Source organism: Eucalyptus grandis, chromosome 11, assembly GCF_016545825.1.
Source record: "Eucalyptus grandis isolate ANBG69807.140 chromosome 11, ASM1654582v1, whole genome shotgun sequence".
Taxonomy (NCBI): domain Eukaryota; kingdom Viridiplantae; phylum Streptophyta; class Magnoliopsida; order Myrtales; family Myrtaceae; genus Eucalyptus; species Eucalyptus grandis.
In genome coordinates, this window is record NC_052622.1 from 38,923,079 (window position 1) to 38,995,167 (window position 72,089).

At 39.5% G+C, this 72,089-nt stretch overlaps 3 protein-coding genes and 1 pseudogene across 5 annotated transcripts; 3 read left to right on the forward strand and 1 right to left on the reverse strand.

Moving 5' to 3' along the window:
* The first annotated feature begins 10,137 nt into the window (after window positions 1-10,137).
* On the forward strand, window positions 10,138-16,000 carry LOC104448079 (uncharacterized WD repeat-containing protein C2A9.03). 3 transcript variants are annotated; one of them, XM_010061865.3, is made up of 10 exons: window positions 10,138-10,517; window positions 10,858-11,014; window positions 11,133-11,300; window positions 12,066-12,152; window positions 14,307-14,441; window positions 14,528-14,638; window positions 14,726-14,817; window positions 14,907-15,012; window positions 15,101-15,187; window positions 15,269-16,000. In XM_010061865.3, the coding sequence occupies exons 2-10, from the start codon at window positions 10,862-10,864 to the stop codon at window positions 15,680-15,682; spliced, it is 1,353 nt and encodes a 450-aa protein (XP_010060167.2). In that variant the 5' UTR covers window positions 10,138-10,517; window positions 10,858-10,861; the 3' UTR covers window positions 15,683-16,000. The 3 variants fall into 3 exon arrangements, with proteins under 3 accessions (XP_010060167.2, XP_039160048.1, XP_039160049.1); XM_039304114.1 differs by having other exon boundaries at window positions 12,066-13,479; window positions 15,269-15,998; XM_039304115.1 differs by lacking the exons at window positions 10,138-10,517; window positions 10,858-11,014; window positions 11,133-11,300 and adding an exon at window positions 13,428-13,479 and having other exon boundaries at window positions 12,064-12,152; window positions 15,269-15,998.
* An 18,559-nt stretch (window positions 16,001-34,559) lies between these two features.
* Window positions 34,560-36,669, forward strand: LOC104448081 (ethylene-responsive transcription factor RAP2-4). Its single transcript, XM_010061866.3, is given in 2 exon segments — window positions 34,560-36,134; window positions 36,137-36,669. Coding segments are annotated over 2 exon segments (756 nt in total). The 5' UTR covers window positions 34,560-35,611; the 3' UTR covers window positions 36,370-36,669.
* Window positions 36,670-45,443: 8,774 nt separating this feature from the next.
* Window positions 45,444-50,533, reverse strand: LOC120289934 (annotated as a pseudogene).
* Window positions 50,534-52,026: 1,493 nt separating this feature from the next.
* Window positions 52,027-52,719, forward strand: LOC120289935 (patatin-like protein 6). Its single transcript, XM_039305337.1, has one exon. It carries the CDS (start codon window positions 52,027-52,029, stop codon window positions 52,717-52,719), a length of 693 nt encoding a protein of 230 aa, XP_039161271.1.
* The last annotated feature ends 19,370 nt before the right edge of the window (window positions 52,720-72,089 follow it).

Consider the following 72,089-nt stretch of genomic DNA (forward strand, 5'->3'; position numbering starts at 1 on the left):
TTAGATCACTATACGTGACAGTTAATTTTTGAAGTAATTTAATAACTAAGTATTGAGATTTCCCTTTCCTTGATGTAATTTGATTTGTCGCTAAAGCCGAATAAAATTAGGCATAGAAAAAAGAAATGCATATTCACGGGAAAATTTAAAAAAGTCCTAAAAGACTTATTATGCAAATATCAATTCAGTCATAAATATTTCAATTTAACAAATTTAGTCTTAAACCTTTTTAATAATTTGTTGATGTAGTCTTTCTAGTCAAATTTGGCCAAAATTGCTAATATGGACATTGACCGTTCTACATGACATGGTCACGTTAACATGAAATTTTTATAATTTTCAAATAATTTTTGACTTTTTTTATATTTTTTCCTTTCTTTTTCTAATTTCCCTTCACCAGTCTACTGCCTCAATGATGGCTGGCGGATGTCGTCGACCACAAGCAAGGGTCAGGACACCCTTGCCAACCCACACCTAGGCCTATTCTAGCGAAGGCGCTGAAAATATGATCAAACTCATAGATGATTAAGAATTAGTCACAATGCGTAAGAAAAATCATTGAAGCATAGGTTGCAAAACTTTGCAAAGTGTAAAAGAAAGTCACGATGAATTAGATATTGTATTAATAGTAATAAAAAAAGAAATTTACTATTAACTTAGATAAATTACTATTTCTGTGGAATTTCACGAGTCATAGGACCAAGACATAAATTACCATTTATGTGGAATTTCACCAGTCATAGGACCAAGAGAACTCAAAGCCACAAAGTGAAAATACGCCCTCTAATGAAAAGTTACAAGGGATATATACAAGTAAATTACTATTAGTGAGAACAATGCTGTACATCAAAGCAAAGTTACCATCTATTAGGTAATTTATTAAGGATAGCAAAAGAAACTTACTAAGTAGATCACTATTATCTATTTAAAAACAGTGAAGCCATAGAATTAAGGACAACAAAAGGGAAAATAAGTCCTATAAAAGAATTACGAAATGCTATATAACAAAATTACTATCATCGAGGAAAATTACGAAAAGCAAAGAAAAGTTATTATTAATTAGGGTATTCTAGAAGGACATATATATTATAACAAAGTTTTCTCTAGTGTGTTAGGTAGGATCGTTGATTGTTTGAATTGGCATCTCCTCATTGTAGGAAAAGATATTTATACTTTTCCACAAGAATAACAAAACATGTGTGCACTAATTTATTATATCTGATTCTTCTCCTCTCTTTTCATTATTTTCTTATTTAATTGTAACCCATGTATATTTAATAAACATTTTTTTTATTATGTAAGTTAGTTAGTAAATAGAAATTCCTATCGCTATTAGACGCTTAAGAGATTGCATTCAATATCGGATTTGTTAATTTTCAATTTGATACTAATTTTCTATTTTGTACTTTGATAACTAAATTATACATGTACCTTTTCCAAATAATGATACGTTATCTCATGTTGTATTTTATACTAAAGTGTTTCATGCTTCACTTTAATTATACTTTTTATATGATAATCCGCACAGCTAATAAACATATAGCAATAATGAAAAATAGAAATTTTTTAGGTAGTCTAGCAATTCCAGGCGATCTTAACATGCTCATATTTTGCCTAAGCTCGAGTCTTTTGGCAGTGCAATGACAACAATTTTATGGCAATAACGTCTTTTTAATGCACAAAAATTTCCTTAACTGTCGTCCATATTTACTACTTTTCAGATTTACTTCCCAAAAATAAGAGGCAGTTAATTAGCCTGATTTATGACAACATTTCATTGCAATAATATGTTTCCTTATCTACAACATTTTCATCCTCAAGCCAATTTTCCCTTCATTTAAAGGTGCAGAGAACTTCCATTTCATAGTATACTTATCTATCATGTGGAAATTATTTTTTATCCTTCACCCTGAATTCGATCACAACGCCTTAAATATCTCATTGAAGAGCTACTTCTTAAATACATAGAAAAGGTCACTGCATTATGTTTGATTCGTATTAGGTGTTTCGAGATTCGAAAATCTGCTTTTTATTATTCTTATAATCTTAAATTGAATTGTTCTTTCCTAGACATTTTGTCATGTGGGTTTTATGTAGAAGGTCTTACAAATAATTTTATTTCCACTAGTTATCTTTTGAGATAGTCGTGGAAGGCATTCACGTTCAACAAGCACATATATAAATCACCATGCAAAATTTCTTACTAAAGTATAATCTTTCATCTATTATTGAAATATTGTATTGTTTTCATGATCATCCGTCGTAACGCGGGTCGCTATTTGGGTTCTATTTTTCTGTTTTGCCTTTTTGCTTAGTTGGCAGATTGTCTATTTGTACCTTGATATCTAGATATTTATGGGAAGAATAAATATTTTCCCAAATATACTCAGATATCTTTCCCTAAAAAAATCAGGGGCCAGCTGGGGCGCAAATGCATTTACTCGAATTATTGGAGAGGAAAAAGGAGATTTTCCAATTTTAACGATTATTTTATTTTCCTTTCACTTTCACGTACCCCTCTCCATAGGATACCTCCTAGGAAAAAACAATCCATGCACCACTAAATTAAAAAAGAAAATCCTGAAAGTGAAAAACCGTGTTGTTTAGCCATTAAAAAATCATTAAAAAAATGTTGTTTCTTTATTCTTTATTCCTTACCTTTTCCTCTTTTGTTGCTAGAATACATCGACGTGTGGAATAAAGAAGATAAATGTGGAGGCAGTGAAAGAGACCGATGAAGATCGATCCCTCTCATTCTCATAAATCACTAATCGACCACGTTCCATCTTAACAATCATATCTCCATTAGGCCTTTTCGAATATAAAAAGAATTAGGGCCCCTCCATTTTCATATATTGGCACTTTCCCCCCATATTATCTCACCTAATCGTATTTCTTTAAGCGGACCGACTAACCATACAAAATTTTGCTAGATCCATATGGCACGAGAACATCGACTAAATTGTCATTCTGAGCAAGCCTTTAATTATTCTGTACTCATCATCAATGAAGCTATCTTTGAAGGCCACGGAAACTTAGAGAAGAGAATGAATTGAAGAAACGGACTTAAATATTCATGTATTAATCCCTAATTGAATTGTTTCGGATTCACGAGTCAAAGAAATAAGCTTTTCTATTAATGATGGCTGCGACGAGTGAATTTTCTAGAATAGACAATAATAAGCCCCTTGCAACGTTAAGAAGAAATCTCCTAGCCTCTAGCACGTCGGCTTTCGGCATCAAGCCATCGAGTCTTTGTCCTACAATTTTTCTTCTTTTCATTTTCAGCTTGAAAAGACCTTCAGTTTTCTTTTTCTTCATCGCCATCTTGTTTTTATCTTCTTTGGGACTTGGAGGTATTGAAATTGAACATATATGGACGTTGATGTCCTCATCAGCCTACAAGCCAGCCAAAAGACTTTTTGGGGAAAAGGAAATTCAGATTTCATCTAGAAATTTTTATTCTTATTATTATCGATGACCGTCCTTTTCTTTTCATAGAATATCTTTATTTTCCCCTTTTTCCCGCTTGAATTTTGCTGAGTGGAAAAAAAAAATCAAAATTTTCATATGGGATCCCAGTAATTGTGAGATATATTATATTTAGAATACTAATTAGTCGAAGGTGTCGAATTTCTTTTTCACTTGCCATTAAATGCACTTATGCATTTGTCTCCACTTGGGGTTAAGTAGGGTTACGATAGATTTGATCCTTTGAAACTCGAGAGCTTACATAGAATGGCGACTAATTAAGAGTTTATTTTTCTAAAGGGAAAAGGTATTTTTCTTCCCTAATTCATTCATAAATTCTATAAAAAAAATCGCATTATATAAAATTATGAAAAAGCGACGTATGATTCTTCATGTCAATATTAAGGTGATTTGCTTTAAATAAAGATCCAATCATGAAAAGATTTAGCATAATAAATGCCTTCGAGACACTTCTTAAGCATACTAATATAAAGTAGTGTAATTCTCATCGTATTGATCACGCAAAACATGGGAAAAGTTAATATTTTGAAAATTATAAAGTTTTGTCGATTGAGTGCTTTCTAAGCATCCCAAAGGTAGATGCTCGTGCAACGAAATCCTCAAGAACATGACCAGAGCTAAAAAGGGCATCACTCATAGACAGGAATCATTCCAAACACTCGAAAGGCATGCGAATTTCAATGTGAGCCTAAACAGAAAACAGGTTATCTTCGAGCATCTTTGAGGATCCTGTTCATATCCACGTACGCAACAATGGCGAATCCTTATGGAAAAGTCGAATGAAAAAGAAGATGCCCAGGAGGCATCGAAGGGGAGAAGACCCATGGAGGGTCAAACATGGGTCGTGTTGCTGCCTGCCGCCTGCTGCTGCTGCTAGGAATCTGAGATTTCTTGGAGAGAAAGCACGCATGTTCTCGTGTCCCCCCTGCTCGCACGTGCATTCTAAGCATGACGAATTATATTGGGTGGTCTCACACGTTGAGCTTAGGTCGGAACCACAACAATTCTCTTCATAATTATTGGATTTAGACTTATTGGTAACTTGATCTTTAATAGCAGTACTGGGTGATCTTGAATCTCTACTACTCCAAAAGTTAGTTTAAAGGTGAATTTTTTCTCGCATTTATGCATCGATTATCCTTTTCATAGCCGACAACGTGAGATAACCCCACTAAATTCCTTGTCCTCAATAAATCCTAATATCATCTTCCTTGTCCTCTACCTTCACTTTCTCTAGAGAGATCCACGCGTAAACTAATGACTCCATCGAGGCGACGGCCGTGACGATCTTGCGAGAGTGGGGATGGCAGGATAAAACACGCGGTACATGCAGCAACAGGGTGATGGAAATAGAATAATATTCAATCTCGCGAGTTCCATGGATCAATTATGAAGCTGCTTGGGACTGTCCTTCCAAGTCAATGTCAATGGGGCATGTCTTTTTCTCCTTTTTTTGGGCCAAGTCCCTCGTATGGTCATTTTAAATGGAGAGATTTCTTCTTAGAGTAGTCCAAAAGATCGTCCAAAAAATTTAAAGTAATTGCGCGTAGGTGCGGACAACAACCATTGGGCCACGGGCGCATCCAATAAGTGGGGCAATTTGATGTAGCGAACTGGCTCGCGTGACTCTGCCCCACTTACTAATAGAGGGACCGAGCACTCAACAGCATTTGAGGTTGCGCTAAGCAATGTTACACTTTCTTTTGCGGAAAGCACCTATATCTCGATATGACTTATGGGGACATAGCATATTAGCCACTAGATGATGCCAGTCTCGTGGAAACATCTAAAATGATCTATAGAAACCTAGTTTAAGGTGCTGAATAGGATGAGAAATTATGGAAAAATCCATATCAAGAACTAGTTCACGTGAAAATACCCGTGTCGGTTCATATGAGAGCACACATAAAATACCAAAAGGAGTGATTGGTGTTAGAGAAAAAACTGTAACACTTTCGATATATATATATATATATCATAGTTCTCTGATTTCTCCTGTGTGGTATATGTAAAAGCTTCGTAGAACCAATTTGTTGATTGTAACATTCTTTTCAGAAGGTCTCCACTGTTTAAGAATTTTGTTAAAAAATTCAGAACTTGTAACTTATCATTATGAGGAAAAGTACAAGTATATATATTTATTTTGATATTAAACTGATGTTTAAACGATATGCAACATACTTTGAAACCCCTCTTCTATGCAATTTGAAATAAAAATGACCGAACAATTATCTTGCTTCGAAATGTAAATAAGAATGTGGTTGTAGTTAATGTTGCCTTGACGGGAAGAGAAGAACATATGATGAGAGAACAAAAGACTACATGCGAAATAATTTTAATTGGGGGGCATGAAGAGCTCGATCTGGGGGTTATGTTGGTACATTCAAACCAATAGCTTAAATCTTTAGGTGAAAAGGACCATGCAATTTTACGCGACTTGTGAAATAATCTTTCAATATAAAATCTTTCTCCATTGTAGGTAAAATTAGCAAAGTGACATATATTCCAAACACTCGATAATCTCCCTTTCTAAGATAAAAAATTGCTGGAAGCCAAGCGCACTCAGCATCTCAAATGCTCCAACTCTCTGTTAATGCCACAAAGAACCCCAAATTAGTACATTCATGATAAATTTATCTTAAATTAATTTTGATGTTGAAAAATATTAAATTGATATACTCAAGGCAAATTTTAACCTTCATTAGTTTTGTTAAATTTGATAATCAAATTATTGAATTGAATGATACGTGACAGTTAACTAATATACCGGTCAAGGGTTACTCTTCTTTTGCTACATGTGTACTAGTTTTGTGGTTTTTTACGTATTAATTAGATTTAATAATAAGTAACGAATAGTATATTTGTTATAAATGTACCAATTTGAGGTTTTTTTTTTTTAAAAAAAATTAATTTTGAATAAATTTGACTTGATATTTTTGGTAGTGTTAACCCACGGCCTAGTCAAAGCTACGGCTGTTAAGTTCTGATTGGTAAACCAAGGACCACAGATAGGGTTCCAATCAGATTAGAAAAAGTGCAAGGGAGAACTGTGTCTAAGCATGTAACACCTTGTACTCATCCTCACTCTCGGGCGTCCCTTTCGTGTCCATTCAGATTAGAATTGGACCACAATCTTGACTCATTGTGGCTTTACATTATCCTTTCGATACATGATTAATGTGGTTAAAGATAGTAAAATAAGAAAAGCATGACCTCGTAATTATGTCCTAAGTTGATTCGTCATTCACGGGATTTGCAGTGGCGCAACTCGATTGGGTTCGTTGTCTCCACCACTAAAAGACATACTGCTGAGAGATTTCTTGTAGAAGAATGTTGTGATGATGAAACTTTGGCTTAAAGGTGAATTTGCCTCATCAGGGGCAGTTGGCACATTTAAGTTAAAAGGATGTGATTTGGATGGATTCTCATTCGAGAGATTCCATTTCAATATTTTGGATCATAAAAAGATCTAATCTTTTAAGGAAAACACTCCTCGACGGAAGTGGCAATCGATGAGAGCTATTAGAGACCGGTGATTAATGGTGGCGGCGGCTAATAATGGCGGTGATGATCGTGATAAATAATAAAATCTGGATTTTCTATAAAGATGGTGGTGGTAGAATCGTGGAATTAGAATCTTGATACTTGCTATTGCTAGATGATCAGATTCTGCATTTTCATTTCATGTGGGATTCAATTCCATAGTTGGACTTCTCTCCCTTTTCACTTTTTCAACTTTCACATTCTCATCAATCCAAATCCGTAATCAATCAATCAAGTCATGCATCGTGCAAGTTTGAAAGGTAATCTTCAGACTCTCAATCCCAGAGACCAATGTCCCGCTCATAAGGAAAGGTAACGTGTCTACCCCTTACCCATCTCTCCCGCCCCACAAGTCGTAGCGTGCCTCGAGGTTAGCTCGGTTTCATAATCAGATGCCGAGTTCAAATCTTTCCTTACATATCCAATTCAAACTTATTACGTCGTCAGGAGTGTGGAGCTCTCGATGTCGCGAGGGGGTTTTCCTGGATCGCGATCGACATGAGTAAGGACGACGATTAGCGTCGCGGTCATCGGAAAAAAGATCAATTCCGAGACGATAGGTCTCACGCGATTAGCGACGCACGAAACCACCAATAACCAAAAGGGGGACCACACGGGCACTCCCCCCAGCCCTCGCCCGCCACGTGGGTCCTCCCGACGACCGACCTAAACACCTGACCGGGGCCACGCACGTTACTCGAGTCTCGCGAGCATCACCCAAACCTAACCACGGTTAAACCGCTGACCACCCCAGCCACCCCACGACGTCCCCGAAACGCCGTTAAAAGTTTCACGGAGACGGAGCCCCCACCACCGAAAGAAGAGAGACGGGAGAGTTCCCTCCACAAGAGGACACGTCAACTAACGTAGGCCACGTGGTGTCACCAGGCGCAGGCTTACTTTACGACAGGGGCGATGCCGCACTGACACGTGGACGTCGCGGATCGCGGCCTCGTGGAAAAAGATCGCTTGATTCGGCCCGGGATTTCATTTTCTTTTAAAAGATCGTGATTATTATTTTTTATTATTTTCCCAAACTGACCGACTGTGGGGCAGTGCACAGGGGAGGCTGCGACCGACAGCTGTCGGTCGACTTTGCTGCGAGCGGTCCCGGGAGGGTTGAGAAGTCAAACCGTACCAGAAATCCGAGGAGGAGAAATTAGCGGAGATGTCGGTTTCCTTGTCTTTTACTTAATTGCGGACGGTTGCCAGGCGGTTGCCGGTTCCACGGCTGAAATCGCTCGTTGGGTTGAAATATCGTGACCCTGCCCGGTTCGCCCGATCGACCCGAATCCACATATCCAACAGAAATCTGAAAATTATCTCGTGCATTGATTTTACAAATTAATTAGCATGTCTAGATGAACTTTTTTAAACGAAAATATTTCAATAACCTTTTTCACGGTTGATTGTGTAGATGGCCGCATCGTATTTTCAAGTACCGATTTCCTTCTTTTCCCCCTTTTTTCTCTAACGTTTCGACCATAAATTTAGATTTTGGTAAAATCACCCTTAACCTTCTAGACGCATGACTTTTAATAGTCAAAGTCCAATATGATTTCACTCGAAAGGCTTTGGAAGACAAAATTGAGTTGGAATTTTCTCAACCTCATAAATTCTCATAAGAACAACAATGGCTATTGATATAAATTAATTTTAATTATCACAAAATCAGATGTACCCAAAGTGGGTTCCCGTAGGCTGTTACGTTCTGATTTTCTTATCCAATTGTTTTAATGCTTAAAGATTACTCCTCATGGGTGGAACCTAATAATGAAGTCTATAGTAAAGTTTATTTTCTGAAAATTAGGAATAGAGGCGATGAAACGTTAGACCTTGTTCTTATGCGAGGAATGGCCAAAAAAAAGGGAAGCCAATAGAAATGGCAAGTTTGCAAATATGGTAAGAATTATAACTTAAATTTAATAATTCCTTCTAGAAAAACATCTCATATGGTAAAAGATCTCATTCAAGGCATTGCCAAAGTATATAAGTTTGCTCGAGAATGTGAATTATTTGAGGTACCCATATCCTAAATCGAACACTAAATGATATTATCAAAAAAGAAAATTGCTCGAGAATGTGAATTATCTGAGGTACCCAAATCCTAAATCAAACATTAAATGATACTATTAAAAAAAAGATTGCTCGAGAATGTGAATTATTTGAGGTATCCATATCCTAAATCGAACACCAAATGATACTATAAAAAAAAGGTAAATCCAAGCATTTCAAATATAGAATTTGATGGATGATTTTTGATCATATTAAATAAAAATGAATTTCACGATACACGAGATTCTAAAAAAAAAAACCAACTCCCGTCCAAAATAAACATGACCATATGAACCTCAATTGAGGGATTTGTTAAGTGAAACGTCAAAAAATACATTACCGTAAAATCTAGAAAAATCATTTATATTACCACGTTATATGATATTAGAATCTTCCTAAACTAAATAAGGAAAATTGGCCGGGCGCGATACCTAGGAAAAAGCGATCCATAACAAAAACGACGACAGATGATGCCGGTTGCTGCGACAACGCCCCTGTCGCAACCAAATTTAACCTCCCTCCCCGTCTCCCTCTCTCCCCTCTATTTTTATCCCCCGAAAATATGGTTTTTTTACAGCAGTAGGGGAATAAAAGTAAAAAAAAAAAGAAAAAAAGAAGAAAATTCGAGTTCTCGAAAACATCGGGAGGCGTATCTCGTTGGAGTATAAAATGCTTTTTCTTTTTACCGGCCACCGTTTTAGGCGCGACAGATAGAAAGAGAGAAAGAAAGAGGGGATGACGACAGGCCCCACAGCCGGTGACCGGTCGGCAGATGAGCGGGTCCCGCCCCAGCCCACGGATTCCTTCCTTCCTCCCTTCCTTCGTAGCAACGAATATATTATATTGTATAATATATATAACATATTATATACATACAAGTGTACACACGCACTATATAATACGACATAAAAAAGGGAAAAAATCCGCAAGACCTTGGGGGCCGGCGGGGGTCCCACGCCCTACACCTTTCTCACTCCCTCTTCCCCTCTCTCTCTCTCTCTCTCTCTCTCTCTGTTTTTTCTATAAGTAGGACGACGGGGCTTCCCCTTCATCGCCATTTTGGCTAAAATACAAGATTCATTTCCGCCCCAGCTTATTTCCTCCGTTTTCCTACAGAGCAAATTGGTACTGTCGAACAACGCCCTCCTCCTCCGTCTCTGGATTCTTCTTCTCTTCCCTTCCCTTCCCTCCCTTCCCGTGACGACCCTGGTTTTCTCCGGACCCGGCGAGTTCTCCGCCCCCTTCTCGGCCGCCGACCAGCCCGTTTGCCCATTTTCCCAGTTTCCCCTTTCTCTCTCTGTTTTCCCGGGGAAAAGCTTCTCGGTTACCCCGTTGTGTTCCGGTTCCTTGCCGGTCTCCCCTGCGTTTCCTTTCGTGGGTTTCCTCTGAACAGTCGTCTCCTCTGTTTCTTGGTTCGGAATTTGAAGGTACCGTCGCCAAAGGAAGCTCCTTTTTCTTGTTCCCGCGCTCGTTCTCTTTTGGAATCGTTTGATTCTCTTTTTTGTTTGCGATGTTTCTGTTCGGGTCGATTTTGTTGTACCCTCTTGTTGGTTTCCCCTGTATTTTACTTGTTCATGCCCGAGACCTCTGGTTTTCCTCTGTTTCTGTTGCGTACCCACGGTTTTCGCCGTAAAGCGTCGATTTTGCTTGGAAAACCGCCGCAAGGTCCTGTCTTTAGCGCGAATCCGTGGGCCTCGGCACGTTTCGATGTGCGACCGAGTTGGGTTCCGTGCGTGCCTGATCACGTTGGCCTCTGGATGGTTGCAGGGTAATGGAGCAATTCCACAACGACGACCTTGAGTACGTGGTCGACGACTTCTACGACGAGTTCTACGACGACGATAACCCCTTCTCCGATGTCGAATCGCCTCGTAACTCCGATACGGAGTCGGTAGACTCCGACTTCGAGGATGACTTCGAGTCGGTACGTTTTTAAGTGTGCCTTGTATCTCGCGCTTCGGTGATGAATGATCGCTGAGTGATGTGAATGATACCGATATTGTTTATGTAATTCATTGCGTCTCTGGTTTTTGATGCAACAGAGCAAGCCGAAGACTGATACCTCTGCTTTGGAAGCAAGAAATGGGAAAGATATACAGGGGATACCCTGGGAGAGGATGAACTATACCCGGGACAAGTACCGCGATAAGAGGTTGAAGCAGTACAAGAACTACGAGTGCCTGTCGCGTTCCCGCGAGGAGCTCGACAAGGTGAGGTTCTTGTTTCGTCGAAATCGCTCGATTTTGAGTTTGTCTGATCGTTTTTGGAAGTGCAATTATTTAAATATGTTGTTTATTTGTGAAGTTTGCAGATTCACTTGTGTATGATTTGATTCCACTTGCAGATTCATTACTAATTTAAGAAGTCCTCGTTTGTTTATAAGTTCAGTTTTTTACTTTATATGCTCTTCTTGATTTTTCCATTATCGTAGCATATCCAAAGAGTTTTGCAACCCCTTGATTCCGGGCTGTCCGATTAGTTCAACTTTATTAGATCTCGAACTCATCCGATCCCGGTGGAAAATTTGACTCGGTGTGTTCTCATGTTTGGGGTAGTTCTTCTTAATCTAAATTGCAGATCGGCTTTCCCTAGTACCACAACAAGTGATCTGGGATTAAATATAGTTTTCTTGTCATGTCAAGAACCAGAGGCTGCTATGTGGGGACTTTTTTTTTTCTTTTTTTGACTTGTATGCAATGAAATGTATTCCTTTGGTTCCGGTTGCCTTTTTATATGATTTTTCGAAGATTTTCTCCCTTTTTCCTCTTATAGATTTTCTGTTTGGGTATCTTGATCTCTGTTATAAGTAGCCCATGAATTTTAGGGACTCTACCCTTTTTTCTTGATTATTTTGATCTTTCCTAATAATTAGATGATTAGATTGGATCTGTTTGAAGAAACTTCCGTTGTCCAGATTTTACCTCTTCAGATGTTGCTTCTTGTACCGCCTTTCTAAGCATATATTCCATTAACAGGAGTGCTTGCAAGTTGAGAAGGGGGAGAACTTTTATGACTTCCAATTCAACACGAGGCTTGTCAAATCGACAATCGTGCATTTTCAGGTAGAGATTTCATGCTAAGCCAATACTTCTTGAAGTTCATTCAAATAGGGAGCCTTTTTGTTTTCCAGGCACTTTCATGCATCATATATGGTCAATACACATTTACGTCAGTGCCAACTGCACGAGTTAACATCTAGTGATTAGTCAGGTCGATATTTGTGCCTAAAGAGCATTTCTTCAAACTGTCAATGTTAATTCCTCCATTTCATTCAAATTAAAACCACTATTTTAGTTGCATGAAGTTTGTAAATTGTCTTTCAAATTGGACGTGCATTCTTGCTTGTAAAAACAGCAAAGCATCATCCATTTTCACCAGATCACTGCATTAATTGCGTGTTACTGCTCTTCGTTAATTATCACGCATGTTGCATCATAGCATCAATAGGAGTTACTAACTAGTAGACTTTGGGTCTTTGAATTCATCCTTCCAAAGTAGTTAGAATATCTTGTTAAACGTACGGATCTAGCCTTGTAGTCTTGCAGGTTTGTCAATATGATAGTATCCTTTGTGGGTATTGTTATATATGCTAAGTGCTCTAAGCCTCTACTAATTGTTGGAAGGTATGGAGCTTGCAGATCTCTTTTGATAGATGTTTTGCCTTGTGAAAATTTTACCATTAGAAGCAAATGGGTCTGGTCTTGTGTGTACCAAGTAGTTCAGTAAAAGGAGCGTTAACAAATTTCATTGCTGGTTTTCAACAGAAAAATATACTGCTGACCTGACCTCTGGAAAACTTAGTGACATGAAAATCTGGCACTATGGCCTTTCTCTGGCAACATGAAAATCTGGAACTATCACTTTTCTCTGGGCAAGAGTAGAAACTGCTAATAGGAAATCTTGTTGGGACCATAGATATCAAAGAATTTTTTTCCCCACCTACAACTTGATGATTGAATGGGAACAATAGCTGGTTATGCTTTAGGTAAAGTACATCCCAGTGCTTTCATGTGATCAGTTTCCATTGCTTCAGGAAAAGATGCTTCTTTTAAAATAAGAAGGCATACACAGTTAAGACTTCCGGTGAGAAATTCTCAGTTAGATGAGTTAACTTTGCATGGAAGCCACATAAAATGCATGGGATTTTTTCTGGTTTATGGCTCAACATTTTATCTTAGCCTGTGAATGCATTTCTTGTGATATCCTGATTGTTGTTATTTCTTGGATTTTCTTATGATAGAAGGTTGAAATGGTTACTTTGTATCACTCTGTGCGCATCATTTCTACTGCTTGTTAAATATTATTATGTCTCTTAACTCTCTGTGGCATCAAAGCAGGGTGGAAGTAATATCTGAGCAGCTGCTGCAATAAGGATACATTTGTTATATGGTATGATAGGAAAACGTTTGAGATTTAGGTGAATAATGTTGTAAGAATATGTGCCAGCTGTAAGGGGGCTAAATAGCGTTTACAAGCTCTTTGGATTGTTGTTAGAATCTTTCCTGAATCTGGTTCTTGCATGCAGTTTCTTGTTTTCTCTCTCTGTTGCATTTGTAAGTTTCACATAAATGGTTATCAGTAGATACATTTTGGCAAATTATGAACATTGCATCTATGTGTTTGGATCATGCATGATATTTGTGGTATGTAATGACTTAAATGTCTCTCCTTTTGGTTAGTTTTACCAAAAACAACTCACAATTATGTTAGGGCTCTTGATTATGCATATATTGCATTCTTCTTTGCGCAGCTTTGCATGTTGCTTCAGCTCCATGACTGTTCTCACTTGTTTGTCATTTGAGAACTTGGCAATATCCAATTAGAGGACCTTGACTGAACTAAAGTTTTTAACTACTATATATAATTTTGATTCAAGATCAACAAGGATTACTTCTGATTTTCTAACTTCAGCTTTTAGGCAGGTTAACCATTTCACATATCTGACACTATTATCCGAGGGGTCTTGTTTGCCTTAGTAGGCTGAGGGTTCTAGTAGGCAATAAAGTCTTATGAAGCTTTACCCTGAAACTCTAACTTTAGCTTTTAGGATCTTTGATCCGAACTACAGCATTATTGTCTGGTTCGGTTAAGGCAAGAATTCTAAGTGCTCAAGTTCTTAGAGCAGTAGATCTTTGTTCATAGCATGTGCACTTATATCATCTCTTTCCTTGATTATCTGTTGGGGCTCATCTCGTTGGTTCATTGTACTTTTGTAGCTGCGCAATCTTTTGTGGTCAACATCGAAGCACGATGTGTACCTCATGCAGAACTACTCTGTGATGCATTGGTCTGCCCTGCATAGGAGGAGTAAAGAGGTACTCAACGTGGCTAAGCCCATTGTTCCAAGAGTGGTAAGTGTCTCCTAATCATCAGGTCTCTCAGTGAATATTATTTCATTATTCAAGTGTTCATAATCTTTTCTGTATGCCTTCTACAGAAGCGTCCTGGGTTGTTTTCACAATCGCTTTCTAGAGTTCAAATAAGCACTATGGCTATAAAAGACAATTTATTGGTTGCTGGAGGCTTCCAAGGGGAGCTTATATGCAAGGTACGGAACTCTTACTCTTCGGATGACTGAAATATAGTTACAAAGACAGCTTCTACTCGTTTACTAACCTCCTTTGTGTTGACTCAGTTCATGAACCAACCTGGAGTTGCATTCTGCAGCAAAGTAACAGCTGATGATAATGCAATTACCAACAGTGTGGATATCTCGCGCAACCCGACGTAAGCGCTCATCCAGCAGACTTAAAAGATCTATGTTTCTGATTCTCTAGTTTAGAGGCTTGACCTCCTACGTGTCTTTCTTTCATCAGGGGTCCTTTGAGGGTCGTAACTGCAAATAACGATGCTCAGGTCAGGGTCTTTGATACGGAGAATTTTGCCTGCCTCAACCGCTTCAACTTCGACTGGTGTGTCAATGTAAGTGCCCACGTCAAAGTGTCCCTCGAAAAAGTTCGGCATTCAATAGTTTGATACTCTTCTCACTTGCTCTGATGACTATTTACAGAATACCTCTGTAAGCCCCGATGGCAAATTACTAGCAATCCTTGGGGACAGCGAAGAGTGCTTGATAGCTGATGCTCAGTCTGGAAAAGTAAGTCATTGCTTCTGGCAGATGCAGTTTCAAGATGTAGGCTGGAAATTGTGTTCTCACGATGCTTCTTTGTAACTGCAGACAATCAACAACTTGAAAGGGCACTTGGACTATTCCTTCGCTTCTGCTTGGCACCCGAATGGTCAAATTTTGGCCACGGGGAATCAAGACACAACGTGTCGGCTCTGGGACATTAGGAATCCCTCGCAGTCCTTTGCTGTTCTCAAGGGAAATATGGGGGCCATCAGAGCCATCAAGTTCACATCCGATGGCAGGTTCATGGCCATGGCTGAGCCTGCTGACTTCGTGCACATCTTCGACACGCAGTCCGGGTACGTCAAGGGGCAGGAGATTGACATGTTCGGGGAGATTGCTGGCATATCATTCAGCCCCGACACAGAAGCTCTCTTTGTCGGGGTTGCGGACCGCACTTACGGGAGCTTGTTGGAGTTCAACCGGAGGCGGTGCAACAGCTATCTGGACTCCATCCTGTGAATAACAAAGTTCGCTCCAGAAAGTGTAGATAGACGCCCGCGGAGTAAAAAGATAATATGCTTTTTGTATATTTTTGGGGACAAGGTCATGTGCATAAGCAAATATGCCTGGGGGATTAACGTTGGTAAATCTTTTAAACATCTCCGGCTGAAGTTAGATGAGCAATTGAAGTGATTCAAGTTTTGGTTTTTTGGGGTTGCAGAGCTATCTTGTTATTGATAGCCTTTCAATTTTTTTTTTTTTGGCCTCGGTTGTTTGTTGTGTATTTTGAAGACTCTTATTACTACTAATTCATTCTAATCATAGTTCTATTGTATCGTTTCGGTGATGTTAGCTTTACTTGTTATCCATTCCTTAACGTTGGTTCGAAAATCCGACTGATGTCGATGTCCGTTGGAGAGCTTGTCCCGGGGGAAGTTTCCACCGTGTTGGGAGAGGATTCTTTGACTTTTGCTGCCGAGAGATGTCGAGCGTTGCGTGGCGTTTTAGTTCTGGCGGGCATCGCATTACGCACCGAAAATGACCACCGAACGCTTCATCTGCAGTTTCGTGCCGCCCGTTCCATGTTCCAATTGAATATACAGACCTGTTGACGTCGATTTGTCACGATCACACCATGTGGCCGCTACTGTATGGATTGTGGAGGATTTATACTCCTGTTTTCTCTGGATTTACATTGAATGTCTATGGTCTTTAAGAGTAGTTGGTCCCGTAAAGATGACTTCAAAAAGGTTGGTGGGAATGGACAGAAACGGAACTTTCAGGAGGAGGAGCAACCGTGGTCCATGGCTGATGGAGGAGCAAAACAGGAAGCAAAAGGGTAGGTTGGATACCTGCCAACAGAACAATGACAAGTGTCCCTATCATCGTATATCGACTCACCTGGTAGGTCGAATTGAAAAAAATCGGATTCAAATTATTCTACGAGCAATTTCACATAAAGGCTAAAGATGCTTTTATTTTCTTAAATAAAGACTCGAAATATGTATTGTTTCAAATAAGAATTTGAATTGGTTGTATTAATTCCCAAAGATTTGAAGTGGTTATGACTGTTTTAAATAATAACCAAACCTTGTTGGTTGGCAAAATATTTTAGTTGATTAGGGATTTTTTCATTCAAATGTAAGTTAAATTTAAATTAAATTTGATTAAAAAATGCCTGTGGTCGTTGGCCCTTCATTGATGGGGTGGCAATGAAGGCTAGCGGGATTGCCAGTGCCTAGGTGAGAATTGGTGACCCTCACTAGAAGTGGGAGAGGATACAAATTCTCTCCCAAATCTAGGTGAGGGTCGCCGACCCTTGAATAGGCCTGGTGGCCCTCACCTATCTCCTTTAGATCTCGGCCTAGGTTTGTGGGTGTTGGGGAGGGCTAGCGACCCTCGTGGAAGCTTGGGCAAGGGCGGGCGACACTTGCGTAGATCATGACCCTGTCCCACTTTAGGCGAGGGCTTGCTAGCATTCATTGGCCTTTGCATGCCGTTGCCTCCTGCTTGTGCTTTCCACTTCTTCTTTTTCTTTGTTTTTTTATGAAAAGAAAAAAGGAAAAAAATTTAAAAAATTTAAAGAGATAAAATTGCCCTTCATAATCGGTGATTTCAAGCCATTTTTTGATACTAATATAAGTACTTTAATTTCTTATTTGAAATAAGATATACTTTAGGCCTTTATAAGAGAAAATGAATATACTTTGGATCTTTATTTAAAATAATATGAATTTTAAAATCTTATTTGAGAAAATAAGAGCATTTTAGGTCCTTATTTGGAACTATCCCTTATTCCATTTAACTTGTTCTAACCTATTCCATGCAATACAAACTTAAATTCATATTTGAGCCAATTTTGCATTGCTAAAACACTTATATATTTAATTCAATTTAGAAAAACTAGTATCAAACTAAGATGAGAATACGGAGTGAGCAAGTGTGAGATCAAGGGAAGGAAAGAGAGAGTCATAGAAGTAGGTTGACTCTAAATAAGTTGTCAACCCATTTAACGCTCATATTATTTTGGGCTTTTACTATTCTAAATCCATTAATGACATATTTGCCCAAATATATTTGATTTATATAACAATTTATTTTGTCAAATATGGTTAAGAAATGAGTTTATGATCCATTTTGAAGCTAGATTATGGAGTTGAAACATGCATTATGGAAAGCCGTTTTCAGGAGGAAGTTGGGCCTTTTCCGACAATGCAATATCGTACTCTTTGGGTACGATGATCCAATATTTCCATCCACGACAGATGCTTGTGAAAATTCAGGCCAATGAAGGCCCCACTCCTGAGTGGCCTATCTTTGGAAGATTGTTAAGCATGTGTCTCCTGCTCTAAAATCACATTTTTAGATCCTTAACAATGAAGTGAACCCGACCCAGTAACTTTATAAAATTGATTTTTTTTTTTTTTTCTTATTTGTTGATTTCGATAAGGGTTTTGCGCATACAAACATGTGCTTTGCAGCGCGTATTGATATAAACAGTTGAGGCCCAATCATGATGACCGATTCAAAAGCAGGTTATGCCCTGACATCTGAAGCCGGTACGATATGATCTTCACGACGATTATATTATAGAATGGTCTCATTGAGAATGTAAATTGCAATGTCCTATTTATAAAATTTTTTGTTAGGTACTTTCTCCCCTCAATGGTTATAACCTCGAACAATGTATAACGTGTAAATATATGAGAAAATTCATTACCAGCATATGTCTCCCTTAGTTTAAGACGAGAGCTAGAAAGATAGATACATAGGTAGATATACATAGGTAGATATACATATACATATTCATCTATATTTGTAAAATAGACTATGATTCGGATCCTTAAGCATGGGTATCCCGACCGGGTCCAATCGGCAGCAATGTCAGGCTGTCCAATGCGGAAAGGCCTGGCTGTGGACCGATTCGAATTGGGTTCAGGCCTTTAAGAATAAAAGTGAACCCGACCCATCCAACCTTGTCCCAGATGCATGTCTAAAATCAAATTATCCCTTAAAGATGTCGGACCAAATGAAACAGAACCCATGATTAAGGGCTGTCAACAATGCCCGATGCAGCCCGATTTTTGGGTATTTTCGGGCCGGGAACTCTTCATGTTCAGGTAATAGTTTAAAATGCAAGTGTTTCAACGGTTTCAAATCGGTTCACGTGTACAACTCGAACCGAACTTTTCAATGAGTTCAAGCCCTAACATTGAACCAAAAAATACATGCTCGTCTTCTATAGGACGAGAAACCCTAAAACATATGCTCTCCTTCTCTAGAACGTGAAATACTCGTCCACCTTGTCGACTCCGCTGCCATCAACTCTGTCCTCCTCGTCGACGCTGCCGTCATCAACTCCAACTCCGTGCTCCACGTCAACTTTGCCGACGTCTTTGTCGTCACCCTAGGAGTTTGCCACCTCTTCTAGGAGAACAATCTGTTGTCTATGACACCAATCTCACCGTAAAGTAAGATCCAGATGCAAGTTGCTGTATTTTATATATCTCTAAATTCTATTAAATGATACGTGGGTCTCTTTGCTCAAGTAGGTGTTAGTGGTTGCCTTCTTTTTTCTCTTCTAGTGTGATCTCAACCAGTATTTTCAATTCAGATTAGACGTGATTCGGGTCGAGAGAACATGAATTCATTTATAATTTGGGTCTGGTGGGACAACAGGAAACCCAACCTAGACTGTTGAGACCGTTACCCATGAAAATGTTCGGCTTGCCATATCACATTTGATATATTATATGTGACTTTTTCTGTTAGATGCATCCAATTTAATGAAATTACTATTTTCTTTGCCAAATTGAGTTTTTATATTTTTCCAAGAATAAAAAAAGGAAACCCTCTTAAAATTTCAATCTAATTACAAATGTCTAATCAAATTGTGACATTTTATCTGTGTAGTAAAATAGACTATGCATAATATACAACAATATAAGAGTGGTTTATTTAAAATAAATTAATATAATTATAAATATTATATATACCTAATCTTTTAAAGTGATATATGGTAAAATAAGATATCTTATTTGAAATATCATTAGAAATTTTCTCAACACTGTAGAAAAAAAAAAACACAAACATATATCTATACATTAATATAGAGAGGAAAAAATGACTTTGTTGTCTACGGTAGAATTATAGTAGAATAGACTAAATTTATGCAAAACAATATATCGGGAATAGACATAAATTCATCATAGTAAGCTTGACTATAACATACACAATGTATTATGTGCTAGAGAAATTGTTTATAGTCGTTAACATTAGTCAATGCTATGACATAAAGCATAAAATATTTTCCTTCAATACAAATATAAATATGGAGTCCAATGCAATATTGTAGTTGAATGCCAATTGCTTAGAACTTGACAAAATAATCATGTCGAGTTAAAAGGAATAATGGATATTCATTTCATTTCAAGGTAATCAAGATGACAAGTGCCGAAGAGAGTTATTATGTAATCATCACACTTGCTTTTTTTTTTATTATTGAGAAAACGAAATTAGCTATTAGAATTTGATATTTGCAACCGGATGCAATGACAATTTCTCAAATCACTTAAAAATCTAAAATTTGAGGTTGATGAACTAATCATCATAGTCTCACCCATATAGTACGAGTCGAGAAGTTTCTTTACAAAGTAGCAAAATATCTGAAGTATTAATTGTCGAAAAGTGAGCCGGTGACGCTATGCGAATTCATGATATGATGACGGACGGTGTGACCTTTTGACTCGGAGCGACGCTAACATGATTCGGACCCGAGTTGACATTTCAAGAGCCTAGGTTTTGGGTTCGTCATCCACTCATTCTGAGTTCCACCACTCCACCATGAATGGAGAATACTGGGCAAGTCAGTGATTCCCAAGTCCAATCAGCTACTCACCTTTTTCACCTTCTCTCTCGAGTGATTTAACATCGGGGCTAACTTCCACTTGCCATCCAACGAATGAGATTAAAGCATGCTGAGGAGCGTCATCATGACTTGACGCGGGAATCATTGCGGCAATCGACGTTAGTCAATCGATCGTGCAAGGATCCCACGGCGTGTCCTCTAAAGCCTATGATGAATGAATCGATTCAATCGGAGCATTATGGTTGTGGAAATCCATCAGCCTGATCGAGCACAGATGATGCTCATTTATTGTCATTTAAGGACAAATGGTATCACTTTGTCGGTCCTTAACAAGTACTCCGAGAGGTGTCTTTTCATACATCGTTATGTTTGCGGTTTGCATTACGATTTAATTGATCATATTTGCTCTTGCATCACACATACTATAAGACAATACAGAAAGTCATAAAGTCTTGCACATCATGCTAACTTTTGAGGGATCCCTACTTGTGTATTGCTTCATCGTTTCTATCTTACCTCAACCATCTCGGAAGAGACTATTAAGTGCTATATTCATCACGTTAGAGCTTTGCACAAATGAAGATTGCCCGAATTTGATTGAAACTTGAACATCGCCTGTGCTCTTCTATTATATTACTTTCCAGCAATATATTTGATTATGCTTCTACCCTTTGCTACCCTTTCTTCTTTCCCATAATATTAAAGTTATCGAGTTTAATTTTTATGTACCAAAATACATCAATTTTTTCGATATTATTAAAGTGAAAGCCAATTCTTCCATATTAACTAAAAAGAACTCTTGAGATTTGAATTCTTTATGGCATTACCTCGAGGAATTATATGTGTTAAAAAAAAAACTTTGAGCTTGACATATGAAAGTACCAAATCTCAATTATTTCGCTTGCTCAAATAGTACCTGAGGGTTTAAATTCAATTCTAAACTTCTTACGGGTCAATCTCTTGTTTTGAAATAGTTAAATTGGCAAAAATCAAATTGGGCTGATGCTCAAATTGGAAAGATGGGATCCTCTCTATTCATGGGATAAATTGTCATGGTCAATGTGCATTCTCAGATAGATGACATCTCATTATAATGACTTTGAATGGTGTAGATGTATTTTCCTTTTCGTTCCTTTTCTTTCAAATCGAACCCCAAATATGGGTGCGGACGGCACCGCCACCATCTCCTCCGACCTCATCTGCCATTGCCTCCAACACGATGATGTGTTAGAGGTGATCATCAGGTGGCCTGAGAGTCGAGCCGAGTTTGCTCACTAAATGCTCTTATCGGAATCTGTTCGAAATGCCTCTAAATGCTAAAGTTGTAGTGGCGTTGCGGCCGGTTATAGAAAAGAAGATACGTGAGAGAACTTCGATGTGCATCCTATGTAATTTTATACATTATTAGAAGTGATCAATGGGGGTTTGGCCTGTACTCTCGAATCAAGTTCAAAACATCACCCATGCTCACTTATCACGAAAAAATGACTGGTTAGGTTCAACTCAATCCCATCTTGTTAGGCTAGACAATCGCATTAGATCATAAATATTGCTTGGAACTGTCCGTTCACGGAAAGACATATGATAATTGTGTGGTTATGGTAGGCCCACTTTGGGCCCAATTGGGACCGTGCCTCACGACTATAGGCCAGCCTAGAATAGTGCTTTTGGGCCACTGTAGCGAAGGGCCCTTCGGCCACTAGGCTAATTGTCCGATGTAGCTATTACACATATGTCTCCATTTAAGACGCGATGACGGACGTCCTACTCAATATTCACGTGACTAGTGATGATATGCATTGCCGACAATGATGCAAAAATCTAGAAGGAGAAGAAAGATTTGCAAGTTCACCATATTCGGTCCCCCACATAAACTCAAGTCCAACGTTAGGCATGACGATCGTGTGATCCGACTTCCCCAACTTGCAAAAAGCCGAATCCATCGCACCTTGCTCACACTTCTGATTAAACAAACAATGCTCCGTTTGGCTCCAACCAAAAAGTTGCTCACCTGCTTCTTAGCATTAACCCTTTAGGCACCTAATTCTTCACATTTCGTTAATGCACCTGCACGAAGTTGGGGATTTTTTTCCCAATACCCTGATTTGATTTGGCCTACCCTTTTCTAAATTCGATTAGCTCTTCATTAAAGTTCACAGAACAGATTCTTCTGGGGACAGATCAAGGAAGAAAATATCAGATGCTTCAAACCAAGTCGTCACTTTCCTTCTAGACGCAAGATGAAGGGAATAAAACTATATGAACGCAGGACCAGAAAGAGAGAGAACATACAAAAAGAACTATTTTTTCCGCCAAAGTGCCTCCTCCCCTTCAAGTTTCGTGGCGCAAAAGGTCAAAAGACTAGGAGCCCCACTCAATCGAAATGATATCAGAGCAATAATGACTTGAATCTGAAATGACAACGACGGGTTTTCAACTACGTCCATAAATTCTTTGGCGCTTGCTCCAGCGATCGTCATCGACCTGGAGAGCTCCATTACTACTGCACGTTCCAGCTCCAGCACAGCAGCTTCGACGCACGCTCGAGAATTCTCTTAGGGAACGTCAAATCTCATCGCTGCAGAACTCAGACCCGGACGACAATAACTGAAGAATAAGAAGCCTTTTTGATCTCGAATACTTGAGAATTCTTTTAATGAACGTCAAATCTCATCGCTACAGACCTCAGCCCGGACGACAATAATTGAAAAAAATGAAAAAGAAGAAGCCGTTCTCTTTCTGGATCTCGGATACTTGAGAATTCTTCTAAGGAACGTCAAATCTGAACGATTGATAGCTCAGACCGGACGACAATAATTGAAGAGCAAGAAGCCGTTCTGGTTTTGATCTCGATCTGTTCACATGTGCGTCAAATGCGCGGTCAAACTTGCGTGCCGGAATTCGCTCGTTTGGGGCCCTTGACAATGCGGGAAGCCAACGGGAGAGGCTGTTCCTCATTTGATGTACCATCCATGAGCTTATTTTTCTTCTTATTTCCGTCTTAATAATCTTGAAGACTTTTTCTCTTTGCGTTAATAATATTAACCAAAAAAGAGCGATATATCTACAAAAAAACATGTAACAACCTCATCTGACGAGGATGAAAGTGATCATCGGGTCTAGAAGATTTAGGTAAGGAATAGCTCTTCTTGTATAATGATGAATGAATTGAATTGTACATTGAGTAGGGAGAGTTCTCTCTTTATGTGCGAAACTTACAATTGACTTACAATGCTCTTTTTGACTTGACAAGTTTAGCATTGGAAGTTCAATATTAAATATGCCAAGATGAGAGCACTTTTAGGATGAACGACTTCTTAGAAAAGTATATACTTATACGTCATTGGACAGACCATGATGCCTAGCACGATTAGGGATGTCACATAAAGTGTAATTAAATGCTTAGATCCCGTAATTTAAGCTATCATCTAAAAGTTCTGTTTTCAGGATTTGTTTGGCAACTTTTTATTCTCATACAAATCTTTTCTCTCATCTTGAGGCTCTTACAATTTCTTCTAATTTTTTTCTTAACGCAAAACACACAAAACCTTTAAAAAATTAGAATAGCGAAGTACGGATTAACATATAATTTTAACGATTGTATAAATACTAATGTATGTATTCTTTATTTTAGCAATTAATATATCTCGCGTGACATCCAATCTCATACACTTCCGCAAGAAGATACTTATTTTCTTCCAATTGGCAGCCACCCTACTTCGGGTAAGTACGTAGCGTGCGCCCTGACATTAGTATTATTCACTACCGATAAACACATCTGATGAGAGTAATGATTAACCATGGAGGCTGGAGCAAGTTAATCCATGTTTTAATCCCGACCAATTCAAAAGACCTCATTGCATGCCGTGAAAAGATAAGCAAGAGGGCAAATACCACAAAAAACTTCACACTATACCACTATAATATGGATAATATAAACTTTCTTTAATAAAAATCTTAAATTTGCCCACTGTGACACAAATATTCCATTTTTTTTTGTGTAATGTAAAAACACAAACTTATATATGTGTGAGATATGTACTCTTTATTTTAGTTTCATCTAGGGTATATTTGTTACATCGATATAAATTTGGGGTTTTTATAACAAAAAAATTGAGGTTTTTGTGTCACAATGGGAAAATTTAAAGTTTTTAGTGATATAAAAAAGTCCGGGATATTTGTATTACAATAAACATAACTTGTGATTTTTTATGATATTAACCCCAAGCAAAAATAAGCTGATTAAAAGGTCAAGAATAATACAAGATAATGATATATATATAAAGAAGCTTAGATTATTTTAATTTTGCAAAAAGGTGGAGATTGTATTAACCAATAATACGAGGATATTCGGGAAAAGCGTTAAAAAAAAGTCATAAATATTTTTTTGGTGCAAATTTAGTCCTAAACCTTTTTACTTAGTGCCAATTTAGTCATTTACGGTTAATTTTGACCGGATTTTGCTGATTGGACACCGGCCGGCTAACATGGTTTGATTGGTGCTAACGTGGACAACTTTTAATAATATTTTAATATTTTTGAATTCTTTTTCTTTTTCTTTTTTTTTTTCCTTTCCCTCCTCTAGCCGATCGCCAGACTTCGCCGCCACCTCGCTAGTGACCACGAGGGCGGCCTCGGGTTAGGTGGCGAGGCTCGCCCTCGTCGGCCACCTCACTAGTGGTTGTGAGGGTGGCCTCGCGTCGAGCAGCGGGCGAGCCTCGCTGGCCATGGACGAGGCTCAACCTCACTAGCTCGGCACTAGGTCGCCCCCGCCCAGCACAAGGCTGCCCTCGCGGCCACTAGCAAGGTGGTCGGCGAGATCCAGTGAGGTCGACCTCATTGGCTGTCGCCTTTGGCCGATTGCCGAGGTTCGGCGATTAGCTAGAGGAGGGAAGGAAAAAAGAAAAAAGAAAAGAAAAAGAAAATTTTAAAATATTAAAAAATTAAAAATTATTAAAAGTTGTTCACGTCAACATTAATTATGCCACGTTAGTTGGCCGTCGTCTAATCAGCAAAATCCAGCCAAAATTGGCCGGAAATGACCTGAATCGGCACTAAATAAAAATGTTTAGAATTAAATTGGCATAAAAAAGTTTAGGACTAAATTTGCATAAATACAAAAGGTTTATGACTTTTTTAACACTTTTCGAGGATATTCCATCAATTCACTATATCAATCAATTCCCTTTTCAATCCCCATTAAGCAAAGCTGTCATTGGACACCGATCCATCTTTTGCTTAAAAACTATCCTAAAACCCTTCTGATTAAGATTGTAAGAAACTTATCGACAACATCCGTGACTATCAACCTTATTTTCAAATATAACAATAGTGGAGTTCATGCATTCACACGTTTCAGCGGGAATCGAAAACATCAAAACCGTGGGCTTCTTGCCTTGTTGGTTTTCCTATGGTGAGAGAGAGAGAGAGAGAGAGAGAGAGAGGAAACGATAGAAAGTACACTGCAGATCATGTGACAAACCTTGATAATCACAATACCATGAACTCAAGCAAAAGACTATGCTATTTCAGAGGGATAGTGCGGCATTTTTAGGTACCGATGGCGCAGATGGGTTAAAAGAATGTGTCCGGGAATCAATGTACAAGCACTTTCTTCTTCCGAATAATTTAACTTCTGCAAGCAATAATTATTTCCACGTTTCAACGTGGAAGCACTGACTTCAAAGCCATGCCAGGGGGAACTGTCTTCCCATCAAAGCATTGCTCGGGCGATTCATGCATCTGCGCAGAAGAAAGGCCAAAAAATTAGGGTTTAGTTAATGCCCTAATCTTTTTTTTTTGATACCCAGGAACCTTGTACAATCGATAGTCGGCGGGTAAACCTTGGAGTGACGCTAGCGTAAAACTCACCACTCCGACGTCACACTTAAGACACCAAGTGCCTTCACTAGGTTTCGAACCCCTCACCTTTGGATAATGATCAATAGAGCTCTTATCCAGCGGAGTCATCGCGGCCGGTGGTATAATCTTTTAGTTTTGTTTTAAAGACACTATTATTAGGGTTTTTGAGTTATGATTTAGTTTTCAAAACAAAATGGGCCACTTGAGAGATTCTATGTCCGTGTGATTATGTGACTCAAGAGTTTGCGTAAACTCACATGCTGCATCGAATAACGTGGAATCTTAACTTGAGATAACACGAGTTTAGGACTTTTGGCAATATCAAAAAGCTTTATTCTCTGATGACGGTATAAGCGATCTTAGAGGCATCATATCATATGATGATCTTATCAAGGAATACTTATGAAAACCTTCTACATGAAGACTCTGGAAAAGGAAAAAGTAATTAGAAAAGGGTAATCTAAGAGACTTTTATTGGTGCAATGGTGATACGATAAAACCTTGCCGATAGATGTAATCTTTTTACTTAGCTAGATGAATTATTTGATCGGTTGATGAAAGTTTTCATTTCATGGCCGTTTGCATAAGAAATATTTTCACACCGGTTGGTATTGGTGTATTAAAATACGAACCCTATATTATAACAAGGCTCGATATCTCCTTATTCCATCTGAGGTCAATCTAATTTATGAAATGAAACCGGTAGGTAACGTGTCTCATGATCTCGAATATCTTAGTTGACTTTGTTTTCATGATTGATTCTATTTATTTGCCGCACTCAAGCTCCCGTATTCGGCATCAATTATAAATAAATGGGAGGCAAGAAATGGCTGCCCCATACATGAACTCACGAGTGCCATCAAAAATCAAAAGCTTAGAGAAAACACGTCATGTGCCTCACCCAATAGAAAAACAGGGAATGGTCACGTGATCATCATTTTTCCTCGTGATTCTGCCATTAAAAAAGGTTTCTTCCGGACTCGAGGGTGAGTTTAACACTGAACACCATCATAAGATAACTCAACATCACGAATCGAGATTCAAAAAATATGTCTTACCCTTATTTTGCTTTACGAAAATATACCCTAAAAACCCAATTATCCAAACATTATTTACGGCAACCTTATTTCAAGAATTAGAGCTCTATTATGAAGAATACAGATCATACGTTCTTATTGACTGTGGTATGGATTTGCGAGCACATATGACATCGACGAATTCAAGAAGAAGTCAAAATCCTGTTTCGTTCGATCCGTGCGCCGTAAAAGGAAAATGATGAAAGAGAAGAGAAGTTGGAGGAGGAAGCAATCGCGTCGGAAGCAATTGAGGGCGGGCGATGGCGATATCGGTGGGTCCAAAACCTCAAACATTCCGGACAGCCCCTTTGCTTCCATTCGAAGCGAATGCCTCTTGTCCATTCATCCCCCGCAAAAAGAGTCCAGAAGACCTCACCAAGAAGGTGCGAGTGCGCAAAGCAAGTCGACCCCATTGGAGGCTTTTTGGAGCTCAATCCACCCCACTGAAACCCTCCGGCCAGAGTTCCAGTTTGTACAATCCTCTAATGTAATTCCCAAAGGATCCAATATCAATTTCGTTGCGAGGGCCGACCATTTTCGCCCACGAATTTTGTGTGTTTCATCACGATCATAATAGCGGTGTGCAAAAACGATTATCATTTAGCTAATTTAGTCCAATTTCCGAGGAGTTTTGTCCAGTTTTCGATTTCTAAAAGTGGGAACGAGTGTCCGAAAGGTCTAGTCCCAATTCTTGGTACCAAGGGGAATTGGACCGGACCTACTACATATATATTTTTGTATTTCTTCAAAAAAATTAGTGGATTTAGTTTATTATTTTTTAGGAGATATGAGCCTATAATTGGACAATAAAATATCCGGATGGAAGTATATGATTTGTCTCGAATTCTGAATTTATTTCTTATCATGTTTTGTAAAATAAGGGTGTAAAGGATAATCATTCTGTTTAAGAAATCAATTTTTGTTCTACAAATAAATTTTTCTCTTTTTGTTTCCTTGATGAGTTTATAAGAAAAAATATACGTTTGATAATGATACAAAATTTCTATTGGCAGAGTACATAAAATTTTTCCCTCTTAGGTGGTAGAGGCGGCCAATGGACAGAGATTGGTGACTAGAGGACAATGGTGGTGGATGGCAACCAATGGACAGTGACCGGTGGTTAGGACAGGTGGACAATCAGCTAGTAGAGATGACAAGCAACGAGAAGAGTTTATTTCTCATTTCTATTCTAGAAATAGAAAAGTAAAATTTTATTTCTAATTTCTAATCCAAACTTAATTTTGGACTCAAAATTTGTTTTAGAAATTAAAAATGAAATTTATGTTATTTAATATATATATTTGTTCCAAATATGTTCATGAGAATAGAAAATAACTCTAGTTAGAAATAAAATGGTTATTATGCGTGCTTTAAGATATCCAGATGGAAATAAGAAAAATAAAATAATGAATAGTTCCATTAGACCTAAATTAGAACCGATTTAGTCCCTGGTTCCCAATATTGGGAATTGGTTCTCTTGGTCTAGTTCTTGATTCCATCTTGGAATTGGACTGAATTGGGAACCAATTATCCTTAGGTCATAAGGCAAATTCGAAAAGTGACCCAACTTTAACATGCTTAAGTTTTATAGCATTATTAATGAAAAATGTAACATTTGTTTATGATGCAACTTGCAATGGATTACAAACACCAAATAGGCATGACTCGTGATTCTCGCCCAAAATAGGCTTTCTTCGGACAGAATCATCGTTGCTTCCGCCATTATATGAGCAAAGGTTCATAATGCATTCCAGTTTTAAATTTCTGACAAGAATCCTCCAAAGAAAAGTATTTTTCGTGGAGTCAAAGAGGGGGTTAACCCCGGACCAGTCAACTAACTTAACCACCAAACCTGGTTAGGGTTCCCCCTGGGGCTTTGCACGATTGTCACAAGAAACACGCGCGCCGTGGCGATGCCCACGCGCAGGACCTTCCGGTGGAGCTGCACTCGCCCGGTGGAGACTGCCAAGGGGGCGCTCGAGGAGGCGCGTGTGGTCGGGCGGGGCGAAGAGCGCGTGGGGTCAACTGCTTGTAACCGCAAAACGGAGTGCGCCGCAATTGAAGAGCTTGTCGTGCGCTCGCCCCCACGTGGCGGATCCTCCACACTGCTCTTCGGATTCTGCGCCAGGCGCTATTGACCTAACCAGAGTCAACGAAATTTAACTACAGTTAGACCCCGTGCATCATTATAGGGAGAGAGGGAAAATAAACAAAATAAATAAATAAGTGAGTGATAAACGTCAGAAATTCCCAAATTCTTTAAGGGCTTCCTCCAATTCCATTCCCAGTTCACGATTTATAAAAGTCAAGCTGTATGCGTGGACATAATGTAAGAGAAGCACATTATAAATGCATTAAAAAATAGTAAATTTTTCGATTGAGATGACCTGGTTACATTGACTGATAAATTTAAATAGTTTATGACATGATTCATTCAATTTGATTTGAGGAAGTTGTTTTTCGGTAAGATAATTTAGCTTCATATGACATGATATATTATTTTTTTCATAATTTCAAGCCGCACCATATTCTATGGTCCAAGAGAGAGAGACGAGGCTACCGTACATGGTTTCCAATTTCATTTAAGTTCATGATGTATAAAATAAAAGGACTTTTAAATTGGCATTTTTGGTGTCATGAAACATGAAAGATTCAACTACCACAACCTATCTACAAATATCATGGATGTTATAATTATTTGAGAAAAAGTATTCTTCTAAAAATGATCTAATAATGTATACTCCTTTTGATTTTTGAACCATCCATCATTAACGGACATCAGCAATTTTAACCTCGGAACAGGTGGACATGAGTGTGGTAATCTAACATGGAAGTAGACATGCATAATTGATCTTAGGACAGCTTATGTACATTTATATATTCAGTAACATTTGCTCACTAAATAAATTAGCTCATCATTTCGTTAGTTATATACTATTTTGCAATACAAATATGTAAACTTTTTAACTCGGCTAACTTCATGGATGCATGTCTCGTTTGCACGCATATAGAAAATCTAATCACAATGTGACCACTAAAGAAATCACAATTGGAAATTGGGGTGATTGGTTTGAGAATGAGTGGGTTCAAAACTTGAAACTTGGAATCTATCTTATTAAAATTGATTCTTAATTTTGAAATCTGGAATCTACTATTTTTGCCGTGGAACCTATTATGTTTTTCTAGTTTAGTTTCAAAGTTTTCCTAGGAAATGATTTCTTTCTTTCTTCTTCCTCTCCTCCTCCTTCTTCTTTCTTCTTCTTCTTAAATCAGGACAAATAATAGTCATAATAAAAAAGTATGAGCAACAAAACAGCTCAAAACAAAATATTGATACAAAAGAAATGTAAATATAAAGTAATATGAAAGTTAAGTTCATTTAAGAAAGAAATCTTCTTCTAACTTGACAAAATAGATTTTTAATCATCGGTTCTCGGGTGAGTGAATGGGTAGGTGGGTTCAACACATAGAAATTGGAACCTATTAGCACAATATCGAATCCAAATATTTGGAATTGGGAATCAGATTTGTTTCAATGACTGGTTTGGTTCGGTTTCAGGAAGAAGAGTCTTTAACTTAAATCATAACTCGGCCCTAACTTTACGCATATGAGGTCGTCTGCCGTGGTTCGCGGGCTGCATTAGTCATACCCCTCCGAAGCAGGACACCATTAGCGACCTTTGGTATTATCTAAGGTAGAAGAATGACATCGAACCCAATAAAACAATGAAGACGTCATTGTCTAGGTTATCTAATAGCCGTCTTCCACCATGCCCATCTTCTTGGACTTTCTGTGGGAATGTTATCATGAACCCCATAAAAATCATCAGGTTTTGGACTATCTGACCCGGAATTTAGTTATGTTTTATCCATACGGTCGTGAAGATGGTTGGAACTGAAATTTGGGATAATGTAGAGTGACATTAGCTCAATTTAATACAATATCATGAACCAGCATGTTAACCGAAGTGGTTCACTTATCTCTATCTAAGGCCCTTCTTTTCTAGGGTTGTCTCTGTCAATCTCCCAAGGACTAATCAAATTTGTGGCCACAAGAGCTCTTGCTACAGATAATCTAATCCCAATCATGCGTATACTTATGTATGCATTTATGTCATCTTCATGCTTATCTCGTAGTGCTCCAAGACCTTATCGTATGATGCTGCATTATTTTATTTCCTAGGTCAAACTCACAGCTAAGCTAGCCATTATGGGAATGGGGGTACCATTTCGATTGATCTTGACTTCCTCGTTTGAGCTGGCGCACCTCCTGTTGCCGTGCGAATTACTTCTCGTATCCTTAGTCGTGCACTGCACTTGATAGGTTGATTCATGGGCATGGGCGTGAATTGTCAAAAAAGGAACAGACAAGTTGACAATTGGGATCTGATCCGAGGCGAATGGTTGAGTGCTCTCATGATCCTTATATTCTATTATTTATGATTGGGTGCACTTAGCATTCCATACTAAAAACTCCGGAGACTAGTTGAGGATGACAGAATTTTGGATCTCCAAGGCCCGTTTAGTAAGGTTTTGAAAAGTGTCTAAGGGTACACTTTTACATTTTCCTTCGGAAAATCTTCGTTCGCATTCCAAATTATTGTACCGTAAAAATTGTATAAGAATTAAGCTTGGCCAAATGAAAGATTAAGCTACTACCATCAAATATAATTAATGAAAATAAATACTCGAAAGAGGCGAGGAGGAGCATGGTTTCGGGAGATCTGATTCTTGTCCCTACGCCTTGCACAAGGGCAAGAATTGATCGTACATCCCCACCCCGCACCACTCAGTGTGCGGTTGGGTTACCCCAACTGAGGCAGGTCGACGCTGCTTCTCACGAGGATCGGTAAAAATATCATTCCTAATTGTCCTTAAGGATAGTCCGACCGGGCCTAGGTTGAAATTGGGACAAATGATTGGCTTTCGCTGACGTAAATTATGAAGGAGAGGAAGATAAAAAGAAGGAAAATGTTGCCTTTTCTTGTTCGGAAAGTAGGGAAGTGAAAAGTTGAGGAAGATGAAGAGAAAATACAAGCGCGGGGGCCCGTAACTCCTTAGTCAATCCTATGTGGAGAGAAATTAAGAAGCAAGTCAATGAAAATTCCTAATTAGCCTATGAAATGCCTCATTTCCTTAATTTGGAGGGTTTCCTAGTCATTTTGATCATCCAGGCTTTGCTTACCTTGCACGTTCTATTCTTTCCTAGAACTTTCTCTTCCACGAACTCCATTATTGATCGTGGTCGGTTTGCACCGAAAAAACATGACATGAGATGAAACGCATTATAGAGAGACTCGAATATGACGCGGCATAATAGGTTGCACCTTGTATATTGACCAATAACTGATATGCTCTCATCTTTACTGAGTTACTCGATATACACAATTGGTCATTGCAAATGTGATGGTTCGATGTAGCTTCTTCTCCCGTATTCCAAAGTTTGCAACACTCGAGCTCTGCTCTACCTAAGGTCACTAGTTTGTTACCCCACCTCCTTTGCCTCTCTTCTCATTGTTCCGCTATCAAATTGCATGTCATTAATATTCAAGAAATACTGTTTATTCTAACATAATTTGAAGTTTTTCTTATGACTTCTATCACTTCACATGCGATTAAGAGATTTTATATAATTTATGAAAAAAATTGTATGTCATACTGTGTTTGTGAAAATCCATGTTTTTTTTGGTTAAGGTTGTGAAAATCCATGTTTTGTCATATTATGTACGATAATTTGCATAACATCCGAGTTTACCATCTAATTAATATGAATTGACATGAGTTATGAACAACATATGATACATTAATAAAAAATCATCTTCCCTAATTGAAAGGGGGGGGGTTGCAACTTTGTCGCATGAAATTTAGTATACCTTACTATATTTGCAAGAAAATTTACCGATCACCAATTGGGCGGTTGGCTGAGTCATAGACTTTGATTTTCAAGCCACATAACTAGTTCGATGCCGTGGTCTATCATCCTTAATTAGTCTACGTAGGACAAGCATGGGTCAGTCTCGAACTTTCCCACCCTTGAATGGTGGATTGCATATCGTGATGGTAACCTCGCCACTAGTATTTAATATCTCACCAACACCCTAAAATTCAATTACGTTAGTGATGGGTGAGATACGTTTTCATTATTATTTCTCTTGTCAATCTTACTTTAATTCTCAACTTATTCTCAAAATTTTATCTGGCCTTTTTATAAGGCGTGAGTAAAAATTTAAAATGGAAATTAAACTTTTTTACCGCTAATCCCATGAGGAGACAAAGATTACAACTCCTCACTTTTGTCATTTTACATGGGAATGATGGTTAAGGGGACAAGATTCAGTGATTAGTCTTGTACTTCTCAACCGTAAATGGCGGGGTGCAATGACAACCTCGGCACCGGGCAATTAATATCTCATCGGCGCCCTAAAATTCAACTATGTAAGTGACGTGCGAGGTAGGTTTCCACTAAATTCCCAAACCTTTCTTTTCGCGAGAAAAAAAGGAGGAGGAAGGAAGCAAAACTACTGGCCGCGGACTCCGAGGAAGATATAGACTTTTTCGAAAATGCAGAACAACTCATCACGAAAAAACACAGCTCTCTCTCTCTCTCTTCTTTTTCCCTCGTACCAACACCGTCAAAACAGTTCAATCCCCCGCGTTATCAACGTGAGCGCGCGCGAGAGACCGGGTCGCATCGCGCCGTGTGAACGCACGTCTCGCGTTGTAGGCTCGTCCGTCCCTACACCCCGCGTGCGTTCGTCCTCCCCAGTCAACAGTCAACACGGACCTCGGAAGGGAAGGCAGGGGGCCAATGGCAGGGCACCCCGGCTGTCGGGCACGGGGCACGTGTCCCGCCGCGAGCGGGGCGCCGACACACGCGTCGCCCCTTCATTGGGCCTGGGGGGGCAATCAGTGAGCTGGGGGAAGTCAGACGTCACGGTCCAGGGGCAATTCAATGCTCGGACGCAGAGACCGAGTGAGAAACGTGGGTGGAGTAATGCGCATGAGTCGTGGATTTAACGGCGTGATTTCGAGGGGGGCAAGGGGCGAAGGTGGGTAGAGAGCTCCTTCGTGTATAAATAGCTGCGCGAGGAGGGTGGGGAAAGGCAGAGAGCGTGTGAGGTTTGAGAGAACTTCCCACGAGAAACAGAGAGGAAAAGGAAAAAAAAAAAAACAGAGCGTGAGTGATACACGAGAGTGCGAGTGCTGGTTTGATCGGCCGTCGATCTTCTTCTTCCCCCCTTCTCTAATGTCCCCGCTTCTCTGAATCCCTTTCTGCGAATCATCTGTCTTTCAAAAAAGAACAGGAAAGTTCTGATTTTTGGGCTTTTTTCTTCCCCGAGAAAGAAAAGAAAGAGACAAAACTTGGACGGTCTTGAGGATTTCTTGAAGCCAGGTGTTTTCAGAATCGAGATCCAGAAACGAACCTTTTTTTTAAATTTTTTTCCTTGCCAGATCGGGTGTTTTCTTGCTTCCGGTCTCTTTCTTCTTCTTGCTTTTTTCTTCTTCTGTTTTCTTCTTCAGCTGAATCAGCTCAGAGGGTGATTTTTGTCCCTCGAAGGTTGGTCTTGAATTAAGCTTCTGGAGTGAAGAGGTTGTGTATTAAAGACTTCTTCGGTCCATATCAATTTGGCAAAATCGCTTCTTTTCTTTGCTTTTCTGCAAAAAGAAGAAAATCTTCATCCTGTGCTTTGATTTTGGTAAGCAACAGGTCACCAAAAAAAAAAAAAAAAAAAAACCTTCTTTTTCTTCTTCACCCCTTTCCCATCTTAGTAGTCCAGATCTGAAATTAATTTGCAGGAACGTACATTAAACATTTATGGCAGCGATCATGGATTTCTACAATAGCATAACAACCGCAGCTCTCGAACCAGAGTCATTCGATACTGGTGGCAATGAGCTGATGGAAGCACTTAGCCCTTTTATCAAGAGTGCTTCCCCATCGAACCCTTCGTTTTCTTCTCCTCCCTGCAACTACTTCTCCTTCTCAACGCCATCCTCCTCTTCATCTCTTTCCCAACCCATGTCCTACCCCGACCCTTGCTCCACCGCCTCCGTGACCCAGCTATTTCCTGACGGGTTCTCGGTGCAGCAATCGGGTCCGACGGGTTCGACCTCTACTATCCGACCCAAGTAGTACCCCAGATGGGTCAGATCATCCAACCTCAAGCCCACCTTCAAGATTCTTCCTCTTATCCGTCTTCTTTCTATCAGTATCACCAGCAGCAGCAGCAGCAGCAGCATCACGGCGGCGCCGCCGGGTTTCTTGGGCCGAGGGCCGTGCCGATGAAGCAGGCAGGTCTCGCCCAGAAGCCCGCGAAGCTGTACCGGGGAGTGAGGCAGAGGCACTGGGGGAAGTGGGTGGCCGAGATCCGGCTACCCAAGAACCGCACCCGCCTCTGGCTCGGCACCTTCGACACGGCCGAGGAGGCCGCCCTTGCCTACGACAAGGCGGCGTACCGGCTGCGGGGCGACTTCGCGCGGCTCAACTTCCCGCACCTCAAGCACAAGGGGTCGCACATCCAGGGCGACTTCGGCGACTACAAGCCGCTCCATTCCTCCGTGGACGCCAAGCTCCAGGCCATCTGCCAGGACATGGCCGAGAAGCCAGCCGACGGCAAGAAGAGGCGCTCGGCCCCCGCCGGCGGCGGCAGCTCCGCAGCTGCTGCCTCGCCGCGGAGGCCGGAGCCGGAGCCGGAGCCGGTGAAGACGGAGGTGGGAGTGTCGGCGGCGACGTCGTCCTCCCGGAGAGCGACGACGCGTCGGTGGAGGAGTCGTCGCCGCTGTCGGAGCTGACGTTCAACGACTTCGTGGAGCCGCAGTGGGAGAGCGTGGGGGTGCCTGAGAACTTCTCCCTGCAGAAGTACCCGTCCGAGATCGATTGGGCTGCTATCTATTCTTGAAGCCTTTTTCACTTCTCATCATCATCATGTCATGTCCAGTTTTCTCCAGTAGTTTCGTCTTCTTTCTCTTTCGAATTTCCAAGAAGCGCAGTATGTAATATGTTAGGAGTAATTTAGGGAAAGCAGGGGGCTCTGCTGCGATGGAGTTTTGGCAGTTGCAGCGGCCACTGCTAAGCCTTGTATCGTCGTGTAAATCCGACCACGGTCCGCCGGGGTTTAGTCGGCGGTACCGTGGATCATCTCATGCGTTCCGTGTTTAATTTTTGTTAGTGGAAGAGATAATTATTTGCATTGTCCGAACTCGGTTGGTGTGGTATTACGTGTCTTGAGTACGTGGTGGTGGTGGTGGTGTTGGATCTTGAGATGATATTTTGTGGCGCTCCGGACAGGACAAAAAGGCCACCCACGGGTCAGGTCCGACTCAGCCCCGTCCCGGAGTGGACGCGATTCGCGGGTCCATCCTGCGACTTTTGCTTTAGTAAAAGGTCGGGAACACAGCTCGGAAATGGAAATTGGCCAGATGGGAAAGAGTGATTAGGCGTGGAAATAGTCTTTAATTTGGCAAGCGGTTTCCATTTATCCCGGTCTTTTAAGAATTTTAGAAACTAGTTTGGTTGATCAAGGGCTCTACATGCCATGGAGTACATGGGGGCAACTCTACCGATCTTCAAGCATTCGATTTTCGGGATTTATGATGTTTAAGAATAGATCTTGATCATTCATTGAAATTTTAAACAATTTTGGGGTAGGACGCTCTGAGTAGAGATGCAATGGAATACTTTGGAGTATTTCCTTTCAAGTTGTGCCTTGGGTCTGCAAGTTACAAACACGGTTGGCGACATGAAAGACGGAGCTTTCATCATCCAAGTCCTCGCTTCCTTCTTTACAGATTCCAGAAGGAAGCGTACAAATTGGACGATTTTAGAAAACCTTAAAATCTTAAGAGTGAGCTCATTGTCTGCCTGATGCAATTGCTGCTTGTATTCCAAGCTCTTACTGTTCTACAGCTCCTATTGATCTCTTGAACCCTGTGCAAAGATCCGCTAGTCGAATCATGCCACGCCATCGAAGTTGTGGTAGCTCAACTGCAAGCCCAATGCCGTCATCGGCATCCGCATCCTCGGAACACCGAGTGAAGTGCCAGATCATGAAATAACCCAATGACGTTATGCTTCATCTAATAGTGGTACAATAATGATGAGGTGCTCAATTGCTTTTCGTTAATGACATGACATAGTCAAACTTAGTGGCAGGTAAAGGTGATCACTTCTCGGGTGGACGGTTCCACCTTGAAACTAGTCCCGCTTATTAATTTCATGGATTTACTCTAGCGGTTCGATTATAAGGTGGGCTTATGGAATCGTCGCACCAAATTTCACGCAAGTGACCGGTCAATTCAACCACGGGTCAAGATAAGATTCTAGCACCCATGCGGCCTAAAGAGTTTCCTCTCAAACACGTGCAAAGATTACTTTACAGTCCTCTTAATACTTTGAACGATGAGTAGGGGCAAATGGCAGCAACTAGGGTTTTTAACTTACAGAAAATGAAGGTGACCAAGAACAACCGGGGGGGGGCTGAGGTCACGAGTTGGGTTTGCAAGGAATGGTCGGAGGTGCGACCACGAGTAAATGGGAGTTGAGAGTTGAGGTCTTGAGTTGATAGGAGTTGAAAATACTTCACTGTCCTCTCAATACTTTGAAAAATGAGTAGATTAAAGAAACTAAAAAGGGCAACTGGTAGCAGTTTGGGTTTCTAACTTACAGAAAATGAGGTGAACAAGAGTGAGGGAGGGCATTGAGGTCGTGAGTCGTGTTTGTGAGGAGCGGCCGGAGATACGGCTTGTGAGTCAATAGGAGTCGATAGTTGAGGTTGTGAGTCAATAAGAGTTGAGAGATGAAGAGACCAATAGAGTTTTTTGAGAGAGTTGAGACGCGAGAAATCGAGATGAGACAAGATGACTAACGAGTGAAATTAAGGATTTGGGCTTATATATATATTGAGAGGACTTTTTTTAAAGAGTTTTTAATACTTTTTATTTTTCTTTTCTTTTCTTCATTTTTCCCCCTAACTTTGTAAATTGGTGACAGCTAGTGACCCCCTCTCAATACTATGAAGAATGAGTAGATTAAAGAAACTAAAAGGGCAATTGGCAGCAATTTGGGTTTCTAACTTACAGAAAATGAGGTGAACGAGGATGAGGGAGGCGCTAAGGTCGTGAGTCATGTTTGTGAGGAGCGGCGGATGTACGACTATGAGTCAATAGGAGTCGAGAGTTGAGGTCGTGAGTCAATAAGAGTTGAGAGTTGAGAGATGAAGAGACCAAGAGAGTTTTTGAGAGAGTTGAGACGCGAGAAATTGAGATGAGACAAGATGACTAATGAGTGAAATTAAGGATTTAGGCTTTATATATATATATATCAAGAGGACTTTTTTTTAAAGAGTTTTTTAATACTTTTTTTCTTTTTCTTCCTTTTTTTCTCCTAACTTTGTAGATTAGTGACAGCTAGTGACCCTCGCTTGATTTGGGTGAGGGCTCGAAGGTTGGCAAGGGCCAACAACCTCGCCCATTGGTTGGTGAGAGCCTTTGCACCCTCGTTTGGATTTGGGAGGGCCTAATGCCCTGCCTGTGGCCAAAGAGGGCTAGAACGCCTCACCTAGACCAAGCATGGGTTGTTGCCTGTGACTAGGGGTGTCAAAAATCTAATCGAATCGAAAAATTCGATTTTTCGGTTCGGTTTTCATTAAAAATCGAAATTGTTTTTATTGGTTCGGTTTTATAGGTTAACCGAATCGAACCGAACCAACAAACCGATAAGAGCTTATTCCTTGGAAATGAAAAATATATACAATAGAAAAAAAAAAAACAAATGCAAAAACCGAAAACTAAAAGCTGAAAACTAAATACCGAAAAACCAGAACCGAATCAAAATTTCGGTTCGGTTCGTATTTGGTTCGGGTTTCATTCGGTTCAGTTCGGAAGTTTTCCTAACGATTCGGTTTGGTTTTTTGAAAAGCGAACCGAACCGAACCATTGACACCCCTACTGTGACTTGCAATGATCGGCCGTCATCGCATTTGGAAAAAAAAGAAAGGAAGGAAAGAAAAAAAAAAGAGAGAAAAATTTCAAAAAAAAAATTAAAAATTATTTACGTCAATGCTAACTATACCACATAAAACAATTGATTGCGCGATTTTGGGCCAAAATTAGCATTATAAACTCAATTGGCACAAATACAAGAAATTTAAATCTACAGTGATTTAATTGAAAATTTTAAAACTTAAAAAAATGTTTAGAATTGAATTAGTATCAATATAATAGGTTTTAAAACTTTTTTTTGTGCTTTTGCTAACATTATGCAGTTGGAATCTTTTCCTCTTTCCAAAGATTTTAAGAATCATTGTCAAAAATAATATCTACAGAACTATCACCTCAACAATAATTAGATCAAGATAATGTGTTTTTTTTTTTGTTCTGATCACTAACTAAAAGATTATTAAGAGACCAAAATCTGCAACACTTGAATCCTTTAAGTCAATGTATATCTCGTCCTAAAATATTGTTATACTCGACCAAACCGAACTAAATGGTAAAAGATGAAAATAACTTTCTCATTCTAGCTAACGTACACTTCCTTTATAACTTTCAAAGAGAAGAATCTGAAACAACTGCTCAACTTCAAATGCAAACAGATAACAACTAGATGGAACAGGGCAAAAGCGCACAAATTGGACGATTTTAGAAAACCTTAAAATCTTCAAAGAGTGAGCTCATTGTCTGCCTGATGCAATTGCTGCTTGTATTCCAAGCTCTTACTGTTCTACAGCTCCTATTGATCTCTTGAACCCTGTGCAAAGATCCGCTAGTCGAATCATGCCACACCATCGAAGTTGTGGTAGTTCAACTTTGCAAGCCCAATGCCGTCATCGGCCTCCGCATCCTCGGAACACCGAGTGAAGTGCCAAATCATGAAATAACCCAATGACGTTATGCTTCATCTAATAGTGGTACAATAATGATGAGGTGCTCAATTGCTTTTCGTTAATGACATGACATAGTCAAACTTAGTGGCAGGTAAAGGTGATCACTTCTCGGGTGGACGGTTCCCACCTTGAAACTAATCCCGCTTATTAATTTCATGGATTTACTCTAGCGGTTCGATTATAAGGTGGGCTTATGGAATCGGTCGCACCAAATTTCACGCAAGCGACCGGTCAATTCAACCACAGGTCAAGATAAGATTCTAGCGCCCATGCGGCCTAAAGAGTTTCCTCTCAAACACGTGCAAAGATTACTTTACAGTCCTCTCAATACTTTGAACGATGAGTAGGGGCAAATGGCAGCAACTAGGGTTTTAACTTACAGAAAATGAAGGTGACCAAGAACAACCGCCGGGCTGAGGTCGCGAGTTGGGTTTTGCAAGGAATGGTCGGAGGTGCGACCACGAGTAAATGGGAGTTGAGAGTTGAGGTCTTGAGTTGATAGGAGTTGAAAATACTTCACTGTCCTCTCAATACTTTGAAAAATGAGTAGATTAAAGAAACTAAAAAGGGCAGGTAGCAGTTTGGGTTTCTAACTTACAGAAAATGAGGTGAACAAGAGTGAGGGAGGGCATTGAGGTCGTGAGTCGTGTTTGTGAGGAGCGGCCAGAGATACGACTATGAGTCAATAGGAGTCGATAGTTGAGGTTGTGAGTCAATAAGAGTTGAGAGATGAAGAGACCAATAGAGTTTTTTTGAGAGAGTTGAGACGCGAGAAATCGAGATGAGACAAGATGACTAACGAGTGAAATTAAGGATTTGGGCTTATATATATATTGAGAGGACTTTTTTTAAAGAGTTTTTAATACTTTTTATTTTTCTTTTCTTTTCTTCATTTTTTCCCCTAACTTTGTAAATTGGTGACAGCTAGTGACCCCCCTCTCAATACTATGAAGAATGAGTAGATTAAAGAAACTAAAAAGGGCAATTGGCAGCAATTTGGGTTTCTAACTTACAGAAAATGAGGTCGCGAGTTGGGTTTTGCAAGGAATGGTCGGAGGTGCGACCACGAGTAAATGGGAGTTGAGAGTTGAGGTCTTGAGTTGATAGGAGTTGAAAATACTTCACTGTCCTCTCAATACTTTGAAAAATGAGTAGATTAAAGAAACTAAAAAGGGCAACCGGTAGCAGTTTGGGTTTCTAACTTACAGAAAATGAGGTGAACGAGAGTGAGGGAGGGCATTGAGGTCGTGAGTCGTGTTTGTGAGGAGCGGCCAGAGGTACGACTGTGAGTCAATAGGAGTCGAGAGTTGAGGTTGTGAGTCAATAAGAGTTGAGAGATGAAGAGACCAATAGAGTTTTGAGAGAGTTGAGACGCGAGAAATCGAGATGAGACAAGATGACTAACGAGTGAAATTAAGGATTTGGGCTTATATATATATTGAGAGGACTTTTTTTAAAGAGTTTTTAATACTTTTTATTTTTTCTTTTCTTTCTTCATTTTTTCCCCTAACTTTGTAAATTGGTGACAGCTAGTGACCCCCTCTCAATACTATGAAGAAAGAGTAGATTAAAGAAACTAAAAAGGGCAATTGGCAGCAATTTGGGTTTCTAACTTACAGAAAATGAGGTGAACGAGGACGAGGGAGGGCGCTAAGGTCGTGAATCATGTTTGTGAGGAGCGCCGGAGGTACGGCGTGAGTCAATAGGAGTCTAGAGTTGAGGTCGTGAGTCAATAAGAGTTGAGAGTTGAGAGATGAAGAGACCAAGAGAGTTTTGAGAGAGTTGAGACGCGAGAAATTGAGATGAGACAAGATGACTAATGAGTGAAATTAAGGATTTAGGCTTTTATATATATATATATCAAGAGGACTTTTTTTTAAAGAGTTTTTTAATACTTTTTCTTTTTCTTCCTTTTTTTCCCTAACTTTGTAGATTAGTGACAGCTAGTGACCCTCGCTTGATTTGGGTGAGGGCTCGAAGGTTGGCAAGGGCCAACAACCTCGCCCGTTGGTTGGTGAGAGCCTTTGCACCCTCGTCTGGATTTGGGAGGGCCTAATGCCCCTTTTGTGGCCAAAGAGGGCTAGAACGCTCACCCAGACCAAGCATGGGTTGTTGCCTGTGACTAGGGGTGTCAAAAATCTAATCGAACCGAAAATTCGATTTTTTCGGTTCGGTTTCATTAAAAATCGAAATTATTTTTATTGGTTCGGTTTTATAGGTTAACCAAATCGAACCGAACCAACAAACCGATAAGAGTTTATTCTTTGGAAATGAAAAATATATACAATAGAAAAAAAAAACAAATGAAAAAACCGAAAAATAAAAGCTGAAAACTAAATACCGAAAAATCGAACCGAATCGAATCGAAATTTCGGTTCGGTTCGTATTTAGTTCGGGTTTCATTCAGTTCAGTTCGGAAGTTTTCCTAACGATCGGCCATCATCGCATTTGGAAAAAAAAGAAAGGAAGGAAAGAAAAAAAAAGAGAAAAATTTCAAAAAAATTTAAAAATTATTTACATCAATTCTAACTATACCACATAAAACAATTGAGGCGTGATTTTGGGCCAAAATTAGCATTATAAACTCAATTGGCACAAATACAAGAAATTTAAAACTACAGTGATTTAATTGAAAATTTTAAAACTTTAAAAAAATTTAGAATTGAATTAATATCAATATAATAGGTTTTAAAACTTTTTGGTGCTTTTGCTAACATTATGCAGTTGGAATCTTTTTCCTCTTTCCAAAGATTTTAAGAATCATTGTCAAAAATAATATCTACAGAACTATCACCTCAACAATAATTAGATCAAGATAATGTGTTTTTTTTTTTTTTTGTTCTGATCACTAACTAAAAGATTATTAAGAGACCAAAATCTGCAACACTTGAATCCTTTAAGTCAATGTATATCTCGTCCTAAAATATTGTTATACTCGACCAAACCGAACTAAATGATAAAAGATGAAAAGAACTTTCTCATTCTAGCTAGCGTACACTTCCTTTATAACTTTCAAAGAGAAGAATCTGAAACAACTGCTCAACTTCAAATGCAAACAGATAACAACTAGATGGAACTGGGCAAAAGCGCACAAATTGGACGATTTTAGAAAACCTTAAAATCTTCAAAGAGTGAGCTCATTGTCTGCCTGATGCAATTGCTGCTTGTATGATCCTTCATAAATCGAAGCGCTTGTATTCCAAGCTCATACTGTTCTACAGCTCCTACTGATCTCTTAAACCCTGTGCAAAGATCCGCTCGTCGAATCATGCCACGCCATCGAAATTGTAGTGGTTCAAATTTGCAAGCCCAATGCTGTCATCACCCTCCGCACCCTCGGAACACCGAGTCAAGTACCAAATCATGAAATAACCCAATGACATTACGCTTCTCTAATAGAGGTACAAATATGATGAGGTGCTCAATTGCTTTTCGTCAATAATATGACATAGTCAAACTTAATGGCAAGCAGAGGTGATCACTCATGGGGTGGATGGTTCCTCCCTAGAATTGGTCCCACTTGATTGGTTTCATTGACTCACTCTGGTGGTGTGGTTCTAAGGTGGGCTCATGAAATTGGGCTCATGAAATTAGTCCCATCAAGCTTCACACAAGTGATCAGTCAATTTAAAAACGGGTCAAGATAAGATTCTAGTGTCCATTCAGCCCAAAGAATTTCCTCTCAAACATGTGTAAAGAATACTTCACCGTCCTCTCAATACTTTTAACAATGAGTAGATTAAAGAAACTAAAAAGGGGCAAATGGCAGCATTTAGGGTTTCTAACTTTCACAAAATGAAGGTGACCGAGAGCAAGAGAGGGTGTTGAGGGCGTGAGTTGTGTTTGCAAGGAATGGTCGGAGGTGCGACCGTGACTCAATGGGAGTTGAGAATTGAGGTCGTGAGTTCATAGGAGCTGAAAATACTTCATTGTCCTCTCAATACTTTGAAAATGAGTAGATTAAAAGAAACTAAAAAGGGGGCAAATAGCAGCAATTAGGGTTTCTAACTTATAGAAAATGAAGGTGATGGAAAGCGAGAGAGGGTGTTGAGGTCGTGAGTCATGTCGTGAGGAACGGTTAGAGGTGTGACTGTGAGTTAATGGGAGTTGAGAGTTGAGCTCGTGGGAATTGAGAGTCAAGAGACGAAGAGATTGAGAGTTTTTTTAGAGAGTTAAGGCGTTAGAAAGAGACAAGACAATTAACGAGCAAGATTAACCATTTAGGCTTTTCTATATTATATCTTTAATGTGGCATGAGTGACATTGAGAGAATATTTTTCATTTAATTTTTATGAGTTCTTTTATTATCTTTTATTTGTCCTTTTTTTTCTTTTTCCCTTGAAAAAGCTTCCTTCCTTTTTTTCCCCTAACTCTGTGGACTGGTGAAAGCTAGTGACCCCGCCTGGTCTAGGTAAGGGCGCGAATGTTGGCAAGGGCAACAACCTCGCCTGTTGGTTGGTGAGAGCCTCGCACCCTTGCCTAGATTTGGGGAGGGCCCGATCGGAGAGGGTTGCGATGCCTCGCCTAGACCAAGCGTGGGTTGCCACCTATGACCCATAATGATCAAACGACAACACATTTGGAGAAAAAGAAAGGAAGGAAAGAAAAAAAAAAAAAAAAAAAAATTCAAAATAATATAAGCGTGGGTTGCCACCTGTGACCCATAATGATCAACCATCAACACATTTGGAAAAAAGAAAGGAAGGAAAGAGAAAAAAAAAACAAAATAATTCAAAATAATTTTTAAAAATTATCCACATCAACATCTATAATACCACGTAAGACAACTAACGTCTATGTCAACAATTTCAAGTTAAAATTAGCACGATGAACTCAATTGGCACAAACTACACTAGTTCAATTGAAAAGTTTAAGATTAGAAAAAAAGTTCAAAATTAAATTGGTATCAATGTAATAAGTTTTAAAACTTTTTCTGCTTTGCTAACATTATGCAATTGGAATATTTTTCCTCTTTCCAAGATTTTAAGAATCATTGTTGAAAATAATATCTACAGAACTATTACCTCAACAATAAATAGATCGAGATAATGTTTCTGATCACTAACTAAAAGATTATTAAGAGACCAAAATCTGAAACACTCGAATCCTTTTACGTCAATGTATATCTCGTCCTAAAATATTGTTATACTCGACCAAACCGAACTAAATGCTAAAAGACGAATATAACTTTCTCATTCTAGTGTACACTTTCTTTATAACTTTCAAAGAGGAGAATCCGAAACAACTGCTCAACTTCAAATGAAAACAGATAGCAACTCGATGGAACTGGGCAAAAGTGCAGGTCATATGACCGTTGGAAGGTTGAGCCAGACAGCATCAGTCTAGTTCATTGATCAGCACCAATCGAACATAATCAAAAGAAACATCCCAACCTACCAAAGATAACCACTTTGGCCATCTTTGTTCTCCTTTCATCTCTCTAGTGGGTCACGTACCGGAAAGATCCATTCTATCGGCAACGAGCTTCTCCTTAGCTCACTTTTTAACTCAATTTGCCAATTTCCATCTTCTTCTTGATTGCCTTTTGACCATGATATATGAAAGAATCCAGGATGCCTGAAACCGTGAAAACACCTGGAAAACCAAAAACTACTATCACAAATCCATCTGAAACATCCGAAAGGAATTTCAAGTAGGCTAGCTTGGAGATTGGCACTATAAGTTCAATATTTTCAAAGTAATGGTAAGATGAGTACAACAATAAACTGGTATAATGATGGTGAATCGGGAAACAAGTATAAGAATTAAAAACTAATGAAAAGAAAATTTGGTTACTCATAATTTAATAAGCCAGTAAGCCATTTAGCATCCTAAAGCCATGGCAACGCAAGGACAAATTAAACTGGTATGATGAGCCATCCTGAACAATTGATCATTGTCCATGACTCAACTCTTCTCAGAGTTTCTTTTTATTTTGGGTTTTAAGTGAGTCCTCATATAAAGATGTTTAAATGACTATGGACCATGACCAATTGAGTTTACTGGGACCCTCCTGCTTATTTAATTAACTTAATATGCAGTACTAAAGTGTGATCTTACAGCCAACGCATAAAAAGAACAAAAAAGGAAAGTTTCTTCCTTCACTTAATCTTACCTCAAATAAAAGAGATAATTGAAAGAGGCAATTTCATTTCCGTAGGAGATTTTAAATATTAAGGGTTTTGAAGGTACCTCCGACAATAGCGCACATATTCGTTAGGAAGTGTAAGAATGACATGTTCCTCAGTAAAGGTCACCTGCAAAAATGAAACCGAGTGCCAATAGAGTTTCACAAATTAAATAAGAACTACTTGAATCTTTTGTTACCAGCCATTTAGCATTAAAACTTCAAATCAACGAGTTTAAGATGAAACTTAAACAAACAAGAACAGGAAGTAGCAACCTTAATTGGAGAAAGGTCATAAAAGAAGAAAACTCCTGGCAGTGACTGAAGGTGTCCTATGTCTGCATTTCTGAAGTGCTCTGTTACGGAGAACTACAACATAAACAAAAAAGATTCTGAGTGTTACACTGCGTACATAGTGTACCAATAAAACACTACCAATTTTGCATTTGTTTTGGATGTACCCTGATTTGACTGGATAGTGTGCCCGCTCACATCTGTGTAAACAGTCGGTACCACCTGCACAACAGATAGCACATCTTCATTTAATGCAAAGAACTAAAGATTTATAGTCTTGCCAACTACTCCAGCAGATTGCAGCTGTAAAGCACTGCCTTTAAAGGAAAAGCATATCTGACAGTGAAGAAGTGAACTGGAAAAAGGTTACTTTTAAGATTATTAACTTCCCGTTGGAAACATTCTCCGTAGATATCATTGAACATGTTCAAGCAGAATAAAGTTGACTCACAACCACGACCTAGAATTTTGTAAAGCGGGAGACTCAAAAAACTTCTCCATTTTGAAGCTACATTTGAAATATGCGCTTTCCAGCTTACTCACCAAAAGAAGGAAGAAAAAGACCGTGCACACAGATTACCAGCGAGTAGGTGGATAATGACAGTTAATGGGCAATTTCATGGCTAAATGGTTAGACCAAGAGGATAATCTTCTGGTCAACACTTTGCCAATTTTTTGCTTCATTGCCCAGATCATCCTTTGATTTGAACTGGCAAAAGGAATGCAATAGAAAAGGTAATATATTGACAAATTGAGATTTATGCTACACTAACACCACTTCAACGGGAAAAGGAAAATAGATTTGTGAGATTTTGTGAGACCACTGCCAACCATTCTAAAAGCTTATGTCGTTAGATGAAGACATGGTTTATTATTTAAATATTTTAATACACTCTCACGCTTAGTCTGATTTTTTTGCCTAGTACTAAGCATGGAAAGAGGCAAATGGGGCCGGAAAGATTCAAATTCAGGACTTACAACTCTGATATCATGAGATTTTGAGGAATCGCTGCCAATTATTTTAAAAGTTTAAGCTGTTAGATGAAGACTTGGTCTATTATTTAAATATTCTAACATGATTCACTGAAACAGCTGAAATTATAGCGAAAAGATGGTCACAAGGCAGCAACAACTCTTGAAAAGCAGTAGAGACACTACTGAAGCAGAAAACTTAGATGATGTCAGAACTTGCACCAAAATGCTCTATGCCACAGTAGAGACCTGAAAAGAGTATGAAGCTACATTACAAGCAGAAACTCGCAAGTTCTTCAGATGCCTATTCCATTCATATTAATGCGTGATATACTCAGAAAAATCCAAGAGGGACTTGTCATCATCAAACAGGTAACAAGTGATAAAGCAGTCCTTGGCCTCACTTTGAGATAAGAAATATGAAGAGCAATTCTTCATACCATGAAACTAAACTAAAATGGATCAAGCAAGAGGTACCTTCTATCTCATGAAGACAAAGTGAAACATGTAAGATTGATAGGCAGTGGCAGGGTTATCGAAAGTCTGACATACTAAACGATTGCTAGTTTATGGCATTTTCAGAAGAAGGTTGATGCTCAATTTATTTCTTTTTCACTGCACTATTATCCTAGACATATTGAATGAGGACATCACAAAAAGCTAAAGCAAATGGCACATATCAGCCCTCAAGTTATGAAAGGCAACTCCAGATCATCTCCAACTATAAAGTTCTCTTCTACAGTAATATCACACGTCAAAGGCTAGGGTACTACATATTATGGACAAAGACATTCAGAGTTACAAAAATTGTCAAGACATCAGAGGTGCAGTACTGACCTTTATAAAATACTGGTACATTCCACTCGGCGTTTTCTTGCGTCCATTGCACACTGAAATGAATAAACATGAGACAGAACAACATAGGATAGGTCATGCATCACGAATTAAGAAGATATGACCTTTACGAAAGTTGGCAGCATGGATAAAAATGATGTGCTTACTTATCAAGTGGGTTTACGACACCAGGAAAATAATCTCCAAAGTTAGCCTGTTGATCTTGTGACTAATCTGTATTGTGTTAAATAGTCTATTAGATGTTTCCAAATATAAAAGCAATGTGTTCACTATAAATTTTCTAATTGAGCATGTCCACTGCTAAGGTAACTACACAAGGGAAAACTTTGGAAATAAAGGCATCACACAACTTACATTAAAACTATCCTTCTGAAATGCCAGTATATCATGGACATGAACATTGGATTGTTGAAAAAGCTTTTCCCAGGAGCAAAATGAAAATTCCCTGCAACTTTATTCACTTCCAGAAACCCATAGATGTTACATCCTTCACTTCTTCTTCTTTAATCTTTTGTAGAAAACCTTCTTTTGCACTGCATGCCACAGAAACACCATAAAAGCAATGTTTTATAAAAACGTAAGACTACTGACAACCGTGAACCAGGAAAGACCATCACTCATACTTTAGAAAAAAATCAACTGTTGGGTAAGATTTGAGAGGATTCCTGAAGTTGGACGATCCTAGCAAAACCAAAATGAAAGTTCAAAAGCTGACTGAGTTGCAACTAACAGTTTCCCAGACCCCAACTTTTTTCTTTAAAAAGGGCAGGATGATTTTTTAATGTAATAATTTCCAGGAAACCCCGTGTGGGGCGCCATAAATATTTGAAACAAAGAGCGATAAATATTGACCAGGGCATGAACAAATGATGAGATCTCGCAACATGAAATTATCAAAAGGCGGGAGGGTCCATCGGCCATCCTTCTCTCAAGCTTTAATCGAGTATTGCCCATTAATTGCTCGACGAATGCCTCCACCTAAAGCTCAAAGATCCTCGGCACCACCACACAGCAGTGAATAACGCTTTCCATCCTGATTTACGTGCGAAAGTTCCAAAGAATCATGCGAAAAAGTATTGTAGAGGGACTGGTGATATGTTTTTTGCAAGATGCCAGCTCGTGCAAAAGTTCCTATTATGGAGGGAAAAAGAAAGCAAGTATTCGATGTCAGCTTCAACTTTATCTCAAAATTAAAGGATGCTAAATTTAGAAAAATATTCAAAAAGGCTTTAATACAATATAGTTATAAAAAATTTTAATTTGACAAATTTAGTTATTAATCTTTGAAAATTTATTCTAACAAGTTTTAATTGAAATTGCTGACATAGTGCATAGTCAATCCTTCCAACCAATTATAATTTTCTTTTATTTTTCCTATTATGGTCATTTATGGCTAATCTGCTCACCCAAATCCAATGAGGCCTAGTGAGGGCGCTGCAACTATCGCAAAGATTGGCCACAAGCAAAAAGGAAAAGAAAAACAAGAGAAAATTCATAATTTTTTTTAAATTGCAAAATCTCCCATGTGAACACCATTCGTGCATCACATCGGGCATATTCAACCAAAATCGACTAAATGATTATATTAGAAAATCGTTAAAAATAGAATAAAATATCAAATTGAAAGTTTTACAATTGAATTGGACACCCATAATTGATTTATGATGTTTTAGACAATTATCTTATAAATTTAAGGAATCTTTGGTCCTTCTATGAAACGCTTAAAATCTAAAGGCACGATTCCCAGATCAGCAAATAAGCACATGACATTGCACGGACCTAGGACCTAGTATTACTGTTAATGTGCCACACAATATCAAGACGAAGTGGAATTAAACCTCCTTCACATATATTTTGTATCTCTAGTCTATGTCCTCCAAATGAAAAATCTGACAAAATCCACTCATCAATAACATCTGATATCCTGTCCATGCTCCCTCTCAAAAAAGTATCTGATTACTTGCTTGGTACATCTGGAGCCCACTTCAACCTATACCGTTGGATGAGATGAGATCCACATGGCCCACCAGCTCATCTAAGGGTTTATGTCTAGTTGAGCTCACTGCACGGGAGTATGGAAGTATGTTTTGTTGTGTCGTCTTCCTTAGGAGAGAGAGAAGACACATAATAGGTAGGGACAAATGTCGGTACAACCAGTGACTGGTCGTAAGGCCTAGTGAACTTAAAGATGATGCAAAAGCTGAATTGGGAAAAAGAAGAAGCAGCTATGTCCTACATATGGATTGAAGTTTGAACCAATGGATCTTATTGTACAACATAAATCCTTGATTTGCCCTGTCCTACTAGGATTTTCCTGTTTGGTCTGCTCTCAACTCATGGAGATAAATCACTGATTCACAACATCGTACGTTATTCCGATCATGCACGTTCTTTCAGCCTCAAACAAGTATTAAAACGAGTTACTGACACGCAAATGGCATAGATATGATACGAAGGTTGAACCATAAGTAAGACCGTTGACTCCATAGGTCGAAACGATGGCATCGTCATATTTACACGGACAAAGAAAAGGAATTGAAAGCGCAGACTAGATATTGAAAATTCATTTGTTGCGTCAGCTTTAGACGTGAGTAGGAATCGAACCCGTCGAAGTCACAAAGTTCCTCTCCGCCACTGATCTTTCCCCTTTCCCTTTCCTTTCCACAACACATCTTGTTCCTCGCGGCCAGCACAGATCAACGTACTGTTATATAGTTATTAGCAGTTTAGAATAGTGACATGGGCTAGGCCCAAAACATCAGATGCCATAAATGTCCGAATTGCTTGGGAGACCTTACAAGCCAAAAAGAAAAATGACAGCATTGTTCACGTCATCATATCATGCTTGGCTAGAGGAGAAACAACAATGGCAATTTCATGATTTAGTCTCACAACAAGAGCAATTTGCCACAGCCTTTTGTGGTCATCAGTCGAAGGTAATTGCAAATCAATCAAGATATCACCCAAGTGAATCAAATGAAAACGGAAAAGTAAGATTATTTATGAGAAAGCAACCTTGAATTGTTAAAGAGAGTAAAGGAATGTTGGCAATCAAAGAGAATAACCATCTTTATGGTTTGCTAGTACCGTGGGCTCTTGGATTTTTTTTTTTAATAAAAAGAATCATATGAAAAATAAGAAACTGGGAAATGGCAAAAGCAGTTACGCTATGGGCGGGAGGAAGTTACAAAATGGGCAGGCGGAATCGCCGATTAATCGCAAGCCGACCGTGGGTCGCTTCGCTCGCTCGCTCTCGTGGCCTCTCTCATTTCACCAGCATTCTTTAAATCGCCACCCATTCTCGCTGCTTTTCCTCGTCAACAAATCTCCTCCTCTCATTCCGCCGCTTTTCCTCGTCAACAAATCTCTCCTCTCTCCCTCTCTCTTACACCACTGCAAATTAGCTTCCAGCTAAAAACACAAAAATGGCGGCACTTCAAAATCTCCAGCGCACGACCACAACCCACATTTTCGATGTTGCTACCGGTCTCCGGCGCCGGCGGATCCTGGCCACGCTGCTCTTCATGTCGGAAGGATGCCAGAGAAGGCAGTCCCACGATCACGGCGGAGGAGGCTCTGGGGTTCTCGTCCGCTGCCGGAAGGCGTCCTGCTGGCGGATATTCCGGCGTCGGTGGCCGGCGGGCAGGGCCGAGAAGAAACTGCTGAGAGAGGCGTTCGCGGACGAGCTTACGATGCGAGACACGGTCAAGCCGGTTCTGATCCTTACACGACCTCGAGTCCCACGCACCCTTTGTGTTCCTCACGCGGACGCACTCGAGATGGACGGCTATGATTTCAAGCTGAGGGACGTGCGCCGCGACGATGGCAGAGAGGCCGTTGGAGCTAAGGTCAGCGACGGGAGGACGAGAATAGTGGCAATCAATGGGCGGGTGGCGATGAACAATCTGACGGCCGCGGCCATCACGCACGTGTTGAATAATAAGCAGGAGTTCCTGTTTTGTAACGGCCCGGAGGACTTGCTGGTGCTCTCCCTGGGGAATGGCGGTCGGATTTTGAAGACCCGAGCTGGTCAGGGCTCGCTCGGATCACTGAAGATGGAGCTTCGCCGGTACGTTTTCATTCGTGTTCGATTTTGTTCCTTCTTGATTTATTCATAATGTAACTGGATGGAGCTTGGCCATGGTACGTCTAACGCATCTGAGTTCGTGTTATTCAAATGATCAGGTGGATCGCTTGTCCATGGCATTTGGTGAATCAGGAAAGCACAATTACGTCCGCATTCAGGTGGGTTCTACACACACAAAAGGAAAAGAAAATCTTGCTTCTTTCTTTTTTCTTTCCATAACTCTCTCCAATTACGCGTTTCCGACATTGTTCAGTGTCTGATGAACGGGGATGCATGTTGTTGCAGGCGAATGGTGTCGCCGCAAGAAGGCAAGGCCTCGCCAATTATCAGAAGACCAGAGACATATTGAAAGCACAGAGGAGATGTTAGCGCAGAGGCATGTAGAGTCGGTACTATTCCAAGGGAAGAAGATAGGGGAGAGTACCAACATAGACAGACTGAGCTATTTTCGGAGAAACAAGGAGGAAGAGAGGAGGAAACCAGCATACTGCCGACGGTCGTTCTGAAGCGGAGCCCCCTCATTCGCCGAGAACATCGTCTGCCACTTCTTCTCTCTATTTCGTCTTCAGTGTAGATCGGGAAGAAGCTAAGAAAAGCATGGGCGGGGGAGGCTGGCGAATGTGCTCACGGATAAGGCTTTTGCAGAATTTGTATTGTCGAATCGATTCATCTGTAGCGGCTTGATGGCGGTGAATAGAAATCGCGCCCCGAGTTTGAGCTGGAGCAATTGTTACAGGGGTGACTTTGGCACCCAGTCAACTTCGTTTGGTTAAACTAATTTAATCAGGTGAAGGCTCGGTTATGAGTTCAGTGGCCAAGGAGATTAGAGTTTTTCTTTGTTTTTTCGTTTGTGCCCCAACTTGTATTGGGACAGTCGATATGGATCCTGGCGTTGAGCTTTGACTTACGGATGACATTCCAAGTAAATTTAGAAGCACTAGTGTTATTTCGTGTTAGCCTTCGATATTCTTTCGTAAGGTCTATAATGAGAAGAAGCAAAGATACTCATGCCAAAAAGGATTAACCCTAAGAAAATTTCAAATAAGTACACTTGTTCTAAATTAATCCTAATTTTTTATCATAAAAATATCAAATTAGTACACTTATAACAATCTTATAAAAACAAATTTTTAAACACAAAAACCTCAAAATGGTATATTTATGACAAATTAAATTGAATTAATTTCACGAAAATCACAAACAAGACACATGTGGTAAAATCTCAAATTGGTACACTCGCCAACCGTCACGTCATTTAACTCAATAATTTAATGGTAAAATTTAATGAAAACTAATAAAAGCGTAAATTTGTTACAAGATACCAATTTGGGGTTTTTAATGGTATTATCTTTCTTTCTTTTCCCTTCAAAAACAAAGGTAAGTTGGGACTCTAAGTAATTATCTCCTATGGTAGCCACCGCGCCACATCTGCCACATATTGACCAATCCCTATGCGCTAAAGCGTAGACTCACCTCCGGAGAGGTCTTCAGAGATGGCCAACTAGTCAACATAAGCCTCCTTCATTGTGGATCAGCTCAAACTTCACTTCCTAGGCTCACGAGATCCAAACCTCTAAGAGCGCGTTTGGTTATCATTTCATTATTAGGAATAATTTTGCTCAAAGAATAGATTTTTTTTTTTATTATGTTCCCCGAACAATTTCCGGAAGTTTTAGAAGACATTTGCAACTATCTAAAATTTTTATTCTTGGGATAGAAAATTATTTAAGAGATTTTTTTATTTTTATTTTTATATTTTTATACTTTTTTATATTTTTTCTTAGTTTTCTTTCTTTCTCTTTTTCCTTCTTGTGGCCACTTGCTAGCCACTATCATGGTGGGCAACTAGCCGGCTAGTGACTAACCGAGACGAGATTTGAGTGAGCTCGACCCAGGCAAGCCTTGCTTCAACCAGGCAAGGCTAAGCTTCTCGCATGGCCAGGCAAGCCTCCGGCTACCTTGTTGACCTCGCCCACCAACTGCCATTGGGATGATAGCGGTCAACAATCACCGCAGGACTGGGCCGGGAGGAAGAAGAAGAAGAGAGAAGGAGAAAAGAAAAAAGAAAAGAGAAAATAAGAGAAATTAGATTTGATTCGATAAAATATTCCCGAGAATAAAAACAACTCTTTTCTATTTCATTAATTTTGTTCCAAATCTATTCTCAAGAATAAAAAGAATAGATTTTTATTCCCCTAACAAAAATTTATCAAACAAATTTTTGTTCCTTTTTTTTTATTCGGGAGAACAAAAAGAGTAGAATCGCTTGTTCTAAGAAGTGTTACCAAATAATCCCTAACTCGTGAAAGAAAACTATTTTGAGAGTATACATTATCCAGATGTGCTATCACATCAATGATTCATGTATGAAGTCTTAAAATACAATACAATGAGTCTCTTTTTGTTTTATTCCGCCAAGTTCATGGGAAATAACAAAACATACCATGGTGTAGAACTCTTCTAAACTAAAAATGCTACATGGGTTCTTGAAAACAAACATACAAACAAAGAGCAACTTTTTTTTTTTCAAGCATTATAGAATTAATTGAGTATCGGCAAATAGATTTTTTGTTTTTGTCACGCCCGACCCCTAGGTATGTGACAAACCTCGCATTGAAATATTTGATGTGACCCTTTAGAGGCGTCATCAACCACGCTATTATTGTTTAATTATGTGCAAACGGAAATAAAAACAAATCACCCAACCAAATCAAATGAAACGGGATAGTGCAAACATTTATCTACATAAAAACACACTTCATTTATTTTTGAACATATAACTATTACAAAAAATAATTTAATCTACGACCAAAAAGCTTCACTACACCACACACTTCACCTAGGCTTGGGGGCTGGCCTGAAGCACCTCTACTACTAAGAGGGTGACCTCAAAAGTGACGTATCCGCTAACTTCTAATGCCCCATGGGCTCCCAAAGTACCATGGCTCAGGCTTGGGCCCGATCTGAGTTAGTGTTCAATCGATGACATCACCATCGTGACGCCTAAGTCCATGGCGTCCCCAACTAGTAGTTGTAGTCCCTACCCCCGAGAGTCAATCAAACCTCTAAGGGGGCCGATAACATCTCTTGCCTAGTAGTACCTGGTATGAACTTGTGGGCACCAAGTTGTTACCTCATGTCTACCTAGACGGTAGTGATGTAGCTGCTCGTATTGTTCCACAATCCCTACAATCAGATATCATATCATCTCAAAACTTTGGTCCATGGGGACCTTGAAACGAATGTTAGAAAGGTTCACCATGCTTAGGGCCATAAATATTTAAACAACAACAAGGAGATAAAACTGTGAATAAGTTCCCTAATCCTCACGTAAGGAAGTAATTCACCTTAGAGTCGCCCTAAACATACAAGTTATTTGTCGATGGTGCATCAATAGCAGTCCTGTTTTGTGTTAACTATTAGCATAAACAGCTAACTCACTTCCTCAAGGTCATCACCACATAAGCACATAGGCAATTCTTACAATAAATCACATACTTATGAGGCAGAAATATGAACGCAATATCTCATAATCATGTACCAATGTCATGTAAAACCTAGATATAGTCACATATCATTCTCATGCATGTTTCACGCTTATGTGTCCAGATTATTACGACTCACTTTTAGGCCACGGCCAACTTGAGGTTGATGGTCATTCGACATAATCATCGTTCTTGACCCATCGTGCGTGGTATCGTCCCGGATATGCATTTGCCTTAGGACGACATTCTAATTGAAGAGTTTCGTTCCAAAATCCATCCACGAATAGTATCATTGACATAGGAGCATCCGAACTTAATCGGGCATCATCCAGACCTCATATGCATTAAGACGATTCCATCACTCGCATAATTATATGTATCGAGGTATTTAAACGATCACACGAGCATACTATCACAAGCTCATTTATTATCTTTCTCATTAATTGATACGAGAGTATGTAATACTCATACAATATAAAAACAATATTTAGCACGTACAACCAAGTCATGGTTGGCATATCATATCACTTCACATTAGCATTTACTTAAACATTTCAATATGTCATCTTTCCACACATCCTTATGTACATAATAATTAGTTATGATTATGAGGTGCCATAATTATTGATTTCCATTCTAAAACAACTTACAAAAAGATACTCCATAGTTAAACCTAACACCCAACAATGCAACCAACCTCTTGGAAATCATCCTAAGGAAAGCCTATTGCAACAAATTAGGATATTGCATGTTCACATATTATACTACCATAACATTACATATTAACATATCGTATAACTATAATGCATCATGCATTAATATATCCTATTACAACAATATATCACACATTACATAACATAGTATATCACATATCACACATTAATACATATACATAATAATAACTTATCTCTGATAACCTCCATTTGATATTAGATAACCTATCCAAATACTTAGCAAACATTAGATAACTTATCACGAGAACATCGGATATTTAGATAACCTATATACGTTAACTAAAAATCAATCAAATTAATTTAATCTTGTTTAATGTTAAGCTTATCATAAGTGTAATCAAAACCCTAAATGAGGGTTAGAAAACCACTCATTTTGGGACCTAAACCAACTGCTCACGATGGTGGAAGCTCATAATGGCGGCGGTGAGGCACGACAATTATGATCGGACGGCCATTGACTTCACAAAGGCTCAAGCCAAGAGAGGAGGGAGGGAAAGGAGGGCGGCGGTGGTTGAGGACGGCCTCGCCCTTTGGCTCCAAAACTCAGCTCAATGATTAGAATGGCGCGGTGGGAACGGCCTCAATGGTGGAAATGGGCAATAGATGATGGCCAAAGTGAGATCTAGAGGGAAAAAGAGAGGAAATGGCTTGCAAAAAGTGGTGGAAATGGAGAGGGTGAGGTTGGCCTAGTTGAAAGAGAGAGAGAGAGAGAGAGAGAGAGAGAGAGAGAGAGAGAGAGAGATTAAGGAAAATAAGAGAAAATGAGAGAGAGAAGTGAGGGAAGAGAGAGTGGCTGAATTAGGGGGAGGAGAGAGGGTTCATGGCCAAGTTCCATGGGTGGGCCAAGATAAGCGCCTTGCCCTGCCAAGATGAGTGGCCAAGATGACTCTCTGAAAACTTGTCCTCCAAGCTCCATTTAATGCAGCCATTATTCCTAAGCTAGAAATGGGGTAGATTAGGCTAGAATGATGTCACTTTCTCTCTCATCCACTCCCTGAACACCCCACACCTTTCTGCATGCAAAAATGTTTTTGTTTTATTAGGTTAAAATGGCAAAATGGCAATTTCGCTAGGTTGCGGTTACTGTTCATGCACTTGGGTGATGATGAGGCTTGAAAAGACCAAAAAGGGTTTAGGTGGCTCCTTAGGCCATCGGGATCGGCCCTCCTCAGGAGGCCCCATTGGCCCGTCCTTCATGGGTGTGAAGGGAGCCCATTGGGCCTCTCATGGGCTTGGGCCCACATGGGTTCTTGCTCACGTACCGCTTCCACTTTTCTAAAAATATCATGTTCCATTGATGAAGAATCGAGTTTTTGCCCTAAAGTGGCCTCTTTTTAGTGCTTTCATGGTTTTGCCGATCTCCATTGTAATCTTGCTTTGAAGAATTGCCACCGTTGAATGTCGTTCTCAAAATTGGAGTCGATCGAGGGTATCACAACTCTTTCCCCTTAAAGAAATTTCATCCTCGAAATTTGTAGGATTACCCACTTCTTCAAACAAATGAGATATTGGCATCTCATTATGCCCTCATTCTCTCAGTCGCTTTCTTGATGCCCATGATATCACTAGACTACTTTGACTAAGGGAATGACCTTGTTATGTAGCACTAGTTCCTTTCATCCACGATTCCGCACTAGTTGCTCAATATACGTTACTTTGTCATCCACCTTGATTTTTCATAGCTTAGCACATGAGTTAGGTTTGGTTTGTATTTCCTTAACATGGATATGCGAAACACATTATGAACTCCGAGCAAAATTGGGTGGCATAAAACCAGGCCAAAGGTGCTTATTTTGTTGGTAGCTAGGTGTGGCTCTCTTTCTCTGCCAAAATAAGATGTTCCTCCTCACAGAAACACTTTAAGGAAGACGCACCGCCCACTTGAAACTCTAACGCTCCGTCACTTGTTCGCATAACTTTTTTACTGGTTTGGGCTATCTTTAATCTTTCCTTGGATGATCTCGGACCGCATCCATGGATTGTTGCACCATTTAGGCATCCAAAGAATTTCATTTCCTCGATCATCCCATAGATAGGCATCCTATGGCATGTCCGTATATACTTCCAACGATGCCATTTCAATATTTTGTTGGTAGCTATTGTTATATGTGAATTCAACAAGGTAGTTGATATTCTCATCCTCCTTTGAAATCCACGATGTAAGCTCAACATATCCTCAAGAGTTTGGATCATTCTCTCAGATTGTTTATCTATCTCGCGAATGATAAGTCGTATAAATGACAATTTTGTTCTCATTAATTTGCAAGCTTTTTCCAAATGCAGGTGTGAACTTGGGATCCCTATTTGAGGTGATTGTCATGGGAGCCCCATGCAAAATTATTTGCCTCACATAACAACTTCTGGCATACATATCTAGGGTATAGTCCTTTCGCATTGTAATGAAATGATGACTTGGTCAACCTATATTCTTTTTTAAGTATTGTCGGAGGTTCTTGTACATATTCGTACTACCCGCATGGATGTTGTAGTTGCTTTGATGGGTATTGGCTGGAATATCCTCCTGAGTTTTGTATTGTCCGTACACATAATTGACCTCCAAACCTCAAAATCCCATCGTCTCTACCTAAAATTTAATTTCCTTTTCTTAGGGCTCACTTGCAAAATCTTTTGGATAGCTGATCCATCAATTGTAATGTTTTTTAATCTTGGTTTAGACTTCAAGCTCAATCTGAAGAGTAGCCATAAGACTAGAAATATGGCCTACCTCAAACTTGAAATCCAATCCCTTTACACTTCAAGAAGGATCTATTCTCGAACCATCATTTGTGCAATTGTTGATTTTCGACTCAGTGCATATGCTACTTTTGTTGGCCTTTCCAAGATGATATAAGATATCGCAATAGTCCTTATGAGTTTCATCTAGTGCTGTCGCTCTCATGTTTAATTCCTTTTGCAAAAATAGGTATTTTAGACTTTGATAGTTGGTATAGATTTGAACTTTTTTCCCCATGGCCAAGTATCGTCTCCAAATCTTCAAGAAGATAATTATTGCCAACCCAGTCGGCACTTGATAATTCTACATGTACAGCCTCCAACTGCCTAGACGGATAGGCTATTACTTGTCCATGTTGCATTAGAACGTAACCCAATCCTTTTTAAACGAATTGTTGTTGTAGATCTCATATCCTCCAGAACTAGACGGGTATTGTTAACACGGGTAGCTATCAATTTATGCTAAGTTCTGAAAACTCTTATTGCATCGATCCATCCATTCAAAACTTCACATCCTTCTTTAGTAATATAGTCGAGTAAATATTCCTAAGAATCTTTCCACAAATTGCCGATAATAACCAGCCAATCCCAAAAAAAAATATCCAAAGTTCAGTCACCGTTGCTGGTTAGTGTCCGGATCGGTGACATCACCATCAGGGACGTCTAAGTCCATCCCACCTCTAAGGGTCAATTGAAACCTCTATGGGGCCATACAACATCTCTACCCAAAAGAGTACCGAGCGTTGAATTTGTAGGGCACCAAGTTGATTAACTCCTCATTTACCCAAGCAAGAGTGATGTAGCGCTCATATCGATCCCGATTCCTCCAATAAGATATTTTGTCACTAAAACCTTGGTCCACAGTGGACCTTGAAACGGATGTGCGGGAAGATTCAGTCACGTGTAGGGCTTGAAACATTTAAACAACAACAGAAGATAAACTCAAATAAGTTCCATATTCTCGCAGAGGGAAGTAATTCATCTCGAGTTAGCCTAACATCCAAGTTATTTGTCGATGGCGTATCAATAGCAAAGCCTTTGATTAGCCTTAACTATTAACATGAACGGTTAACCTACTCTCTCATGCCATCACAATATAAGCATATAGGCAATTTCTTACAATAAATCACATACTTATGAGGCAGAAAACGAACATGCACATTTCATGATCATGCATCAATGTCATATAACAATTCAAACATAATCATATATCATTTTCATGCATGTTTCACATGTATGTGTCCAGATTATTACAATTACTTAAGGCCATGGCCAATCTTTAATGGTCGGTGGTCTTCCGGCATAAATAGACATTGTCCTGCCCCATCAGGCACAGCATCATCTAGTGTGTGCATATGCCTCGGGACGACATTCCGCTGAGGAGCTTCGTTTGAAATCAATTTGTAAATGGCATCCTCAACACGTGGGGGCATCCGAACTTAATCGAGCATTGTCACATAATCATACGCATCAAGATAGTTCCATCACCTCACATAATCATATGCATCAAGGATATTTAAGTAATCACACGAGCATTCTATCACTCAAGCTTATTTCTTATCTTTCTCATTAATTGATGTAGAATGTGTATGCTTATATAATATGTAACAACATTTACCACATACAACCAAGTAATGCTTGTATCTGATATCACTATGCATTAGCATTTACTTAAACATTTCAATATGTCATCTTTCTACACATCCTTATACACATAATAATTAGTTATGATTATGAGGTGCCATAAACAATTACCAATTTCCTTTTTAAAACAACTTATAAGTGCATGCTCCATAGTTAAACCTAACACCCAACAATGGAACCAATCTCTTTGAAATCATATCCTAAAGAAAGCCTACTCATTGCAATAGACTATCTAAATATCCGATAGAGTATCGGTATAAGGTTATCATCATATCCTAAAGGAAGCCTATTGCAACGAATTAGGATATTGCATGTTAACATAATTATACATTACATATTAAAATATCGTATAACTACAACGCATCACACATTGGCATATCCTATTACAACAACATATCACACATTAGCATATCCTATTACAACAACATATCACACATTACATAACACATTAATACAATATGTAATGATAGCTCATCACATATTATAATAACTTGTCGTGATAACCTATCGGATATTTAGATAACCTATACCGATACTCTATCGGATATTTAGATAACCTATCATGATAGCTTATCGGATATATAGATAACCTATCATGATAACCTTTCCATTAACTAAACTAATTGCCACTCATTTTCGGACTTAAACCAACAGCTCATGGGGGCGGTGGAGGCTCATAATGGCGGTTAGTGAGGCGTGGCAACGGTGAGCGGACAGCCATTGACTTTGTGGTGGTCCAGCCAAGAGAGGAGGAGGTAAAGGAGGGCAGCGGTGAGGTTGGACGACCTCCTCTTTGCTCGAAAACTCAGCTTGATGATTAGCACAACGATGTGGGAACGGCATCTAGATGGTGGAAATGGGCGGTGGGATGATGGTTGGTGAAGTCTAGAGGGAAAAAGAGGGGAAATGGCTTGCAAAAGTGGTGGAAATGGAGAGGGTGAGGATAAGCTACAATGGGGAGAGAGAGAGAGAGAGAGAGAGAGAGAGAGAGAGAGAGAGAAGTGAGGGGAAGAGAGAGTGGGTGAACTAGGGGGAGGAGAGAGAGGGTTCATGGCCAAGTTCCATGGATGGCCAAGATAAGGCCTTGCTCCCTAGGCCAAGAATGAGTGGCCAAGATGGCTTCTTGAAAACTTGTTCACCAAGCTCCATTTAATGCAGCCATTATTCCTAAGGTAGAAATGAGGTAAATTGTAGTTTCACTAGGTTTGTTATTGTTTACACATGGTCAATGATGAGGACCTTGGAAAATACCAAAAATGGTTTAGGTGGCCCATGAGCCATTGAGCCGACTCTCCTGGGCATGAGGCCCATTGGGCTGGCCACCTTGAGCGTGAGCCCATTAGGCTGCTCACCTTGGGAGTGGGCCCATTGGGTCCTCATCCACGACCCGTTTCAAATTTTCTGAATTTTCGTTTCACTAATGAAGAATCGAGTTTTTGTCCCAAAGTGGCATTTTTCAGTGCTTTCGTGGTTTAACGATCCCCATTGTAATCCGCTTCAAAGAATCGCCACCATTGGAATCTTGTTTTTAAAATTGGGATTAGATTAAGGGTGTCGCATTTTAACTATGTCCCCCTTCAAGAAATGATCATTACAACAATCAAGAGGAGGTGAATTAGTTGTTTTAAGCTTTTTTGGGAATGACATGAATGAGATGAATGTGCCTTTTACAGGGGAGTTAGTTATGCGAATGCAATAACTTAACTTTTTATGTTTGTTATACATGTTACATGGAATGTGTGGAGCTTGATTCATTGTTTATTGGTGACTTACATGTATACTTATGATTTAAATTGGAATTATAAAGAAATAGTGTTGTGATTTGTATGCAACGGCTGGTAGCTACGATTTGATTGGTATATACCAATTATACAAACTTACCGCTTTTGTGCATTTTGCTTAGTGGAAGTCGGTCTCGACTTAGTCAAGCTTAATCAACGTAGAATTCATTAATAAGAGCTGGATTGGAATACATCAATTACATGATTAGATTACCTCTAAAAACAGTCCTTAATTGAATGAGCTCTTTGACTTGAATGAATTATTTGATTATTGAGTGTTTGTGCAAGTGAAGGCATTGATTTCATTAATAATCCAGTGAAGTCTTTAGAGTTGGCTCTTTGGTCTATTCCTAAAATCAATCATCGCTAAAAAAATGAAAAAAAATGAAAAAAAAAATTGAAAAATTTAACTCCTTTTTACCTTAGTTTAACTTCAATAATCAATTTTGTAAAAATCAATTAGAAATTAACTTTTCTTCAAATTGGAAGTTTCGAGTTCTGATGGATAAAAATAAAAATTTAATCATTTCTAATCATTTTTGGGAAAATTTCCTTCACGACATTTGTTCAAGAAGTCATTAGCCTTGCAATTGTCAAGCCAATTTGAAGATTCTAAGCTAGACGTGAATTTCCCCAACTTTGGCCTTGATTAGAGATTTCAATTGATTTTTCATTGGGAAAACAAATCAGCTAAAATTGTCACACTCCCGCCCCACCTCGGCACGAGAGCATGATCCGGCGGGTTAACATCAATGTCCTAGGCAACATGCGGAAGCGATCATAAGCAATCCTCGTACAAACAAACATGAAAGTCGGGCAAGACATATGGACACAAAGCAAATAAAAGCAACATAATTCATATACATATTCACATATCAAAAGTTATTTTGATTACATGCCCATCCTAGTCCCGAGCTACTTATTTTCATTTCCATATATAGTCAATCAAAAGGCTGGGGTAGCCTAACTCCTCTATCGAGTTGTTCCCAAAAGCGGCCCCCATTCCCTTCTTTGACCTAGGTTCACCTATCACATACGTGAAATTGTGAAAACAACAAGAGTGAGTCAATGACTCAAGAAGTAGAAATCCCTAATCCTCCTATAGGAGGACATCTCGTCGTGGATTGTTGAATACAAGGTCACCACCCACTTGTTGATGGCAAATCAATAGCAAGTTTCATGCTTTGCCTTGCCTATGCTTATGAAAGGCTCTCAACCGTCTATGTGCTTTTAAAAATCAAAGACAATGAGTTAGTGCATATGAACAAGCTTTCCAAAGATCCATGGCTTATGATCAATTTAGTCATAAAAAGAGATGCTCGCATCTCATGAAACTCATTCAAGCACTAAGTGACCCAATTCAAACATATGCTCAAATTGATATATGAACTTAACAATACATATCAAACAAACCCAACTTTTGCAAGCATTACACATGTATCGGTCATGGACCACATGTGGACATTCATTTTTCTTTTCAGTATCATATTAGTCAAAATTAATCGACTCTTCTAGTAACAACCAAGCATCAACCGACATTGTCTTGATCACATTATTAGGACGGCATCTAGGCGACCCCCGTGCATCAGTCTCATCCGAGTTAGCATTGTCCACGATCTCAATATCGGGACGGCATTCGAAACTTTAGCCCAGGCATCGACCCGGCATCTCCAAGCGTCACCATATAAGTCCATTGTGTGTCCATGCATTTTCAAGCATCATTGATTCATTTTATCTTTGAACTTTTAGCGGATGAAAGGCCCAAAGGCGTGCCATGCAAAGTGAATCAATGAATGACTCTTATGTGCCATGCAAAATGAATCAATGAATGACTCTTATACTTTGTTAAATTCATGTCGGATGCAATTTGGTCTTGTGGTCTTGACTTGGAATTGTTTGCTCCAGCTTTGGCATTGACCCGTGACTTGTCCTAAGTAACAACACACCTCAATATTGTCCCTAGGATGAAGTGTAAGTCGTGCACCCATCTCAAGACACGTCCAAAGTCACCAAGACCATTCCTTGACACCTAGGTGTGCTCAACACTCATGCAAGATTATGAACTTACTCAATGCAATAACAGGCAAGAGAAACACAACAAGCATAACAATACAAAGCCAACACAAACAAATGATGATATGATCCTAAAATTGATAAGCACATTACATTGCCCTATTGTAGAGTTAGGAAAATCTACTTGCTACTTTTTTGACCTAGCTCCAAGATGCTTCTTTGGTGGTCGGTTAGTGTTTAGGGTGGCTTGGAAGAGAATGGCATAAAAGAGAGGAGAGGAAGGGAAAGGAAATGAGAGAAAGGCTAAGCTTTGAAATGTAAGGATAACTTATCCTATTTATGGGCCTCATCCACTTAGATTTTTATGCAAATTCATGATTACGCTAAAATGATGAGTTGGCTTACGTATATTCTTGAGTTGGCACCTAGGTCTTTTGGTGTTGGCTTATGATTGGTCAACCTATTTACTTATCCTCCAAGGCTCACTCTAGACTCATTATTGCCTATGGCGCTTAAGGGACACATAAACCTCTTTAATGCCTAATGTCTTCTTCTAATGGATTGGTTTTTGCCTTGTTCATCGAGACTATAATCTAAGGCCATCATACCCTAAGATTTACCTAAAATTTGGTCATTAAGAAACTTGGACTTTGGACAACTTGTTTTCCAAGTTAACCACATGAACATGTAACTCATTAAGTTCATTAATTAGCTAGCTTCCAAAAGCATTTAATACATTCTTATCTTCAAGCCAAGAAGACTCTAGGTTGGCTTCTTCCTCAAGTTAGGCGTGCAACCTCCTTCCCTCCAAGTTGGGTATGTGGTTCTCCCATTCTAAGACAAAAATAGTTTTGAGCAAGTTTTGAAATCAGTACCATTACCTTATCAAACGGATTTGAAAAATTATAGAATTCTAATATGTTGTAGAGAAGACTTTAGAAAAAAATAATTAATGCTTGATCCAACCCTAATTTTCAAAACGGAATTTCATCAATGACCAATCTTCGAACAGGAACACAATAGAGATCAATAGACGCCAAAAATGTCAAAAAGCTCATCTTAGGGGTAAAATTTGCATTTTTATCGATGTAACGCAGAAATTCAAAAGCTAAGAACAGGCTATTGACTCGGGTGGGCTTAAGCCCACGTTGGATTGCCCAATAGGGCTAAGCCCATGAAGGGCGACCCAATAGGTTCCGCACCCACATTGGGCAGCCCAAGGGCCACACGCCCAAGGGGATGATGGGCAGCCCAAGGGAGGGCCATGGGCTTTCCAAGCCCATTAAGTCAATTTTTGCAAGATCTCAGCATTAATTGCACCTAAGTAGGTGAATAGTGTGAAATCTTCAAGAAATGATGGAATTGTCATCTTATTCAACTAAAGACAAAGGGGTAGGGTGGGAAATGGCATGCAAGGCTCGGCAATGAGCTTGTAAGAAGACTAAAATGGACAACCTAGCCTAGTCTAAGCCTACCCTAAGCCTATTGACCCCTGTGTGAATTCTCCTCATTAATGGCCTTGGATTTCTATCATCATAAGCCTTCCTCTTTAAGCTAAAATACTAGATTGTGAGGGATTTGAAGTACAAGGAATTTTTGGGACTAGATCTTTCCCTCTCCTCCTTTTTCCCCTCCCCAAATTGCTGGCCTCTCTTCCTCTCACTCACTCTCTCTCTCTCTTTCTCTCTCACTCATTTCCTCACGTTGTCTCTCAATCTCCCCTTTCTCTCTCTCCTTTGAGTCGTCGACCACCATCCCTTCCATTTTCATCTTCATACCAAGTATTTTCCCTCACTTTTTCTCTCAGTTCCTCATTAGTGATGGTCCACCCTGTTGTCGCCGTTAAACCATCGTTCCACACTAACTTTCTCGTGATCATGTCAAAGCCTTAGAGTCGAGGAAGCTGTTATTAGTCCCTTGCTGCAACCCCTCTCCTCTTTTTCTCTCATTGGTTGGTCCCTTGTGAAACCCGAAAGATGTTTGCCACTTGGCTGCCTATTGTGCCGCCACCTCGACCGCGGTCCAGCCTTGTTGCTCCTCTCATAATGCTTGTTAAAGCTTGGATTTAGGTGTGAATGGCTTTCTCGGCCTCGAATAGGATTGTTGTTGCCCTTACGGATTAGTTTAGGGCTAGATTATGGTTCGACAATACCTTGATGATATGATAAGTGGGTTTTATGCAATAATTTATCGTTGGATACTGATAGGTTATTAGTATAGATTATCGAGTCTTATTGATAGATTATTGAGATAGGTTATCAAGCTTTGCCAATACGTTGTCATGTTTTCGTTGATAGGTTATCAAGTTTATCGATAAGTTATCATATTTTACCGATAGGTTATCAAGTTTTACTTATAAGTTTTCGATATGTTATAAATAATTATACGATGAGTTATGAAGAGATGATAAGTGAAGCGTGATAAGTTGTTGTGATGTAGTATAATAGGGTGATACACTTATTATGGTAAATTATATTATTGGAAGATGAGTTATTGGATAGGTTATGATGGTATGTGATAACTTATGATCAATTACAATGACTTATCTTACCTTAATGAGTGACCTATATGCCATGGGTTGATAAATGCATTGTTGGTTGTGTGATTTGATTATAGTACATGCTTATGTGACTTAGAATGAGAAATAGTAAGCATCTATGGTATTTGAGGGTTGTGATTATTTGTTATGCATGCTAGATATAGTTGAAAGATAACATGTGAGTATGTTTAAATAATGCATTGGTGTGCTATGATATGTGGTAAAAGTATGACATGATTGTATATGACGCATGTTCTCACATACCTATGAGAATCACACACCCTTCCATCGGCTTATGAGAAAGAAAGAAAATAGACTTGTATGATGATACGTTGATGAGTTTTATGTAGGGTAGTGAACACGTCTTGATGCGTTTTACACGGAATGATGCTCAATTAAGTTCAGATGCCCCAAGTTAATTGCATGCCATTTGAGAATGAATTTCGGAATGAAACTCTTTAGTGGAATGCCGTCTTGATGCGTTTATGCGGGACGATGCTATGCTTGATGGGGTGAGATGATGTCCCGTTATGCCAAAAGACTGCTAACTTTCAAGCTGGCCGTGATCAAGAATGATCATAGTAATAATATGGAATCATGATCTCGAGGATTGTGTGGTAGTATAGATGTCATGACATTCTTGGGACATCAATACTTACAAAGTGCCTAAATGTTGAATGCATATTATGAGGTTGATGTATGGCTTACACCTGCATGATATGGATATGCATATGAGTTGTGTGAGACATGCGTGTGAGTTGATTATTGCGAGCAATGTGCCCGAGATTGATATATGATTACATTTGGATCATTAAATGACATGGGTGGATGACTATAATGTATTACAAGCTCTTATGTTTGACTCTTACATATGGGAAGTGTTTTAAGAATGACTTGTGTGCTCTAAGTGATGCCTTTGAGGAAATAGGATAACTGCTCATGTGAATAGTTAGGGCAAAGCAAGAGTTGGTGTCTCATAGGTTCGAGGCTTAGTACGTTTGATTTAGAGGGAGCACTAGGGCCCTTTCCTGCAATTTCCATCAAGTGGGGAATTCAAGGGTGCTAGTTGGGGTCCCATGGACAAGGATAACCCCAACGACAATGTGATTAGCTCGGAAGTGGACTTAGATCAAGAGTTGGATACCAAGTTTGAGCTGTGATATCATAACTTAGACATGTTGGGGATACCACCATTTCAAAGTCGCCTCATAGCATAGAGGAGCTAAGCCAATCCTAAACCCTTTTGTGGGTGCGTGCATGGCTATGCTTTTCGGGGTGTAATTAAAGTTTACTTGTAGTGGTTAATGGATGCATTTGTGAAAGTGTTTGTTGATGTCTATGCTATTCATAATATTTAATGGTTTGGGTGATTTGTTATGCTTCCACTTGCGTATAAATTGCGATAATACGTATGGGCCGGCAACGCTTTTTGGGATGTTGCAGTTGAATGAGATAAGTGAAAGGACGGTGTGCGGTGTTGCGCGCTCGAGAACAAGTCAAGGCGTGACACATAGGAATTTCGCCATCTTCTAGTCTCGGACACACTCGAAAAAGTATTGTTTGTGGAATTTCTCCAAGAACAAGTCCTAAGTAGGAACGATATATTTAGGAAAAACTCTTCCTTGAGTGGCCTCCCACCAGTCATTAGCTTTTCTTTATAGTTGGTAAACCACCAAGATCACATTTTCCTCATTCGTGCACCTCAGTAATGCGAAGACCTTTTCCAACTCCTTAATCCATGTTGTAGTAACCTCAAGATAGCTCTTTCTAGTGAATTAGGGCAGCTTCAATTTCATAACTTCCTTCACTAACCTTTGATTCTCATCTCAGTTAACGAGGCATTGTTATTAGCAAGCGGCTGACGATAGTAGCTTCAGCCCGTTACTAAGCCTCTTGTCTAATCAAGTTTCCAATGGCTTCTAGGGCCTATGGAATCTCATCTAACTTAGGATCCTGCGTCCCTTTCTTGAGCACCAACTTACCCTAAAGTTGCCCTTCCTCCATGTATCCTTAAATCTAGGCTAAACTTCTTTTAAAGCGCTAAAAACAACTTATTCCACAATCTCATGCATAACGTAAGCATTCCTAACTAACACATCTGATCACTCTAGGCAATAACCATTCTTTGATACCAATCAAAGGGAATGTCACGCTCGATCCTCTTTGGACGCGCATCATCCCTAAAGTTACTCAAGTTAATTGATTGTAGCGTCTCGAGAGAAGTCGCCAACCCAATTCTATTATCAATTATATACACAAGCAGAAGCAGCAACATAATCACCCAACCTTTCAAATGGAATAGCTTGAAACACACACACTCACGTATATGTACATCCATAACATCATCACATCCTACAGACCATTTACATTCAACTTAAGCACGAAAACTTCAGCATCATTGTTTCAAACAAGCTAACAACATGTCATTTGCACCACTTGCTATGCCACATAGAAACAACCCAAAAGTGCAGCCACAACCATCTCCAAAAAAGGTCCCAGAAAAAACGTAGTACCTCTAGTACCATAAGCTGCATGTATTAGGGCTCTAACTTGATGATCATGTTGAGGTTGATCTTCGGCTCAAACACTACCTCATTAGGCAAATCTAAATCCATTGCATCCCAATTGGTGTTGCTTGACCTTACACCAAGAGGTTCTTTAAAACCTCGGATGGGGCTGTACAGATCATCCCTTATCCAAAAGTACCAGGCCGAGAAGCGCAAGGGCATTAAGTTTTTGAGCCCTTTGTCAACCCAGATTGTGGTCACATAGTACTCATAACGTGCATGGTCCCCTTAATTAGATATTCAGTAACCTCTTGGCTTTGCTCAATGGGGACCACGAACTTGACATGACGGTAGGGCTAAGACATTCTTAGGGCTTGAAAACATTTAAACAAACAATAATGAGATAAAACCGAATGAATAAGCTCCTAAATCCTCACATAAGAAGGTAATTCACTTAGAGCCAGCTTAAATGTGCTAGTTATCTTTTGATGGCGAGTCACTAGATAAGCATTTCTTTGCTTTAACTATTAACATGAATGGTTATCTCGTTTCAAGGCCATCTAGACATAATCACATATCATTCTTATTCACGTTTCACACATATATGTTCAAATGATTATAATCACTCAAGGCCACAACTAACCTAAAGGTCGAAGTCTTCTGACATAACCAAATGTTGTGCCTCCTATCAGGCAAGGCATCATCTTGCGTATGCATATGTCTCAAGATGGCATTCTAATTAAGGAGCTTCATTCCAAAATCCATCCGCGAATTACATCCTGTTAACGTGGGGCCATTCGAACTTAATCGAGCATTTTTTGCATAATCATACACATTTGGACGATTTCATCACCCCGCATAATCATATGCATTAGGGCATTTTTTGCATAATTATACACATTTGGACGATTTCATCACCCTGCATAATCATATGCATTAGGGCATTTAGGTGATCCCATAAGCATACCATCACTCAAGCCCATTTCATGTCTTTCTCATTAATTGATGCAAAAGTGTTTAATACTCATATGATGTGCATCAACATTTGTCATGTACAACCGTGTCATGCTTGCATCTCATATCACAGCACATCCACATATTACTTAAACACTTCAACATGTCATCATTGTACACATCCTTGCATACATAATAATTAGTTATGATTACGAGTTACCATTTTCCATTCTAAAACAATTTGCATGAGCATACACCGTATTTAATTAAACCAAACACCCAGAAATGCACCAATCATTAGAACCGATAGCATATAGGACACTCAGTCTTGACGATAACTTATCACATGCCATTATGACCCATCCAATAACATATCTCACATTAATATAACATATCATAATAACATAACACATATCACACATATCACAACATGGTAACTTATCGCAACCTACAATATTCTATCATGATAATATATCCAATTTGATGAATCAACCCCAAGCCCATTAAGACAATTAGGCCATTTTGGGTTTTAGCCCATGTGCGTGAATAGCGACCTACTTGAATAGTGCGCGTGAATAGTAACCTAGGTCTAGAAGGTTTTGACTTTTGTGGCAAGATGGAGGGATGAGATTTTTTCTTGCCTCCCAAGTTCGGACATTAAGTCAAGGAGCGTTAAAATGCTAACTTTTTCACCAAGTTTTCCTCTCTTTCCCTCATTTCTCTCTCTACCCCACCCTTTGGATGAATTTTCCTCCGTCTCTCTCCTTCATCTCATACCTATTTGTCTCACTTTCCCTCTTGGTTGTGGTGGTCGTGAGCCACCATTCATTGTTTAACTTGTCGGGCTACCCTTGCTGCGAGATCTCGCCGTGCCGTCATTCTCGTGTGTTGGCTGTGAGTCTTTAACCCTCGTCAGACCTCCCTCAAGCCATGTGCCATTGTTCCTTCGCTATTCTAGCCTTGCCATGGGCTACCAAGTGCCGACTAGCCACCGTTGTGCCTTGTCGTGCC

Excerpts from the sequence above, each read along its gene's own strand:
- LOC104448079 (XM_010061865.3), top strand. The coding sequence starts at position 10,862 with ATGGAGCAATTCCACAACGACGACCTTGAGTACGTGGTCGACGACTTC. Across the intron at positions 14,639-14,725 it reads AAGGGGAGCTTATATGCAAG|TTCATGAACCAACCTGGAGT; the intron begins GTACGGAACTCT and ends GTGTTGACTCAG. Across the intron at positions 15,013-15,100 it reads ACTTCGACTGGTGTGTCAAT|AATACCTCTGTAAGCCCCGA; the intron begins GTAAGTGCCCAC and ends GACTATTTACAG.
- LOC120289935 (XM_039305337.1), top strand. The coding sequence starts at position 52,027 with ATGGCGGCACTTCAAAATCTCCAGCGCACGACCACAACCCACATTTTC.